Below are 72,089 nucleotides of genomic sequence, written 5' to 3'. Positions count from 1 at the left end.
GTTGTTTGCCTATTAGCCCTGGGATTTCCTCCTGGGAGAAATGCTGAACCACCTCTAATTGAAGTGATCAGGCAGAGGCAGGGTGGTTGTGCTGGCAGGGTCTGGACCAGCCGCTAGCCCCTGTGGACTGTCCAGAGCCTAGAGGTAGCAAAGGTGAGTGCTGCAAGACAGCAAAGATGGTAGTCACCCCTCCCTCTGGGAGCTCTGTCCCAGCGAGGTGCAGAGCTGCCGCCAGCTTGATAGCCCCAGCAGCAGGTGGCTGGAGTCCCAGGTCATGAGGTCCTGCCTAGGGAGGAGAAATGAGACCACCTGGCTCCTTTTCCACAGGGCGGCTGCACTGTACCGGGGTCTGCTCCAGTCCCTGGTCACCTTGGACTCCCCAGGCCCTGAAGGCAACAGCAGTGAAGTCGTGAAACGGCAAATATGCCCATCCACCTCTCCCTCTGGTGGCTTAGGCCCAGGGAGGTGTGGAGCTGCTGCCACCCCAAGAGAACCAGTAAGAGAATGTTGGAGTCCCAGGTTGGGAGGTTTCACCCAGTGAGGAGAAATGGGATCTGAGACCAGCGTAAAAAAAGCAGTCTGGCTGCTTTTCCGTAGGGTGGGGTCCGCTCCAATTCCTAGTCACCTCGGACTCTCTAGAGCCTGAAGGCAGCAATAACAAAGGCTGTGAGACTGCAAGGATGGTGGCCCACCTCCCTCCAGGAGCTCCATCTCAGCCAAGGCTTGGAACTGCTACCTGAGAACAGGCCTGAGAGCACCTGCTGTGGGTGGCTGGAGTCCCAGGCCTGTGGATCTTATCCCGTGGGGTGCTGGGGAAGTGAGGCCGCAGCCCCTCGCTGCTGAGCCCACTGGACTCAGCCCCTTCTCTGGGTATGTGAGGGAGCCTGACCTCCCTGCTTTCCTGGGGCGGGGGTTGTGAGGGAGCCTGACTCCCTCTTTCCTGGGGGTGTGTGAGGGAGCCTGACCTCCTCCCTTTCCTGGGGGGATGTGAGGGGACCTGACTTCTTCCTTTCCTGAAGCTGCAGCTGCCATTGCTGGGATTCTCTCAGATCCAAGGCTCCCAGGGTTCCACATATGCCTGATGGGCAGTTCTGCCAATCTCCTTGTAGCTCTGCATGTCAGATTGAAAACCCTGGTGGAGTGGGTTCAAGATGGGTGTCCTGGCCTAAAGATTGTGAAGATCTGTGGAAGAGTGTGGGTCCCCGGGGTCTCTCACTCACTTACCATTTCCCTGGGTGGGGGAGCCTCCACGGACTCCGAGTCACTCCCGGGTGGGCAGTCGTCCTGTCTTGCTCCTGTCCATTCTCCATGGGTCAAGTTGTTTCCTTGATGAATCGCAATGCATGCCCCTGGATGCTTCAGTTGTAGTATTTACTCGCCTGTTTTATTTCTCTCCGTAAGAGTGTCACACACCGGCTGCTTCAAGTTGGCCATCTGCTTTCTTTTTTTTTCTTTTTGTAGAGATGGGGGTCTCCCTATGTTGCTCAGGCTGGTCTCAAACTCCTGGGCTCAAGTGATCCTCCCACCTTGGCCTCTAAAACTCTTGGAATTATAGGGGTGAGCCACCGTGCCCAACCAACAGATTCTTTTAGTTCTTGTTTTGTTGGATCTCTTTGTACTTGAATGTTCTTTTCTTACAATTATCTGTTATTATGTTGATTTAATTGACATTGAAATCCTCAGGTTGTCATTTTGTTTCAAAACATGTTTCTCTTTCCTGCCAGGTTCTTAAATAATATATTCATTTCGGAACCATAAGACTACTTTTAATCAGAGCCCTGGACAGCTACACCACCCCACAGCCCCTGCACCCTGCAAATTATCTGTGACTGACATTCCAGTTTATTTTCTTCATCTTGTTCTAGAAACCCTCCTCCACCCCTTCACTGTTTTCTCTTTACTTTTAAAATGTCTTTTTTTTTTTTAGACCAATCTCACTCTTTAGCCTAGGCTGCAGTGCAGTGGTGCGATCTTGGCTCACTGCAACCTCTGCATCCTGGGTTCAAGCGATTCTCCTGCTTCAGCCTCCTGAGCAGCTAGGACTACAGGCATGTGCCACCATGCCCAGTTAATTTTTGTGTTTTTAGTAGAGAAAGGATTTCACCATATTGGCCAGGCTGGTCTTCTACTCCTGACCTTGTGATCCACCCGCCTCAGCCTCCCAAAGTGCTAGGATTACAGGCGTGAGCCACCGTGCCCTGCCAAATTGTCTTCATTCTTATGTTCCTTTTAATGAAAACCTTCAGTGCTAGCACACAAGTGACGTTTGACTCTCCTATGCCATTGAGAAGCAGGAGAACGATCGCAATCTATATATGTTGGACTTATTTTTGAATTATTCAGTGCTTCTTTAATTATGATTTGGCTCTAGATGGTTGGAAGGAAAATGTTGGGGAGGCAGACTCGTGATAGCATAACAGGTTATATGAACCAACATAGTTAAAGCTCATAGCCCGTCTTGTAGCAGGTGGCAATCAATATGAGGGATGGTGATGATGGTGTTCTCCATGGTTCTGCCTTGGCTCAATGCTCTTCTATATCCATAGACTCTCTGTAAATAACTCCAGTTATTCTTGTGGTTTACAAATTTCCTTTCACAATCTAATGATTTCAAGTTAGCCTACTTCCCCAAGTTTTAGACTTATATATACTTCGACTGCTGGATATCTCTTCTCGGCCATGAGAGACAACTCTCAAATCCAGTATGTTCCCAGTTCATCTAAACTGGCTTCTCTGCATTCTTTCTCTCAGTTAAGTAGTCTCATCCTCTTCCTACTGAAGCCAAATTAACAGCACAAGGAACACAGTTGACTTTCTGTTTTAACGTTACTCAGTCATTGAGTGCTGTGTACTTTAGCTCTTAAATGTAATGCCATAAAACTTTCATCTTTCTTTCTATCTCTATCATTGGGGTTTCTTATTTTTGTTTCCACCACCAGGGTGCATAATCCAAGCCAAAAATGTTAGCTATCCTACTTAAAATTCTTCAGTGTGAAGTCTTGGCTCTTAAGCATTATGTATAAGGCTCTGTGGATCTGATGGTTGCTCCACTTCTGTTGCTATGGACATTTGTAGTTCCACAAATTCAGGTAATGTTTTCGGTTCTAGGAATGTACCATACTGTTTTTCTTCTCCCTATCTCTGCCTATGGGTTCCTCATTCCCTATCACTTCTAATGCTATTAATCTAATAATCTCTCCAGACCCAGCTGCATGCACATCTTTCCCAGACACTCTCATTGACAATGTTATAGACGCAGGTACAAGCAGGGCTAAATGTTAAAATGAACAGTAATATATGGTTTGGGGTGCTATTTTAGACTGGGTGAGGAGTGGCATCTGAGCTGAGATCTGAAAGGAAGTGGAGTCAGGGAAATAGTGTTTCAGGGAGAAGGAAATCAAATCCAAAAAAGGCCCTGGAGTGAGAATAAATGTAATCTGTTGAAGAATAGAACGAAAGACAATATGTCTGCAAATGAGTGGGCAGAGGGAAGAGTGGGTGGGAGATGAGCTTTGAGGACCAGATTGTGTAATGCTTTGTAGCATGTAAAGGAGATTGGATTTTATTCCAAGTGGGATGTAGTGTTACTACAGAGTTGTAAAGACAGTTTTATTTAAGTATAATTTAATACAATAAACTGCACATATTTAAAGGACACAATGTGATATATTTTAGCATATGTATATACCTATTACACCATCACCACAATCCACAACCAAGATAGTGAACATATCTGCCACCCCTTTGTAATCCCCTCCTCAAACCTGTCTCCTCCTCTAACCTCCTCTCCCAGCACCCCCGTCCACAGCCAACCACTCACCTGCTCTCTGTCACTTTAGATTAATATGCAATATCTAGATTTTTTATATAAAGAGACACACAATGTACTCCTTTATGTGTGGCCTTTTTCACCAAGCAAGACTACTTTGAGATACATCTATGTTGTGGCATACATCAATAGTTATTTCTTTGTGTTGCTGGGTAGTATATGCTGGTACCATAGAATTATGGTATGGATATGCAACAGTTTATCCTTTTACCTGTTGATGGACATCTGAGATGTTCACAGTATTTGGCTCTTACAAATAAAGTTGCTGTGAATATTCTTTACAATTTTTTTGCATGGACATATGCTTTCATGTCTCTTTGGTAAGTAACTATGAGTGGAATGCTTGGGCCATATGACAGGTGTGTGCCCAACTTTTAAAATACCTACCAAAGTGGCTGTACCATTTTACGTTCTCATCAGCAGTGATGAGAGTTTAAGTTCTTTCGTAGACTTCCCCACATTTAATGTGATCAGCCTTTTAAATTTTAGTCTTTCTAATAGGCATATGCATCTCACTGTGATTTTTATTAGCATTTCCCTTATAACTGATGATGTTGAATGTCCTTTCATGTGTTTATGGAAATACACGTATTGTCTTTGCTGTGATGCGTATTCAGATTCTTTGCCCATTTTTAAAGCATTTTTTAAATTACAAATCCTGTATCATATAATATTTGAAGATATTTTCTCTCAGTTTGTAGGGTGTCTTTTCATCCTCTTAACAGTGTTTTTCAATGAGTTCGTGGTTTTAATTCTGAAGGTGCCCAAATTATCAATGTGTTATTTTATTGTGTTACATTAAAAAGTTTACTTAGGCCATAACAGTTTCTCCTATGTTTTTAAAATTTTATGTAGTTTTAAGTTTTACATTTAGATATATGATCCATTTTGAGTTAGTTTTTGTATATAGTGGGCATTATGTATTAAAGTTTTTTTTTCACATAAAATATCCAATTCTTTCATCACATTGGAAAGACGATCTATTCTCCACTGAATTGTTCTGCACTCTTGTTAAAAATCACTTGCTCACATATGTACCAACCTGTTTCTGACTACTCTTTTCAATTGATCTTGATACCAACACATTGGTCTTAACACCAATACAGTATGTGTTAGTTATTTAAACTTTATATGAAGTCTTGACAGCAAACGGAATTAATTCTCCAATTTTTTAAAGTTGTTTTGGTTATTTTAGGTCCTTGGAACCTCCTTGTGAATTTTAGCATCAGTTTGTCAATTTCTATACAAAAGCATGCTGAGATATTGACTGTGATTGCATTGAATCTATAGATCAGTTTAGGGAGAATTAAAATGTTAGTAATGAGTCTTCTGAACCACAAACCTAGTATATTTCTCCATTCATTCAGGTCTTTAAAAATTTTTCTTGATGATATCTTATAGTTTTCCATGCAAGCATGTTTGTTTTCTATGCCACACATCAAAGTATTACAAACGTAGCAACTTAAATCAACACACATTTATTATCTGGTAAAAGGAACCTAGGTACAGTTTAGTTGGGAAATCTGGTCAGGGGTTCCCAAGGTTGTGTGTTTGGGCTGCGGTCTCATCTGAGGTTCTAAGCTTAGCTCATTGTTCTCCATGTTCCTTTTATTGCAGCTGTGGAAATCATGGTGACTTGCTTCTCAGGGCCAGCAAGGAAGAGGGGAGAAAGAGAAAGAGATAGAAAGAGATAGATATACACAGAGAGAGAGACCAGCTTTTAAACTACTCACTTGAGTAGGTCAGGCCCATTTAGGATAGTCTCTTTTTTGATTAATTTAGCCAACTTCTTAGTGACTTTAAATCCATCCGAAAAGTCCCTTCCCCTTTGTCATACCCTATTCGTTAGAAGCCACTTGGAGGTCCCGCCCACACTCAACGGGAGGGAATTATACAAAGTCATGGCTGACTGGGGATAATTTTAGAATTACTCCTACTGTGACAGGCCTTTCACCTTTTGACATATTTATCCTAAAGCAGTTCATATTCTTTTGATGCTATTGTGAATGGCATTTAAAGATTAATTTCTAATAGTCTGTTGTTAGCATACAGAAACAAAATTGAGTTTTGTCTGTTGTGCTTGTATTCTGTAACCTTGACAAACTGATTTGTCTAAGCCTCAGTGATTTCATATTTAGGATGATAATGACAGCACATAGTTGTTAGGGTCATTTGAAGAATTTGATGTAATGGAGTCTGACACATTATAAATACTCAATAAATGTTAACTATGATGATGATTAACTTTGAGTTTATTTTTGTATGTTTTTCTCTCTTTGCAGACTGTGACCTCCTTAAAGGTAGGGACTAAATTGAATTCATTTTTGGATAGTACCTACTTACCACATTACTAGGTGCTCAATAAACATTTAGTATTTGTTGACTGAATGGTAGTGCAAATGAAGGGAAGGATATTGAAGGAAGAGATATTAAATAAACAGAATAAACAAAAAACATTCAGCTTTGGAATGAGAATAGTATGGAAGGGGTGGAGTAGGTGAGATTGAGTCCTATGTTTCTGGCTTGAGTGATTGGTGAATGAGAGCTCTGTTCACCATCAGGAAGGGGAAACTAAAAGTTTTTGGGAAAGAATAAAGCATTTAATTAGAACTCATGAATTGAAAATGACAATAATACATCTAAGTGTTGATGTAACGAAGGTTTTGGCAATGCACACACACACACACACACGTACATTTAAGTCGAGCTCTTTTGATACTCTAGTTTGGATCCACTCTTGAGAACTTTGATCACAGCTGTTTAGAAAGATCAATTAAATGAATTATAGTAGATGATTATTTACAAATAACATAATTTTAATGGATAAATCTAGAAAAGTATTGTAGTGATTGAAAATGATTTGTGGTCTTTGCATAAGATTCTTATTATTGGAGTTATTTTTCAGGCAAATACCTAGTCATATCAACAAGCTGGCAGAGGCCAGGACAGGTAATTGCTACCTGTTCTTTCTGGAAAGGCAAGAGTGAGACCATATTCTAAACATTTATATGGGTTTTTCTGAAGTATTTTTCTTTCCTTCTTCTTTTAAATCATTGTGTTCCTTTGATGTTAAGAGGTCTCAGTCCCTGATATCTGGTCTTGGAATGTCAGGTTTTGAACATTTCAGAGAAATGATTCTACTGCGTATAATGAAGTCAAAGTCAGGACAGATGCTCTATGGCTGAATGGATCTGGTTGTCTGAGGGTGGAGACCAGCTTCCAGTGTATTGACTGGGACTCTATGTGGTCTTGAGGGTCTGAGAGAATGAGGGGGCAGGTGGTGGTGCCTGGGAGACCTCTCACTACAGTTGAAGTGAAATGTGGTTGTTAAATTTTCAAAAACCTTAAAGTTGCCTTTATAACTGAGATCTCCTACGAGGTTTATTCCTTTGAACTTCTCAAAGGGAATTCAAGGCAGATAATGGAGATCACTCTCACAAAGGTAACGTGGGTTCTTTTGGGATGCTGGGACCATCTGGAGGCAGGAATACAAACAGTGAGGACAATGGGTGTTCTAATAACACACAAAAGGTTGCAAAGTGCTTTGATCCAGATTATTTTAAAGAGTGCTACAAATGCCATTGCTGTAAATGAACTAAGGATGCAAGGTTTCTTCATTCTGGCTGGACTGCATCTGGCTGGGACTCCGTATGTTTTCAGCTATTACTCATGGTGAGTGATTTACAGGATGGCTGCATTCAAGATAGAGAAAGGGAGCAAGGAAGTGACATGTGCTTTTAGGGTAGGCCAATGATTGTGATCTGAAAAAGGCCTATTATACTTATGTCACTTTTTCTTTCAAGTCCCAGTTTCGCTTGCAGAAAGAAAGATGTCTAATAATAAATGCCTTTTAAAATGACTTAAGGCTATTCTAGCAATATAATCATGGCAGACCTGGCTCTGTCATCCTTTCTGCTTACATATCTGCAATCCCTGAAATTATAGGTCTTGTTGAAAGCAATGCTATCATTGTGAATATTTCATCTGTGCATACGAGCAGGTCAATGTTTGAAATGAAGTGTCTTTCATTTTATTCTTGCACAAATGAACCTCATCATTAAAAGAATAACTTAAATTGCATTTGTTAATTTTGTGCTAATCTTCTCTTTGGAGGTGGGACAGTTCTACTTGTTTACATCAGCCATTATAAGAATGAGACTCCCAGTCCTGTCCCTTCACACAGGTCTCACCTGAAGTTGATGAGGACAAGGGGGATTGTGTCACGTAGCTGGGATCCAGGCACTCAGACTGAACAAAGCTCTGATGTTTTGATGCATGGCATCTGTGGCTAGCCTGGTGCTGATGTCCAACAAGGAAAAGGGAGAGAAGGGAGAGTCTGAGAGGCTCACGTGGGAGGTTTACTTGGACCAGACTTGGAGGTGGCATCTTCACTTTCACCATGTCCTGTAAGCCAGGATCTCATCCCTGGACACCTGGATGCTGCAGTCCCTAGGGCATGTCATCACTTTTCAGCAACATCTCTTCTCTGTAGAAGTTGGAGGACTGGCCATCTCTGCCATCAGTGTCATGTGAGATGAGCAAATAAGTATGTAGGTAAATTGAAGGAGATGCAAAAATTTATGCATAAAACTATAGAAATTCATCTAAATTTTAATATTGGTTGCAACTGAAAAATGAAAATATGAGTAAAGGCTTATTTATTATATTTATAAGGTATTTCTCAAATTGTCTTTAATGAGCACTTATTATATTTATAATAAAAAATAGTCAATGTTTTATAAAGTGTACTAATCTGTTTCTTGCTGAAGTCAGAGCATGTGTAATGTGCACTTTAACTTAGACTTTTTCGTATGTAAATTAGGTAAAAATGCTAACTACTCTTTACAGTTTTCCATTTGAATATCTTTGTATAAAAATAATTTGCTGCAAAATTGGCATACAAGTGAAAAAATTTTATAAACAAATTTATATTTAAGAATAATATATGAAATGTCTCTTCTAATATGCAGAAATCTCTAGATTATTGTGTAAATATTTATTTTCATTGTGTTAGTTGCTTTAGAAGCTCATAGGAAGGAACCATACCTTTAATTTGTAGTCCTAGAAGGTAAGATGAGAGATTTTCTTTTAAAAATTTATGTTCTGAGACAGGGTCTTACTCTGTTGCTCAGGCTGGAGTGCAGTGGTGTGATTTCTGCTTATTGAAGCCTCAATCTCCTGAGCTCAGGTTATCCTCCCACCTCAGCCTCCCAAGTAGCTGGGCTTACAGCCATGTGTCAGCATGCCTGGCTAATTTTTGTATTTTTAGTAGAGACAGGGTTTTGCCATTTTGTCTAGGCTGATCTTGAACTCCTGACCTCAAGTGATCTGCCCACCTCAGCCTCCCAAAGTGCTGGAATTACAGGCATGAGCCACTGCACCTGGCCGAGAGATGTTTTAAGTTTATGTTGAAATATAGTTTAATGATGCCTCCAACTTAACTTGACCTTGCTGGGAGGCCTTCTCTCTCTCTTCCCCCTTCCTTCTTTCTCTTACACACACATCATTGTTTTTCACTATTGACAGTACTTGCTGATTTGTTTCTGGATGGTATCTTTGGAATGCATTATCTTGATGTTCTGTCTTATATGTTTAAAATACCATGACCAAACAACTCACTTCCCCGTGAGCACGGTGCCTCTCTTATTCTCGGCCAGTGCTCTCTCCATGGGAACCTGCCCAGCATTGTGAGGTATTGTGACCCCTGATGCTGGGTTTTATCTCTTCATGGAGTACCTTCTGCTTCTAAGTTTCCTTAGCCTGGCTGGTATGGAGAAGGACGGATCCTTTCCCTTGTGTTAAAGCTATGTATGGCTAGGGTGTAGGTAGGGTGGGGATAGAAGGGAATTCAAATTTGTTTTAATGATACCTGAGATTTGTTTTAATCAAGTATGATAAGACATACAGCCGGTCCTTTATACAAAAATTAGCTGGGTGTGGTGGCCCTCCCTCCATGGGGGCTCACGTGGGGAAGCACCGAGGCGAGGTGAGCAGGTGGAGAGAGGGGGCTGCTGGCGGGAGCCTTTACTGTGCTGTCTTGGGAAGGAATGGGTGAGCAGGTTTAGCATTTGCTGGTTTGAATCGTTTCAGTGGGCTCTAGGACTTAGGGGTTGTTCCTAGATATTTTGCCCCTGGTCTGGGGTGACCAGAGCAGGGGGACAGGAGCCAGAGTGTAAGAGCCACATAGAGAAGGTGGTGAGAGTGGGCTCTGGATTGGTTTCTTTGTGTTTGAAAGGCGTGCTCGTAGGTGAGCTATTTGCTTTCTCTAGGAGAGCAAACTCTGGGAGGGGCAGCGTCTCCAGGGTCAGCAAGGCCCTAAATGCTAAAGAATCAAGAACACAGAAAATAAGAAAATGTAATTAATACAAAGTCTGATACTGCACTTCAGTACTTTCACTCCAGTGGAGTAGATATGAGAATGTAGAAACCAACCAGAGGCAACCTGCTCAAATTACTTTTATTTACAGCACAATTACTGGATAAACAGAAGATTATCTAATGCATAACTATTAAATCTATCTCAACTAGGCCTTCCTATGGATACACCTCTCTCTTTCTCTCTCTCTCTCTCACACACACACACAGAGTTCTTTAAAAATATTTTTGTATATTTTTATTTTTATAGATTTAGGGGGTACAATTGCAGTTTTGTTACATGGGTATATTGTGTAGTGGTGAAGTCTGGGCTCTTAGTGTAAGTATCATCCAAATAGTGTATGTATGCATTAGGTAATTTCTAATGGATGGATACACTATTAGGATGATAGTTACACTATTTGGATGATAGTTACACTAAAATGGCTGAGCATAACACCCACTGGAGACTCGGAAAAATGGGTGGGTGGGAGTGGAGTGAGGGATGAGAAATTACCTAATGGAGCACCAATGACTATTATTCCACAGTCAATGTCCATGTGTTCACACTGTTTAGCTCCCAGTTATAAGTGAAAATATGTGGTATGACTTTCTATTTCTGAGTTATTTCACTTAGTGGCCTCTAGTTCCATTCATGTTGCTGCAAAAGACATAATTTCATTCTTTTTCATGGCTGTTTAGTATGCCGTGGTATATATGTACCACATTTTCTTTATCCAGTCATTGGCTGATGGGCACTTAGGTTGGTTCCATATCTTTGCAATTGTAAATAGTGTTGCAATAATCATATGAGTGCAGGTATGTTTTTGATATAATGATTTCTTTTTTCGGGGGCAGATACCCAGTGGTGGGATTGCTGAGTCAAATGGTAGTTCTATTTTAATTCTTTGAGAACTCTCCATAATGTTTTCCATAGAAATTGTACTAATTTATAGTCCCATCAACAGTGTTTAAGCATTCCATTTTCTTGACATCGACACCAACATCTGCTGTTTTTCTGACCTTTTAATAATAGCCAGCCATTCTGACCAGTGTAAGGTGGTATCTCATTGTGGTTTTAATTTGCATCTTTCTGATGATTAGTGATGTTGAGCACTTTTCATGTGCTTGTTGGTCACACACAGAGTTCTATGGGAGAGGCATGGAAGCCGTGGCCCTAACATCTAGGTGCGAGTTTGCCTCGATGGGCCCTGAGGCACCCTCTGGGTGCAGAGACTCCCTCTCCTGGTGACCGCGGGTACCATCATTGTCAAATGAATCCCGTGCAAGAGCAAGTGTCTGAGTGAGGGCCTAGTGTCTGGCCAGAGACTGGATTTGGAGCATGAGGAAAAACCAGCGACCTGACAGGAACACAGCATCATTGAATTATGCAAGTTCAGCATTTTTATACCACGTGAACCCAATGTTGATCCCAGATATGATGAGTGCATGCTGTGCCTGCTTACATGCATGTGATACTAGGTTTCCTATGCTTATAAGCTACGCACGCTGTCATGTGCATCCTCATGAGATGGGGCAGCCCTCACCAGGTGTGACTGCTGTCGTGTACTGGCATGATAAAAAGCTGTGGCCAGCCCTGGGAGTCAGAGACGTAACTCAAATGCATGTGCACTCTACACCTGGCTTTGCGTTTCCAAGTGCAGAGACCGCCACTGCAGGGACATTCCTTTCCCCTTCTTCCTCCCCAGTGAAGAATTGACTTGCCTGATTGGCCGCTGACCATCCTCCCCGACTGGGTGCAGCTAATCTATGAACAATCTGAAAGCACTGGAGGTTTGTTCCCCTCTCTCTTCCCGCAGTCCTGGCTGGGCACTCCGGTTGTGTGGCCCCCTGATTTCCTCCCAGGCCCCTGGGACACACACATAGAACCACACCCTCACATCAATTCATCAGTAATGAAGGTGCCATTATGACCTCCATCTAGTGAGTGTCCAGGTGCCTCCTTTCTCAATGGTTACAAATGACACTGGAGAAGAAAGAAATGCTGTTTGCTGTCCCCCGTCCTCTAGCATCACCTGCGCATGTCCACACGTGTAGTAGGATGCAGAGTGCTCTGGGCAGGCCAATCAGAGGCCCGGGTCTGCTCCATGGTCCCAGGTATTCCCTGGACCTGTTGGTGGTCTCCTCGTTTGTTGAGTGGATGGCTTCGTCTGAAGGGATCTGTGACGATGTGTAGTTTCTGCCTGCGCTTCTTACCCTAGTCATAGAGACACTTGGAGGCCTCTTTCTGTGCCTCAACTTTGCCTCCTTTGTGCTCCCTGGGGACTTGCTGAGCAGGGTAATTTTATGCATGAAGCTTGAGGATTTCCACCCAGTGAGACTGGGGCCTGGCAATCATCTAAGCTCAAGATGCAGGAATGGGTTTCAGAAGCTCCCTTAACCACCTGAAATTGTGTGAGAAACAGTGTACACGAGGATTTCGGGTGTGTGAGGGAATGATTTTGCAGGTCCTCTGAGGTTCCCTGGCTTCCCAAATGGGAGGAACAGCTGCTGTGGAGGACTCCAGGATAGTGTGACCTGCATGGGGAAATTGAGAAGCACAGGCAACTGGGATTGGCCATGTCACTGGGTGCCCTCCTGTCTCATCCAGCGACAAATGCAACCACAGCCTGAGGAAGTTTAATACCATCTCATCATGATATGCAGTCATTCTCCATTTTTCCACCTATTTAGTTGGACTTTAAGGATAAAGAGAAGATCCTAAATAAGATAGCTGAGATTTGAGACGAAGGTATCATGGTGGATTCTAATATCAAAACAGAAAATGATGATACTCTCAAAAGGATTAAGAAAAACCTTAAATTTTCGGTGGCTCATATGTGTAATCCCAGCACTTTGGGAGGCCAAGGTAGGTGGATCACTTGAGGTCAGGAGCTCAAGACCAGCCTGGTCAACATGGTGAAACCCCGTCTCTACTGAAAATACACAAAACTATCTGGGCGCTGTGGTGGGTGCCTGTAATCCCAGCTACTCAGGAGGCTGAGGCAGGAGAATCATCTGAACCTGGGAGGTGGAAGTTGCAGTGAGCCAAAACCACACCACTACACTTCAGCCTAGATGACAGAGCAAAACTCTGTCTCAAAATAATAATAATAATTATAATAAAAAGAAAAATCTTAGATTTTATTCTTTTTTTTTGTTTGTTTTATTTTATTTTATTTATTTTTTTTATTATACTTTAAGTTCTAGGGTACATGTGCATGACGCTTATATCATGTATAACTCCACAAAGCAATCCCTCCCTCCTCCCCCCTCCCCATGATAGGCCCCAGTGTGTGATGTGTGTGATGTTCCCCTTCCCCAGTCCAAGTGATCTCATTGTTCAGTTCCCACCTATGAGTGAGACATGCGGTGTTTGGTTTCTCTTCTTGTGATAGTTTGCTAAGAATGATGGTTTCCAGCTGCATCCATGTCCCTACAAAGGACGCAAACTCATCCTTTTTGATGGCTGCATAGTATTCCATGGTGTATATGTGCCACATTTTCTTAATCCAGTCTGTCACAGATGGACATTTGGGTTGATTCCAAGTCTTTGCTTTGTGAATAGTGCCGCAATAAACATACGTGTGCATGTGTCTTTGTAGTAGAGTAATTTATAATCCTTTGGGTATATACCCAGTAGTGGGATGGCTGGGTCATATGGTACATCTAGTTCTAGATCCTTGAGGAATCGCCATACTGTTTTCCATAATGGTTGAACTAGTTTACAATCCCACCAACAGTGTAAAAGTGTTCCTATTTCTCCACATCCTCTCCAACACCTGTTGTTTCCTGACTTCTTAATGATTGCCATTCTAACTGGTGTGAGATGGTATCTCATTGTGGTTTTGATTTGCATTTCTCTGATGGCGAGTGATGATGAGCATTTTTTCATGTGTCTGTTGGCTGTATGGATGTCTTCCTTGAGAAATGTCTGTTCATATCCTTCCCCACTTTTGATGGGGTTGTTTGTTTTTTTCTTGTATATTTGTTTGAGTTCTTTGTAGATTCTGGATATTAGCCCTTTGTCAGATGAGTAGGTTGCAAAAATTTTCTCCCATCCTGTAGGTTGCCTGTTCACTCTAATGGTAGTTTCTTTAGCTGTGCAAAAGCTCTTTAGTTTAATTAGATCCCATGTGTCAATTTTTGATATTGCTGCCGTTGCTTTTTGTGTTTTAGACATGAAGTCCTTGCCCATGCCTATGTCCTGAATGGTACTACCTAGATTTTCTTCTAGGGTTTTTATGGTATTAGGTCTAACATTTAAGTCTCTAATCCATCTTGAATTAATGTTCGTATAAGGGGTAAGGAAAGGATCCAGTTTCAGCTTTCTACTTATGGCTAGCCAATTTTCCCAGCACCATTTATTAAATAGGGAATCCTTTCCCCATTTCTTGTTTCTCTCAGGTTTGTCAAAGATCAGATGGCTGTAGATGTGTGGTATTATTTCTGAGGACTCTGTTCTGTTCCATTGGTCTATATCTCTGTTGTGGTACCAGTACCATGCTGTTTTGGTTACTGTAGCCTTGTAGTATAGTTTGAAGTCAGGTAGCGTGATGCCTCCAGCTTTGTCCTTTTGACTTAGGATTGTCTTGGCAATGCGGGCTCTTTTTTGGTTCCATATGAACTTTAAAGCCGTTTTTCCAATTCTGTGAAGAAAGTCATTGGTAGCTTGATGGGATGGCATTGAATCTATAAATCACCTTGGGCAGTATGGCCATTTTCACGATATTGATTCTTCCTATCCATGAGCATGGTATGTTCTTCCATTTGTTTGTGTCCTCTTTGATTTCACTGAGCAGTGGTTTGTAGTTCTCCTTGAAGAGGTCCTTGACATCCCTTGTAAGCTGGATTCCTAGGTATTTGATTCTCTTTGAAGCAATTGTGAATGGAAGTTCATTCCTGATTTGGCTCTCTGCTTGTCTGTTACTGGTGTATAAGAATGCCTGTGATTTTTGCACATTAATTTGTATCCTGAGACTTTGCTGAAGTTGCTTATCAGCTTAAGGAGATTTTGGGCTGAGACAATGGGGTTTTCTAAATATACAATCATGTCATCTGCAAACAGGGACAATTTGACTTCTTCTTTTCCTAACTGGATACCCTTTATTTCTTTCTTTTGCCTGATTGCCCTAGCCAGAACTTCCAACACTATATTGAATAGGAGTGGTGAGAGAGGGCATCCCTGTCTTGTGCCAGTTTTCAAAGGGAATTTTTCCAGTTTTTGCCCATTCAGTATGATATTAGCTGTGGGTTTGTCATAAATAGCTCTTATTATTTTGAGGTACGTTCCATCAATACCGAATTTATTGAGCGTTTTTAGCATAAAGCGCTGTTGAATTTTGTCAAAAGCCTTTTCTGCATCTATTGAGATAATCATGTGGTTTTTGTCTTGGTTCTGTTTATATGCTGGATTACGTTGATTGATTTGCGAATGTTGAACCAGCCTTGCATCCCAGGGATGAAGCCCACTTGATCATGGTGGATAGCTTTTGGATGTGCTGCTGAATCCGGTTTGCCAGTATTTTATTGAGAATTTTTGCATCGATGTTCATCAGGGATATTGGTCTAAAATTCTCTTTTTTGTTGTGTCTCTGCCAGGCTTTGGTATCAGGATGATGTTGGCCTCATAAAATGAGTTAGGGAGGATTCCCTCTTTTTCTATTGATTGGAATAGTTTCAGAAGGAATGGTACCAGCTCCTCCTTGTACCTCTGGTAGAATTCAGCTGTGAATCCATCTGGTCCTGGACTTTTTTTGGTGGGTAGGCTATTAATTGTTGCCTCGATTTCAGAGCCTGCTATTGGTCTATTCAGGGATTCAACTTCTTCCTGGGAGAGTGTAAGTGTCCAGGAAATTATCCATTTCTTCTAGATTTTCTAGTTGATTTGCGTAGAGGCATTTATAGTATTCTCTGATGGTTGTTTGTATTTCTGTGGGGTCAGTGGTGATATCCCCTTTATCATTTTTTATTGTGTCTATTTGATTCCTCTCTCTTTTCTTCTTTATTAGTCTAGCTAGTGGTCTGTCAATTTTGTTGATCTTTTCAAAAAACCAACTCCTGGATTCATGATTTTTTGGAGGGTTTTTGTGTCTCTATCTCCTTCAGTTCTGCTCTGATCTTAGTTATTTCTTGCCTTCTGCTAGCTTTTGAATGTGTTTGCTCTTGCCTCTCTAGTTCTTTTAATTGTGATGTTAGAGTGTCCATTTTAGATCTTTCCTGCTTTCTTTGTGGGCATTTAGTGCTATAAATTTCCGTCTACACACTGCTTTAAATGTGTCCCAGAGATTCTGGTATGTTGTATCTTTGTTCTCATTGGTTTCAAAGAACATCTTTATTTCTGCTTTCATTTCATTATGTACGCAGTAGTCATTCAGGAGCAGGTTGTTCAGTTTCCATGTAGTTGAGTGTTTTTGATTGAGTTTCTTAGTCCTGAGTTCTAGTTTGATTGCACTGTGGTCTGAAAGACAGTTTGTTATAATTTCTGTTCTTGTACATTTGCTGAGGAGTGCTTTACTTCCAATTATGTGGTCAATTTTGGAATAAGTGCAATGTGGTGCTGAGAAGAATGTATATTCTGTTGATTTGGGGTGGAGAGTTCTATAGATGTCTATTAGGTCCGCTTGGTGCAGAGATGAGTTCAATTCCTGGATATCCTTGTTAACTTTCTGTCTCGTTGATCTGTCTAATGTTGACAGTGGAGTGTTGAAGTCTCCCATTATTATTGTATGGGAGTCTAAGTCTCTTTGTAGGTCTCTAAGGACTTGCTTTATGAATCTGGGTGCTCCTGTATTGGGTGCATATATATTTAGGAGAGTTAGCTCTTCCTGTTGAATTGATCCCTTTACCATTATGTAATGGCCTTCTTTGTCTCTTTTGATCTTTGATGGTTTAAAGTCTGTTTTATCAGAGACTAGGATTGCAACCCTGCTTTTTTTTGTTCTCCATTTGCTTGGTAGATCTTCCTCCATCCCTTTATTTTGAGCCTATGTATGTCTCTGCATGTGAGATGGGTCTCCTGAATACAGCAGACTGATGGGTCTTGACTCTTGATCCAGTTTGCCAGTCTGTGTCTTTTAATTGGAGCATTTAGTCCATTGACATTTAAGGTTAATATTGTTATGTGTGAACTTGATCCTGTCATTATGATATTAACTGGTTATTTTGCTCGTTAGTTGATGCAGTTTCTTCCTAGCCTCGATGGTCTTTACATTTTGGCATGTTTTTGCAATGGCTGGTACCGGTTGTTCCTTTCCATGTTTAGGGCTTCCTTCAGGGTCTCTTGTAAGGCAGGCCTGGTGGTGACAAAATCTCTAAGCATTTGCTTATCTGTAAAGGATTTTATTTCTCCTTCACTTATGAAGCTTAGTTTGGCTGGATATGAAATTCTGGGTTGAAAATTCCTTTTAAGAACGTTGAATATTGGCCCCCACTCTCTTCTGGCTTGTAGAGTTTCTGCCGAGAGGTCTGCTGTTAGTCTGATGGGCTTCCATTGTGGGTAACCCGACCTTTCTCTCTGGCTGCCCTTAAGATTTTTTCCTTCATTTCAACTTTGGTGAATCTGGCAATTATGTGTCTTGGAGTTGCTCTTCTGGAGGAGTATCTTTGTGGCGTTCTCTGTATTTCCTGAATTTGAATGTTGGCCTGTCCTACTAGGTTGGGGAAGTTCTCCTGGATGATATCCTGAAGAGTGTTTTCCAACTTGGTTCCATTATCCCCCTCATTTTCACGCACCCCAATCAGACGTAGATTTGGTCTTTTTACAGAATCCCATACTTCTTGCAGGCTTTGTTCATTTCTTTTTCTTCTTTTTTCTTTTGGTTTCTCTTCTCGCTTCATTTCATTCATTTGATCCTCAATCGCTGATACTCTTTCTTCCAGTTGATCGAGTCGGTTACTGAAGCTTGTGCATTTGTCACGTATTTCTCGTGTCATGGTTTTCATCTCTGTCATTTCGTTTATGATCTTCTCTGCATTAATTAGTCTAGCTGTCAATCTTCCACTTTTTTTCAAGATTTTTAGTTTCTTTGCGCTGGGTACGTAATTCCTCCTTTAGCTCTGAGAAGTTTGATGGACTGAAGCCTTCTTCTCTCATCTCGTCAAAGTCATTCTCTGACCAGCTTTGATCCGTTGCTGGCAATGGGCTGCGCTCCTTTGCAGGGGGAGATGCGCTCTTATTTTTTGAATTTCCAGCTTTTCTGCCCTGCTTCTTCCCCATCTTTGTGGTTTTATCTGTCTCTGGTCTTTGATGATGGTGACGTACTGATGGGGTTTTGGTATAGGTGTCCTTCCTGTTTGATAGTTTCCGTCTGACAGTCAGAAGGACTGTCTGTTGGTCTGTTGGAGATTGCTTGAGGTCCACTCCAGACCCTGTTGCCTGGTATCAGCAGCAGAGGTTGCTGAAGATAGAATATTGCTGAACAGTGAGTGTACCTGTCTGATTCTTTCTTTGGAAGTTTCCTCTCAGGGGTGACTCCATCCTGTGAGGTGTGGGGTGTCAGACTGCCCCTAGTGGGGGATGTCTCCCAGCTAGGCTACTCAGGGGTCAGGGACCCACCTGAGCAGGCAGTCTGTCCGTTCTCGGATCTCAACCTCCACGTTAGGAGATCCACGGCTCTCCCCAAAGCTGTCAGGCAGAGTCGTTCGCGTCTGCACTGTCCCCGCTCTTTCCCCTATTGGACTGCAGCTGTGCGCTCTCCGCAGAGGTAGAGTCTACAGAGACAGGCAGGTTTCCTTGAGCTGCTGTGAGCTCCACCCATTTCGAGCTTCCCAGCGGCTTTGTTTACCTACTTAAGCCTCAGCAATGGCGGGCGCCCCTCCCCCAGCCTCGCTGCTGCCTTGCTGATAGATCGCCGCAGACTGCTGTGTTAGCAGTGAGGGAGGCTCCATGGGCGTGGGACCCTCCCGGCCAGGTGTGGGATATATTCTCCTGGTGTGCCTGTTTCCTTAAAGCGCAGTATTGGGGTGGGAGTTACCCGATTTTCCAGGTGTTGTGTGTCTCAGTTCCCCTGGCTAGGAAAACGGATTTCCTTCCCCCTTGCGCTTCCAGGTGAGGCGATGCCTCGCCCTGCTTCAGCTCTCCCTGGTCAGGCTGCAGCAGCTGACCAGCACCGATTGTCTGACACTCCCTAGTGAGATGACCCCAGTACCTCAGTTGAAAATGCAGAAATCACCAGTCTTCTGTGTCGCTCGCGCTGTGAGTTGGAGACTGGAGCTGTTCCTATTCGGCCATCTTGCTCCGCCCCTCCGATTTTATTCTTATATAGAAGTCTTTGTAGAGCAAATGCACCAGGTAGTTCTCCATCTAATTTTGGACTGTGTGGGCATACTCTACTTTTTATATTACTTGCCAATCTTGTTCTAGTTCAGAGACTCTAAAAGGATTGTCTTTTATGACAAGCCAGTTTAAAAGTCTATAGTCAAACCTTTTTCTACTTCATTGAACTTTAGAAATTCCTGTTGTTCTACACCTCTGTCTTATTTCTCTTGCCGTTTCTGTTTATATTGGTCTCAGGAGTGACCTTATGTGACACATTATCCAAAGCCTCTGTGTTCATGAACCATATAATTGTAAGAAAAATGGTTATCCTGCTTTTGAACTATATGGGCTTTCAAGTTGACATCCACCCAATCAGTGAATTCAGATTCTATTAATTCAGAGCAATAAATGATATCAAGAAAAAAGAAGTGGTTATAACTGAGCAAAATATTTTGCTAGCAAAGGAAACAATCCTGATGGGGACATTTGCATGTTCAGTCAAGGTGTCATTAAATGCCTGCAGAAAAATAACTGAAAATCGTACCTGTCTCAGTGCTTTTAGACAGGGTTATAATGTACATTGATTTTGTTTCTTGATGATGAATTAGTCTTTGAGTTTCTGAGAGTTGAATTTGTGAATGCAGAAACACCAACCTATTTGCTACTTAGTTGAGGATCAAGAAATCGTCTTCAGCTCCACATCAGTTTTGGTAGAAGCAAAAATTGCACCAAAGAGATGCGTAGAAAAGTTATTTCAATAATCTAGACGTTTATTTCTCCCTCACATAACAGCCCAGAGCAAACCAGATAGCCCAGGGTAAATTAAGTGGCATTGGTCCCTGAGGCCTCCTTGTTACCAGGTTTCTTACGTGGTTCTGCCATCCTCAACAAGTAGATATCTCAGGGTCCAGGCAGTCTTCTCTAGCAGTCGCCATTTTCCAGCCAGTGAAAAGCAGGAAAGAGAAAGTGGATGTAAGCAGCTCCCTAGTGTGATGCCGAAGTTGCACAGAACTTGCTGCCTGCCTTTATTAACTAAGTAGCAGTCATGTGGCCACACCGATGTGCAAGGAAGGCTGAGAAATGTCTACATTTTATAGATCAGGAAACCCATAGATGATAAATCAATGGCTTTATATTATAAAATAGTAACATCCTATTGTATGACTCTTGGTTCAGAGTTCTTCCATTACACTAATCAACAGGCATTATTACGCTCTTTTAGAGAGCTATCTAAGGAGAACACAAACTCCTTAGATAATTTGTACATCCTTCAGCTGGCAGCTCATAAGGGGCCTTCTTTATGATGCCTTCCCTGACTACTGAAAGATTGCAGTGTTCCTTGGGGTCCCCCTGAAGCTCGTTTCCCGCGAATGTCTCATGGGTGGGGTAAGCCAGAGACACATATCATGGTAGTTCTCAAAGTTCCTGGTCTCAGATCCTCTTTACATTTTTAAAAATTGTTGAGGGCACAAAGAGCTTGGGTTTATGTGGGTGATATCTATATTTTCCAAGTTAGGAAATAAATCTAAGAAGGTTAAAAATATGTATTTATTAAATCCATTTAAAAATGAAAATGACAATTATATGACATAAAAATAATGCATTTTAATAAAAATACCTATAGGCCAGGCGTGGTGGCTCCCTCCTGTAATCCCAGCACTTTGGGAGGCCGAGGCAGGTGGATCACCTGAGGTCAGGAGTTCGAGACCAGCCTGGCCAGCATGGCAAAACCCCATCTCTACTAAAAATACAAGTATTAGCGGGGCATGGTGGCGGGTGACTATAGTTCTAGCTACTCGGGAGGCTGAGGCAGGAGAATCGCTTGAACTTGGGAGGCAGCGGTTGCAGTGAGCTGAGATCGCGTCACTGCACTCCAGCCTGGACGAAAGAGTAAGACTGTCTCCAGAAACAAAAACAAAAACAAACGCTATAATTTCTCAAACAAAACAAAACAAAAAGAAATGGAAAAAGTGGCACGTGTTACTTTTTTTGTGATTGTGATACACTTTTTCTAATTAATGTCTGGCATAATAGGAAAGCAGTTGGATTCTCATATCTATTTCTGCATTTAGTCTGCTCCAATGTGCTGTTTTGATTGAAGTATATAAAGAAAACCCAGTCTCATACATATATGCAGTTAGAAAATGGACATATTAATATCAATAGCCTTTTCAGAAAATTGTGGATATTTGTCTTTGATACTATACCAGATTGGGCCAGTGACAGTTTCTTAAAGGCTAATTGCAGCATGAAGTCTGAAACCCTGCCAGTATCATTTTATACTCCATAACATTCAAATCCAATGGGTTATCTCACTTTGGATGGAGCTTTATAACCCATGTATGCTTTTGAACCTTCATGCATTGGTTATTTGGAAAACATTGGTTCACCAAGTTATGCAGATCTGCCAAATGTCACTGCATTTCATTATGTGGTATCAAAAAATTATATTGTTAGAAGGACTACTGACTTCACCATGAAAATCTTTATTTTGGAATGTTCTAAAATTTAAGTTTTGGCTTGAAAGGTTGGATTTTATATCAGCAAGAAATACTGTCCGTTGTTTTCCTTGAAGTGACAAGCTCTCTTGGTTCATCTTGGAAAAAAATATCTCTTAAAGACCCAACTCTGAATAGCCATAGGTAGTTTGCAATATTTCTTTAAGTAAAAATGGTGTTGTATGAAAGAAGTGGTTAGTACAGCTTGAGACTCAAATGATCACATGTATTTTTCTGTGGTACAACCATTATACTTTCCTGTGCAGCTGAAGTGCCTCATACATACTTCCTATTTCATCACAGAGAATATTACAAAGATGTGTACTCAAAGGTTGAGACTTAAAGTTAATAATTGTTACAGCTTCATCAATAAAGTGAAGTGCTTAAGTAAAACTGGCTTTTTTTAAACCTTAGTTTTGAGCTCACTGACTTCTAGCACCATTTGGTGTCATTGTCTGATTCCTGCCAAACACCAGCAGTTTAACCCACCATCAGTGCACGTGTCAGAAGAAGAACGAGATCACGTCCTTTGCAGGAGCATGGTTGGAGCTGGAGCCCATTATCCTTCGCAAACTAACGCAGAACAGAAAACCAAATACCCCATGTTCTCACTTATAAATGGGAACTAAATGATGAGAACACATTGGCACAAAGAGGGGAACAACACACAATGGAGCCTTTTGAGGGCAGAGGGTGGGAGGAGGGAGAGGATCAGGAAAAATAACTGTTGGGTACTGAGTACCTGGGTGACCAAATAATGTGTACAACAAACCCTGGTGACGTGAGTTTACCCGCATAACAAACCTGCACATCTACCCCTGAAGCTAAACTAAAAGTGAAAAAAAAAGGAAATAGTTTTGATCTTGCAAGATGTCTTAAAGGGTCTCAGCACCCTCTAAGTGCTTGTGGAGTGGCCTGAGTATTTTGGCACCCTGGTCCTGGAAGAAGGGGTGAGGAGAAGGGAGCTGCGGAATGGTCAAGAGGAAAGCCATGAATTCCGACTGACCCAAGCACAGGCACTGTCTTAGCCTGTGCGGTGCAAGCTGCCAGAATACCATAGTCTGCGTCGCTAAAACAGCCAGCATTTATTTTTCACAGGTCTGGAACCTGGGAAGTCCAGATAGAGGCAGTGGGAGATTTGGGGTCTGGTGAGAACCTGCTTTCTGGTCATAGATGGCCACTTTCCTGCTTTATCCTCACAAGGCAGAAAAGAAGAGGTGTCTCTGGGGTCCCTTTTATAAGGGCACTAATCCCATCCATGAGGGCTTCACCCTCAGGATCTAATCACTTCCCAAAGGCCCCACCTTTTAATACTATCTCATGGGGGGTTAGGATTCTGACATTTGAATTTTGGCAGGACACAAACATTCAGTCCATGCAGACGTCAAATGCACAAGCAGGTGCTGTGGGCAGAGCTGGAGATGACAGTAGGGAGTGGCCTCTGATAAGCCAAGGGCAGCAGGCTCTAGTTGAAAAGAGAAGGTATCAAAGACAGCAGAGCTTAGTGAGAAACAGCTGGCTGAGAGCAGGCAGGACGGATTATATAGCTGGCAAGTGACCGCTTCACTGAGCCGACTTCAGTTTGCGGGAGTGGCTGTAGGTGGTCACAGCGGTGAGTGGGTGCAAAGCTCTTATGTTTCTAATCCCACAGTGTGCTCAGTATTGTATTGTCCTTTTTCTGTGTGCATCTAGGCTCTCCCCTCTCGCTGGTAGGTGCTGGAGGGCAGGACCCATAACTACTTATCGCCTGGCCCAAAGTAGCTGCTTGATAGGAGTTTTCAGAATGAATAAAGATATAGACAACATTGTTTATTATAAACGATGATAAGTTCAGCTTAGCAGGACTGGCTATTAAAGAATAATGAAATAGAACAGGTTCAGGCAGAGAGGTGTGAAGAGAAAACTACAGTGTGTCGGGCTAAAGGAGAAGCACAGTCTGCATGGACAGCAGTCAAATCTGCAAGGTGACCCATTTCACTTCCTACCATCCTTAGCGTTTCTCTCTTTCACCAACTCTGGTCTTGTATTTTTTTTTTTGCTGGCCATGTTTTATTTGTTCTTTTTCTTCAAATAGGATAACTGAAGATACAGATAGTATGCAATAAAATAAAATAGATGAAACAAATTCTAAGAGACTGCAATGCCACATGTTACATTTAACCTAATTTTATTCACGCTTGTCTTGGGATGGGGAATAGATCATTCAATAAAAACATACAGTAAAAACAAAATACCTTATCATGTACAACTTTTAAACTACAATAATGATATACCTTAATTACTTCCATGCACACAAATCATTAGGCTTTTTTTTTTTTTAAATAAACAAGACTTCTAGGAACATTTTATAATAAAGCAGTTCCTAATTTTTCTTGGTAGATAGACGAAGCACCTACAAAATACAAATTCCTATACACAGTGAGCACATGACTTAAAATGAACACTTAAGTAAATTAAGTACGTGGACAGCCTTAGGATAAGCTGACATTATATATTAAGCTAGGTAGGCAACAAACCATAGTGCCAAATTGAAGAAGTGTATTTGCAAATAAATTTTTTAAGCCAAATTAATTTTTATAATTAAATACAGAAAATATACTGATACGCTAAAATAAATAAGATGTGATGTATTAACACTTCACTGTAAAGAATGCATACCAGAACATTTATAAAGAGCGAGTGAGTCTTATTAAGAATAGTTTACTGCAATAAATGCTGGCTAAATAGAAGTGTGTATTGTGAAGCACTGGGTGGTATATGTTTTGCTACATACTCTTCTTACCTTGAGGTAGATAACACATGTGCACCAAATTCAGCATTCATTTTCAATTGCTGCTGGTATCATGTCTTTTAAGAAATGTGTACAGTATGAAAAACTTGAAAACACTCATGAGTGAAAAATATTTTTGGAAAGAAAATAGATATTTTCATGCAATTATGTAGAGTCTCGCTGTGTAAATTTCAAGGCCAGGTTTGTTTCCTGTAAAACAGATCATCATTTTATGAGAGAATGTTCTTTACTTGTCTTAGCGCATTTCTTGTGTTGCATTATTTTGCTTTATTCTTTAATTTTGTGTGCAAACGACACGCCAGTTAAAATGAAAACCATCTCACATGTAGAAGAAAAGTCTACATTTTAAAAACCAATAATAAAATAAACCAACTAATAAAATCCTTACTAAATGACACCATTTGATTCAAGTAAAAAGTGACTTAAACACTAGTTATAAAAAAAAGACAAAATGCTTTTCATGAAAAATACAAAGACAAATGTCTGCTGAGTGTTTTAGTTCAGATGTTTCAGAATGCTGCTGTAAGTTTGATGAGGAATTTGGGGGGAAGATTTTATAGCAGAAGGTGTTCATGTGGCCTGTATTGACTTAAGTGGTGACCCAATTGGACTGTGAAACTGCGGGATGCCTGTGGACTCAAGCTGCTTGTTAGAGAGGAACTCCCCACTGTTGTTCAGAAATCCTTCCTCATTTCCTCTCTCCCCAAGCTTCCCATCCTCTACTGGCTCAGTCGCTAGCATTTCAGGATCTTCTTTCCTGCTAAAGAACTTGTCCAAGTAACTGGTGCAAGTGTTTTCTTTCTCAACTTGTTCATCCTTCCTTACCTCACAAAACTGATTTATGAAAAAACAGTCGTCCCCACCACTCACAAACTGGTTGTCACAAGAAGGTTGGTACAAGGCTTCTAACTGAGCCAGATTTGCCATTCCTTTTTCCTGTTCTTCTTGGTTTACTGACTTTGATATCAAACTTTTCAATTCTAGTTGGGACACTGAGCTATTCAAGTCATTTAATTTATCAACAACATCAGTAGGCTCATGTTGGGAACTAAGTTGAATGGTTACTGCAATAAAGGAATCAAAGTCAAACCCCTGATTCTTTTCTTTTTCTTTTCCAGCCAATTGCTTTGATGCTTCCTCTAGTGCTATCTGGGCTTTAACCAATCAATTCCTTTCACATTTTGTCTTGCCTTTCTAATCAGATTTTTTTAGTTGCTTTGTTCTTTCCAGTTGGAAAGACCTATGATAAGCCTGGGTTCATAGTAATGGTTAACTCAACTCTCTCCAAACTAAGTTATCTAAATATGATGATGACCTCGTTTTGTAGTTACAAACATGGCTACACTCCAGATCACAGTATTTGTCTTCATGATTATCTGGCTCATAAGGCTCAGTAGAGTAATTGGTATCAAAAGCAGGAGCCTCCAGATACTTTTCCCAATCTCCACATATTTTCAGGGATCAAATTGTACTTCTTCATCAGTGACATAAGACAGAGATCTTGGATTAAGCTGAACTTCATCAATATCAAAGTTGTTGTGTATAGGCCAATCATGCTCTGAAAACTGACAATCATGGTACCTTTCCCAGTTATAAACGTGACTGTGAGTTTCATCCGTAACCAAAACATCATCAACTTTATCTTCAATATGAAAACGATGACTTGAAATTAGCTCATCCATTGGAAAAGAATATATGCTCATGTAAGGATGGGAGAGCACTTCTGCTGTTAACTGATCCATGGGGCTGAATGTCAAAATTTGTTTCAGGAAACCCAGTGCTTCTCAAGTAATTCCTGGAAGCAGCTGAGTTAAAGGTTTGTGTGGCTCAGTCATGTCACTTCTAATGTAAACTGGAATTATGCTAAGAAGCTCCTGACGATCTTCCTCATGTGCAGCAAGAACAGATTCTAAAATCAGCAGCATCTGTTCAAGTTCATGTGCACCTGCAAAAAGTATTTTACCAATCAGCATTTCGAAAAGATGCAGCCTGCAGCCCACATGTCAATGGCTTCAGTATAATTATTATGAGAAGGTAAATGATGTGGAGATCTGTATCATTTAGTATTCAATCCTTCAGAAAGATGATGCTTATGGGAATAATGAGGATCCATGATCCGTGCAAGACCAAAGTCACATATCTTCAGCACCAGGTTTTCAGTATTAATGAAAAGAATAGCTGGTTTGAGATCTCGGTGCAGTACGTTTGCAGAGTGAATATACTTGAGCCCCCGTAGCAGCTGATACACGAACAGCCTGGCATGCTCTTCCAGTACAGGGCCCTGCTCCAGCACATTAGCCAAGTCTGTCTCCATGTACTCCTGAGCAATGTAAACACTGTTCAGCTCCGTAAGAGAGCCCACATCATCTGTTAATTGGCTTCTGCTGGGACCAAGAATTTCAAACACTTTCACAGTGTTATCATGGTCAATTCTTCTAATAATTTTGATTTCATGTAGAGCATGTTGACACTCTGGGGATCAGTAAGGACAATTTTCTTGATGGCCACTCTTTTGTCACAGTCATTGTCTACAGCAGAAAAAACCAAGCCATTGCCTCCACAACCCGCTGGTTTTAAGTCCATATACCCAGAACCCAGATCAAAACCATGAATGTTCATGAAACTTTCAAATTTCTCTGCCATTTTGAAACCCTAACTCTTGCCTTTTCCTTTCAAATTGTTGAACTTGTGTAAACAAGGAAACTGGCATCAAAAGGAAAGATTTTTCAAAAAGGGAGAAGAAAAATAATTATGCTTCCACAGCAAGATGGTTTCTTGATGTTCACTGCATATGCCAAACAGGCCTGTTGAGTTCCCCTTAGACTTAAAGCTCAAAAAACTCTACTCCTATCGAGAATTAAAAAGATTGCAGTACTCATAGTTCAAGAAAGGGGCAGCAACTCTGCAGACGTTTAAAGAAAACACCCAAGAAACTCAAACGGAATGAAATGACATATTATACACTCATATTACTGTGCTAAATGATTTGACATTTAACAAACATGTGAATAAATATGCACACAACAGGCTTCTATGAACATTCTCCTCACTAGTTCTGAGCAATGTCGTTCTAAGGAGCTGGTAGGCACCATTTCCGTTTTGCTTCTTTGCTTCCTTTGTTGCCGTGTATTTCAACAGGAAGCCCTGGCAGCTGTTGCTTAACAGAAGATGTCTTTTGTTAGTGATCAGGTGGCTCCAGCTCAGCACACTCACAGTCAAAGCTACCGTCCATCTTACTTTGATACAACAGGACTTCTCGACTCCTCGAGAGAATGCGGGGCGGGCGGACAGCCCCCAGTGTCGGCTCAGGTCTCCAGGCTCTCGCTTTGCCGCAGTTGCCGCCGTGTAACCGTGACCTGACTCTGGTCTTTTTAAAATGTATGTGCTTTGGTGGGCAGGGGAGAATTGCGTGGGGTGGAAGTAGACTGTCTGTATCCGTGGGGAGCTTTGGTTGATGTTTCCAGAACCAACCCAGGCTAGAAGACTTTATGTTTGTGCTGCGGGTGGAAATCAGAAACCAGGAAATTGCATCAACTAAATTCCGTAGTGGAATGGCACTGCTTCCGTGAGGGAAAGTCTGTCTCGGTAGATTTAATTTCACAATCCGTCTTTAGTGAAGGTGATACTGATGGATCATTTCTGTATGCTGGTCTTTGCACGTATTGCCTCATGAACACACACAATAACCTTATAAGATTATATTATGGATACGAATACCAGCTCAGAGATATTAGGAAATTTGTTCAAGGTCAAAGAGTGTAGAAAATTCAAGCCCAAGTTGTTCTAAAGGTGGTTGTGTTGGGAAGGAGGGTGGGATGTGCTTTCACTTGAAATACTGACTTTGACTCTAAAGGACAACAGTTGAATTTAATTGATGAGAAATATAAGAATTTCACTCTGTAAATAATACTGGGGCTCACTTCACTAGTAGAGAGGGAATAAATTATCTACCTTTTAGAGGTGGATGATTAGCCTCAGGGTATTGGGCTGCTCTTTAGCTAATTACTTTGCTGATGTATTAAATGGCTATTGATTCTAAAAGGTGAGCAGTTCATTTCCTACAGACAATCAGGTCAAACATAATTTCTGTAATAATAATAATAATTATGAAATGTACCTTCATGCTAGAAAGGGAGCTGTCACAGGTGTCATCTGAAGCTGCAGGAAGGTGAAGAAGTACAAGAGGGAAATCATCAACAAGAATGAACTGAACATGAATCCTTAATGGAAACCTAGCTACCCATTAAACAGCAGAGGTAATTGAGCTGTTTAATGGATATTTTAATTTTTACAGGCTATGAGATTGTAGTTTGAAAAATTATCTTTTGAAATAATAATGTGCACAGAATTGATATACTGAGTTACCATAGAAATCACCTTCAGTACTATTAACACTGCTAATCATGTTGCTTCAGCCTTAATGTGTTTCATAAGTATAAATGCTTCCTAGCAGCTACATAAATCTATCTTACTTTATAATTTAAGACTACTCTTTTTTTCTGATTCTTTGATAAATTTAATTCCCTGAAAAACATCCAGCTTATAAATTTAAACAAACATAAAACAAAACTCGTATTTTCTGGTAGCAAATATCGGTCTAGAATTTTATTACTTGGGTTTCATTTTTCATATTTTTTTCTGTCACCTTACATCTCTAGAGTCAACTTGAAGTCATTACTCCGTTTGTCCATGCATTCATCTATCCATCCATGATCCATCTTCCATCCATCCATCCATGCAACCATCCATCCATCCACGATCATCCATGATCCATCCATCCATCCATCCATCCATCCATCCATCCATGCATCCACCCACCCATCCATGCATCCGTCCATCCATCCACCCACACAACCATCCATCCATCCATCCAACCATCCATCCATGCATCCATTCATGAGCCACCATCCATCCATCCAACCATCCATCCATGCATCCATCCATGCATTTATCCTTCTAGCCATCTTTTAACTCATTACATAAATTAAGCATCAATTACATGCAAGGCTTTGTGCTATACAGGCACTCTGGAGCTTATACAAATAAATTACACAATATGCCTCCTATAATCGAGTTTGCAATCCAGCAAGAAAAACTAGACCCAAATGTACATTGTGTATATAAGAAAGTTTTTGGTAAATAGTTGAAGAGTATGCATGTAATAATGGTATTGGAGAAAGAAATCACTTCTGGATAGAGGCTGATATTTCTTCTTAGATATCTCATAGGCAATAGGCAACACAAACTGTATATTTTTCAAACTAAATTCACTAATTCTTCCTTCACCTACCACTGAATTTTCCCATCATCTGCATTCCCCATACTCAGTGGTTTCAGCTGCTACCCACTTAAATTAGAAACTAGAAATAATAGAGTCATCCTTGATTCAGATTTCTACTGTACCTGAATTAATCACCAAGTGTCAAATATTTTGCTTTCTAAAATGTTCTCGGATCAATTTTTTTCTTGCCATACTTAGCACAACTATCTTGATAGAAACCTTCATGAGTTTACCCATTAGATTATTGCAATAGTTTATCAACTAGTTTTTCTGCCTCTTATCTTGTGCCTTGCAAAATCTTCTCTCACATAACAGCTGGTGTGATATGTTTAGACAAAATCTGAAGTCCCTTGATCAAAAGTCTTCGATGGTTTCCTATAGCTGGCACCTTCCCTACTATGTCGCGTGCAAAGCCAACCTCAACCTGTCCTCTGTATTTCTCTAGCCTCATCTTCTTACTCAAGAGCTAGGCTTTAGGATCTCTGAACTATATTTTTTTTCTTTTTGAAAATTATTTTAGAGCTTCCATGATGAGTTGGAGGGACTATTTTCAAATCACTACAAATATTTCATAATTAATATCTGGTTGTTTTCTAACCGGTTGAGTAATTTGTTGCACAATAAGCCACCTCACATCTTTCAGCAAGAAATACACTAAATTTGAATAGTAAATTACAGAATGAATTAGGACAAAATTCAAATTTGCTTTAAATATTTCTTTGGAGGAGGAGACACCACACTTCTACTCAATGAAGAGAAACATTTTTACAGTGCAGAGGTCTTTTATTTTCATTTAAACACTTAATATGCCATGAATGCATAGGGAATAGCTTCCTCAGCTCAGGCTCCTTCCCACTGGTTCTCACACAGTGCGTGTATCTGGGTGGAGCAGGCTAGCGCTTCAGCTGAACCCAGGTACTTTTCTCTTTTGCTTGTTTCTTTTTCTGATCATGTTCCTTTAGGCATTTCAGGAAGCTATCTCGGCTCTTAGAGTGCTTTATGTGCTCAATACGCACTTTAATTCTCTTGGCAAGAATCTTGCCCTTAACTTGTTTGTTACAACAATGCCAACAGCATGCTGGGCAACACAGCAGACTCTCTGTTTTGCCATGGTAACATTTGTGGGGCATTCCTTTTTGAACAATACCCCTTCCCTTGATATCTACAATACCACCTCTCTTACAGATTTTCATAAATATGGTCAAAGAAACAACTCCTTTTTTTTTTTGAGATGGAGTCTCACTCTGTCACCCAGGCTAGAGTACAGTGGTATGATCTTGACTCACTGCAACCTATGCCTCCTGGGTTCAAGCAATTCTCCTGCCTCAGCCTCCTGAGTAGTTGGGACTATAGGCACATGCCACCACATCTGGCTAATTTTTTGTATTTTAGTAGAGATGGGGTTTCACCATGTTGCCCAGGCTGGTCGCGAACTCCTGAGCTCAGGCAATCCGCCCGCTTTGGCCTCCCAAAGTGCTGGGATTACAGGCATGAGCCACCGCGCCCAGCCAACTCCATGTCATCTAAAAGGCCTAGAGAACACCTGTCAGGTGTCTCTCCTCTTTCCCTTTGTGTTAGTCATTTTGGTGAATTACTGGAAGATGGTGGTTTTCCAGCTGAAAGGCCAGTTTTTGCTTTTAATTAGACAAGGTCTTGCTTTCTCACCCAGGCTGGAGTGTAGTGGTACCATCGCAGCTCAGTGGAGCCTCAAACTGCTGGACTCAAGTGATCTTCCCACCTCGGCCTCCCAAGGTAGCTGGGACCACAGGCGTGTACCACCACACACAGTGAATTCTGGAAGTTTTTGGAGAGTAGGGGGGGTCTCACTATGCTGCCCAGGCTAGTCCTGAACTCCTGGCCTCAAGCAATCCTCTTGTTTCAGCCTCCCAAAGTGCTGAGATGACAGGTGTGAGCCACCATGCCTGGCCTAGTTCTGTTTATACAACTGCTGTTTCTAGGTTCTCTGCCTTGTACATCATTCTCAAATACATTTCTACAATGGTTTCACCTATCTGATTCCCGTATATCCTTTGAGTCTCAACTCAAGAGTCAACGTTCTGTAAGAAGCCTTTCCTAATCTGACAAAACTGAGGGAGTAGGAGCCCCTGCTTCTGTGCTTCTGTTTTATCCCATGTATCCCTATTATGCCCTCAAAAAAGATAAAGACTTCTCTCAGAAACATCTGGGCAAACATGGCAGAATGAAAATGGATTACAGAATCTCTGTCATTTAGCACCTGGTAAAATGATCAAAAATTGTAAAATAAACCCCAAAGGCTCAGACTCCCTAAACTGTCTTCCTTCCTGCCCCCAAATTTACCACCACAAGTCAAACAATGAACAAAATCTAACTCCACTGACTTCAGAATGTGATGAACAGGGGAAGGAAGAAGGTCCTTCCAAGGGAGGGTCACTTAAGTCCAGCAGTTCCAGGCTGCAGTGAGCCATGACGGCATCACTGCTTCCCAGTCTGGGTGAAAGAGTGAGACCTTGTCTAATTAAAAACAAAGACAAAAAACCCCAGAACAACTGTAGTTGTTCCCGAGATCCCAAAGCCGAGCCCTTGAGTGAGGAGATGAGGCTAGAGAAATACAGACGATGGGTCAAGGTTGGCCTTGCACACACCATGCTAGGGAAGGTGCTGGCTACAGGAAACCATTGAAGACTTTTCATCAAGGGACTCCAGATTTTATTTAAATAGATTACACCAGCTGTTGCATCAAAGACAGATTTGCAAGACACAAGATGAGAGGCAAAAAAACTGTTGCAGCAATCAAATGGTAACTCATGAAGATTTCTACTAACGTAGTTGTACCAAGCATGGAGAGAAAGGGATAAATCTGACAACATTTTAGAAAGTAAAATATTTGACACTTGGTGATTAATTCAGGAAGGTATAGTAGAAATCTGAATCAAGGATTATTCTATTGTTTCTAGTTTCTACTTTAAGTGGGGAGCAGGTGAAACCACTGAGCCTAGGGAATGCGGATGATGAGAGTTTAGTGGCAGGTGGAGGAAGAATTAGTGAAGTTAGTCTGAAAAAGGAAGGAGTAGAGGGCATTGCTAATAATCCCGTCCTGGGGAACTGCTTCCTAGGAGTATCTTGACTAAGATCCAGGAGCAGGCTGGCTGATGAGGGGGATGAGGCTTCATGCACTGATGATAGCCAGTGAAAGAGAAACATGAAACCTGGGACCCAGTCTAGGACAGTATCTGAGAGCACAGATTTTGAAGTCAGACAGCTTCTACCTCTAGTTATGTGATGTTGGGCACAACACCTAACTTCTCAGTGACTCAGCTTCCTCATCTGTAAAATGGGGATGAAAACAGCTCCCACCTCAAAGTGAAGCTGTAAGGGTTAAAACTGGTAAATATATTGAAGGTGATTACAACAGCATGTGTATGTAGTACCCCTAGGTAAGGGTCTGCTACTCCTATCCCAAACTCAGGATAAAAGTGAACTACGTGGGCATCGTTGTTTTTGCTCTCTTCTGTTTGGTGGGCAGGAGAAATGTTTGGAGAAATGGGAGAAGCACATTCTCAGGCCCTTCCCTGAGTTGGGGGAATGATCCACCGTCTGCTGTTATCCTCTGAAGAGAGAGTAGAGCCCAGGCGTCCTCACAGAGCCTGCCCTGGGCCTCTGCTGGGCTTCCCCATCTCCTCTCCTGTGTCTTCAGGTTAGAGGAAAGTGTGTACAGCTAGATCTTCCTAGGCTTCAAACTCTAGTGCTGAGGGGGAGAACAAAGTGATGCCTCCCACACTTTATATCAGCAAGCAGAGTCTGGTCATGAGCACCCTGCCCAGGAGGAGCACCACGAGACAAGTTCTGAAAGTGAAGAAAAATGCACCGGGACAGTGAGGGGTCAGCATATCATGTGGAAAATCTGAAAACAGGGGCAATTCCACTCTAGTAATTTACACTATAGAAAACCCTGGAAAGCTGACATTCAGTAAGGTAAGGCCTGAAAGAAAAGCTGATAAGGGCTGAGCGCAGTGGCTCGTGCCTGTAATCTGAGCCCTTTGAAAGGTGGAGGAGGGCAGATAATGAGGTCAAGAGATCAAGACCATCCTGGCCAACATGGTGAAACCTCATCTCTACTAAAAATACAAAAATTAACTGGGCATGGTGGCATGCGCATGTAGTCCCAGCTACTCGGGAGGCTGAGGCAGGAGAATTGCTTGAACCTGGGAGGTGGAGGTTGCAGCAGTGAGCTGAGATCACACCACTGCACCCCCAGCCTGGGCGACAGAGAGAGACTCTGTCTCAAAAAGAAAAAGAAAAAAAAAGAAAGAGAGAAAAGAAAAGATGATAAAACTGGGACAAATATAACAGAACTAAAGAAAGAGGTTAAGAACCCAAACAACATCATCCCAGAACTATTACCTATACTGAGGAAGAGCTAAGAGGAAAATAGGCAAAGCTGAACACAAAATGATAAATAACTGGCTTGAGCTAATCAACAGGAATCCAGAGAAAACTGAAAAAGATGAATTCATTCAGAGCAAAAAGTAATTGATAGAGAAGACAAAATAATCCAGCTAAATGATAGAGTGCTGGGAGGACAGAGTTCACCAAATGGGACAGAAAAATAATCATAAGAGTATAAAATAAAACAAAAATCTCCTTAATGAAGAGCCAGGTGTGTGGGCTGATCACACTATGCTCAAGGGAAAGCAGATAAAGAATTGCTGGCCCTGAATTCAATCCTCACGAAGTCATTAACCTTGCTGAAAACGAGGGCAATCTTCAGGCGTCCAGGCAGATGCAGCAGCACCTACCCTGGAGCTGGCCTCATACACCCTCGCTACGAAGTTCAAAGTAAGAACACAGTGTCCACAGGTTTCCATGGTAATGAAGCTGTGACCAAAAGATACACCCATCAGAACTGACATTTCACCCTGGTACTCCGGGGCAGCATAACCAGTTCTGGGCCGCGCAGTCGCGGTCAGGATGGGATTGGACATGTGGACGGAGCTGTGGTGGGAAGCTTGTTTTCTTTGTGGTACTGCATGCCTGGTCTCGCCCTCACGGACATGCTCCACCACCCTGGCTTCCTTACCGTGTCGTGGGCACTGTGAGCCCCTGCCCATCTGGAGGTTTCACACTTGATGTTTCCTGGAGTGTCCTTCTGCTTCTGGCCTCATCCAACCCGGAAAGCTGACCTCTTCCAACACCTCGTCACACAGACTGACCTGTCACCTGCTGTGTCCCCTCCTCCCGTCCCCATCTGCAGCTCCCATTCACTTCCTTTATGGCCCTTGCTTTTTACTGTCTACCTCTCATGGAATGAACCCCATAAGCTCAGGGGCCTCACTTTCTGTATCCTTAGTGCTTAGAGCAGGGCTTGGCATCCATTAGCCCTCAATAATCCTTCCTTGGAGAAGAGAAGGAAGGAAAAGATGGAGTGAGGAAAGATGAAAGGGGGGCTTGGGCTGAGCCTTTATAGGTGGATTGAATGTTGGACGGATTCAGAGGATTCCAGGTGTATGGGGTGTTGACTAGAAAGAGAAGAGGAGAAATAGGCGACTGAAAACCAGATCCAAGTCCCATTAAGAAAACACGTCATCAAATACTGCCCTTTACTTGGGCTGTGAATTAAATGTTAATTTTTAATTCCATTGCCTTTGAGATTATGATAAATTATAAAATCCTGTTTGTAGCTATTTTAGTTTTTAAGAGACGGGGTCATGCTTTGTCACCCAGGCTGGAGTGCAGTGGCGCCATCAGACCATCGCTCACTGCAACCTTGAACTCCTGGACCTAAGTGATCCTCCCGCCTCCTCTCCTGAGTAGCTGGGACCACAGGCATGAGACACCACACCTGGCTAATTGCAGCTCTTTATCATATCAGTACTCAGAGCTCTGAGTAGCTGTATGACAGGGACTCTCATGAACTGGGCATCAGCCACAGAATACTGTAGAGCAGGTTGTTTTCTGAGTGGCTTGGGGCGGATGAAATAAATCCTGGGATAAATTATGACATGGAGATTTGAATGCTTGAACTATAGATTTTGTCCAGAAAAGGATTCTTGTTAGCTACTGGGATTTAAAAAAAAAATCAATGTTTTCTGTTATGTGATTATTCTCTTAGAAATATACAGTTGCTTTTTCTTATTCATGGCAGTTGTATTCTATAATGTTGCTGTGAACTCTGAGTTAGTAAATACAGAAGCATTGCTCCCAGGAAAAATACAGGGTTAGGTCACTGCAAGCCTCTAGTCAAAACATTTTTGTCCACTGATCAATACATGAGCTTGCTTTATGTGTGTTTCTATTTAAAGACACCTTAACACATATCATTGATTCATTAACATTGAACTCATGGACAGCAGCACTGTAACTCATGTCTGAAGGAAGTTTATCTAATGCATGTATTTTTCTCCTTAAATAACATCACAGCCTTCTTGCACTTAGGAACCGTAGATAGCACCATAGTTAGGGAGTTATTTTAAACAGCAGAATCATCAACAGAAAGCCCCCCAAAATGCAAAAAACATGGCACCAAATAGAGTGTGGGGAGGACACTTGTTTTCTGTGTGAGGGCTGAAACAAGAAGGCAGAGGGTTTGACCTCAGCTGGGAGCATGTGTTGGGTTTCTCAAATTTTTTGCCTCTCTGTCTGTGTCTGCAAGGACTATACAAACACTGTGAATATTGACTTTGGAGTGACAAATACATTTTAGTAAGCAGATGAATTGACAAACCTTGAATCAGTGAATAGCAAAGATGGGGTGTATTTTCTAATTTCTTAAGATGTGACTCTGAGTTTGGTAAATGTTAGTAAAGACAGGTAGTTCAAAGTCACCCAAATCACATTAGAGCTCTGTTGCTGCTATCACAAGACCTTGATTATGGTTTAGATTTTTTTAAAGTTTTGAAGCATTTTCAGCTTATGGTGAGTATATGTATTAATTCATTATTTAACAAATGTTTGTAAGAATACATGCTTCCTACTGTTCTGGAGGCTTATAAAAATATAAAACTTGTATAATAACATATGGTCTCTTTGTGATTTACAGATTTTTAACTGCTTTCATGGGCACATCTCCTTTAATTCCCCTCACCCCCTGAAAGGTGCTTGGGAACCCAGTCATTAGTGGAAGGTCTAAGAGCGGGGACAGCTCTCGAGATTCTGGGGGTAACAGTTGTAAAGGGGACCTGGCCTAGAGAAACTTGTCTGGCTAGGAGCTAGAGTACATTATGAGGCCAGCACCAGAAGCCAAGTTTTATTTTAATGACCACATCACATTGGCCCCTTAACCCATTACCAATGGAGCCCTCATGTGCACCAGTCGGCCCAGGCACCAACAGCCCCACAGAGAGGTGGGCAGGTGCCTGCAGGAGACTGTGAAGTACTCTGAAGGCAAGTGATAAACTAAGCAAGGCACGATGAGGTAGACCAGCTGTTGGTCAATAAATGACACCTTGCCCAGTGTTAAGCGTACAGTTTCCAGAGCCAGATATCCTGGATTCTAAATCAGCTCTTTTTCTCAATAGCTGTGTGACTTCCAGGGGTGATATGTTTAGCTTCTGTGTGCATCAATTTATTTATCTGTGAAAGTGCGACAATAATATACTAACATCATAAGGCCATTGTAATAATGAAATAAATTACAACTATGAAGTGCTGTATAAGCACAGACTGTCACAGGCATACCCCAGAAATATTGTGGGTTCCATTCTGGACCGCTGCAGTAAAGCAAATATTATAATAAAATGAGTCACATACATTTTTTCCTTAGTGCATATAAAAGTTATGCTTAAACTGCACTGTAATCTCTTGAGTATGCAGTTGTGTTATGTGTAAAAAATAATGTACATATCTTAATTTAAAAATATTTTATTGCTAAAAAATGCTAACAATGATCTGAGCCCTCAGCAAACCATCATCTTTTTGCTGGTGAAGGGTCTAGCTTTGATTTTGACAGCTGCTGAATAATCAGGGTGGTGGTTGCTGAAGGTTACGGTGACTGTGGCAGTTTCTTAAAATAAGACAACAATGGAGTTTGACACAGCAATTGACTCTTCCTTTCGTGAAAGACTTCTCTGTAGCATGCAACACTGTTTTATAGCATTTTACCTACAATAGAACTTCTTTCAAAATTGGAGCCATCCCTCTCAAACTCTGCTGCTGCTTTATCAACTAAGTTTATGCAGTCTTCTAAGTCCTTTGTTGTTATTACAACAATGATCACAGCACCTTCACCAAGAGTAGATTCTAAAGAAACCACTTTCTTTGCTCCTCCTCCATAAGAAGCACTTCCTCATCTGTTCAAGTTTTATCATGAGATTGTAAAAATTCAGTTCCACCTTCAGGCTCCACTTCTAGTTCTCTTGCTATTTCTATCCCATCTGCTGTTGCTTCCTCCACTGAAACCTTGAACCCCTCAAAATCACCTGTGAAGGTTGAAATCAACTTCTTCCAAACTACAGTTAATGTTGATATTTTGACCTCATGAATCATGAATGTTCTAGAATGGCATCTAGAAGGGTGAATATTTTCCAGAATGTTTTCAATTTCCTTTTCTAGTCCATCAGAGGAATCACCATCTATGGCAGTTATAGTGTTAGGGGATGTATTTCTTAAATAACAAGACTTGAAATTTGGAATTAGTCCTTGAAACATGGGCTTCAGAAGGGATGTTGTGTTTGCAGGCCTGAAAACAACCTAAATATCCTTGTACCTCTCTGTCAGGACTCTTGAGTGACCAGGTGCATTGTCAATGGGCAATAATATTTTGAAGGGACTCTTGTTTTTTGTTTTGAGTTATAGTGAGGAAGGAGACCACCACTTCTCCTGCTGCTTCCCCCATTGCCTAGTTTATAAGACAGGAGAAAAAGGAGAAAGTAAAAAGTTAAAAAGAAACAAAAGTAAGATAAATAGCCAGATGACCTTGGTACCATCACCCGGCCCTGATGGTTAAAAAATAATAATAATAATATCAACCCCTGACCTAAAGTACTTGTGTTATCTGTAAATTTCAGATACTGTGTGAGGAAGCATTGTAAAACTTCCTATTCTGTTAGCTCATGCATGTAGCCCCCAGTCATGTTCCCCACACTTGTGACCCTTTCATGTAGACCCCTTAAAGTTGCAAGCCCTTAAAAAGGCCAAGATTTTTTTTCAGGCAGCTCGGCTCTTAAGACGTAAGTCTGCTGAAGCTCCCAGTCGAATGAAGCCACTTCCTTCTTTAACCCAGTGTTTGAGGAGTTTTATCTGCAGCTCGTCCTGCTACATTTCTTGGTTCCCTGACCAGGAAGCAAGGTGATTAATGGTCAGTCGAGGCAGCCCTTTAGGTAGCTTTTGCCTGCCCTGTGGAGTGTCCCTTTGGGGGACCTCAGCTGGCTCGAGCATCGCGGATCCTGAGAGTGCTCCCAGGTAGGCATTGGCCCTGGTGGAATGTCTCATCAGAGCTGTGCATAGTAGGCCCCCATGGAGGGTCAACACAGTGGCTGAACACCGGGAAGGAACTGGAACTTGGAGTCCAGACATCTGGAACGTGGTAGGACTGGTCTTAGGAACTTGCCCACTCCATTTGAGTGGAAGCAAGGCCTGATCACCTACAGTGTGCCTTTATTGGCACTTTGGTTTTGCTTTTGATTCTGATTTGGTATGAATTGCTTGGCAAGTGAATGACCTTTTTACCCTTTGCCCTTTTTCTTTCCCTTCTAGTGGCAAGAGTGGCTCGCCACCCCAATTATGAACATAGGAACTGAAAGTGTGTGAAAGTGTGTGAATGGAGGGGGCTAATTAGGCTCATCAGCTACGAAGTGGGGAGTCACAGATCTCTTAGTGTGGACTGTGTGCTCCGTGAAACTGTGGGGCCGACTAAGACTGGGGGCGATCTACATGTGGCTAATAGTAGCTGCCCTACAGCTCAGAGTTGTAGTGGGAATAAGGACCTCTCCAAAGCCAAGCGGCATCTGAAAACTCCCATAATAGGAAGCGATGTAGTCGGCCAAAACAACAGGAAGAGTGAGTGTGCAAGGGTCAATGTGCTGCGTTGTAAAAGGAGGAATAGAAGGAAAGTCATCCAAACATCAAAACTTACTCTATGGGAGTGCATGTTACAGAACCTTAAGCAAGGTTTTACAGGGGATTATTAGAGTTAAGTTAACCCCCCAGAGGTTGAAAACTCGCTGTGAATTAAAATTGCCTTCATTTGGTGTTAGATGGCCAACTGAAGGAACTTTAGACAAGGAAGAATTGGCCATGTATTCAAGGTGGTGACAAGGGTTGGAGGACAGCCAGTGTACCCAGAGCAAATTACTTTATGTTAACTCATGGCTAAATATAATATAGACAAAACTGGCATAGATCCAGCCCTGTTTAATGGCTTACTGCAAAAAAGCCAAAAGTGAAAGTAAAAGCAGCTTTGCCAGCAGACACAGTTAAAAGGGGAGTCCCAGAGACAGCAAGAGAAGCCAGTTTTGCAGGAGTCGCCAGAGGCAACAGAAATTCTTTCTCCATATGTCCCAGCCTACCTCCCCTTTACCGAGGCCAACAGCCACCCCAGAAACCAGATTCAGGAGCTAACATGCCCTAAGTCTCACCTTGAAGGGGAGGATCAGAGCCTCGAGAGGCCAGGGAAGGAAGTCGAGAGAGTCAAGTGGGCCGTCTCAGATCTGGTCATGCTGGAGCTGTACAAATGCCTCTCATGGAGATGTGAGGACCTATCTATTATGATGACCAGGGCCACATCCGGGGGTGGGGTGGGGGGCAACAGACTTTCACCTATCAGCCCTTTTCAACCACTGATCTACCAAACTGGAAACACTCTGAACCCTGCCACCTTGCTCCCGGTATCAGAAAGCCCTGTTGTGCATAACTGTGTAGAAGTATTGGACTCAGTTTACTCCAGCAGACCTGACCTCCAGGACCAGCCTTGGGCATCAGTAGACTGGAAGCTATATGTGGACAGGAGCAGCTTCATCAACCCACAAGGAGAGAGATGTGCGGGATATGTGGTGGTAACCCTGGACACTGTTGTTGAAACCAGATCATTGCCCCAAGGCACTTCAACCCAGAAAGCTGAGCTCATTGCTTTAATTCGGGCCTTAGAACTCAGTGAAGGTAAGACTAAACATTTACACTGACTCTTGGTATGCCTTTTTAACCCTCCAAGTGCCTGGAGCATTACGTAAAGAAAAAGGGCCTATTGAACTCCAGGGGAAAGGACAAAAAGGACCTGGAGGATGCAACCTAGCTTCAACGTTTGCAGAGGTACCGAGAGGCACTTCTGCAGGGGCTAAGAGTTAATAGAAGGAAAGCAATTAATATAAGGAAAATTTCAGAAGTACTTCATGGAGCTAAAGAAAGGCTAAGTCAGTTCTGTGAAAAACTCTGTAAAGCATTCTGGCTTTACACCCCATTTAACCCTGAGACTGCTGAAAATCAGCATATGGTAAATACTTCATTTGTAAGGCAAGCCCAGGGTGACATCAAGCAGAAGCTGCAGGCATGAATACCACCCAGTCTATAAAAGTAGCTGCCAAGGTCTATGTTAACTGTGACCCGGCAACACAACAGGAAAAAGCAAAAGCAACAAATGCAGCAGCTAGACACGCCAAGGGTTAAATCCCTCTCCCCAGCCCAGCTCTATCTGAAAAAAAGGGGGCTGGAGATCAGTATTAGAAGAACAAAGGAAAAAGAAAGGAAAAAATGAAAGTGTGAGAAAGAAAAAAAAAGGTAAAAAGAAAATCAGAAAGAAACAAGAGAGACAGACAGCAGTGTGTGGGGGCAAGGCCCATGCATTGCCCAGCCCTGCCGGCTCACCAAAGGAGCAGGAGAACTCAGGAAAGAAAAAGGAAAGTAAATTAAAGGCTTAAGAAAAAGGCCAATCTGTTGGCGACAATTCTTTTTTTTTTTTTTTTGAGACGGAGTCTCGCTCTGTCGCCCGGGCTGGAGTGCAGTGGCCGGATCTCAGCTCACTGCAAGCTCTGCCTCCTGGGTTTACACCATTCTCCTGCCTGAGCCTCCCGAGTAGCTGGGACTACAGGTGCCCGCCACCTCGCCCGGCTAGTTTTTTGTATTTTTTAGTAGAGACGGGGTTTCACTGTGTTAGCCAGGATGGTCTCGATCTCCTGACCTCGTGATCCGCCCGTCTCGGCCTCCCAAAGTGCTGGGATTACAGGCTTGAGCCACCGCGCCCGGCAACAATTCGTGTAGAAAGAGAGATTAGTGATGTGAGAGGACATAGACACAGATGTAGGTGTGGAAGAAATCAAGTTAGGCAGGAATTCAAGAGTCAGACAAGGCTAGAAAGAAAGTGTAAGATGCAAAAAAGGACACTGGAAGGATAAATTTTCAGAAGACAATGAGGGAAATGGCCAAGGCCACAAGACAAAAAGGCCATTGGCCAAGCACTGCCGCACCTTGGAAGAACCAAATACTGATTTGATCAGGCTGGCAGGAGCTAAAGGATGTAAGGACTAGGACAGACCAGACACCTTCTCATTAGGCTCCCAGGAGCCCATGGTCACATTAGAAGTTAAAGGCAGCAAAATTCTGCCGTATCTGGATTCCAATTTCTCACTGATAGCTAAGCCACTAGATAAAATTACAAAGAAAGAAAAAAAGAAAAAAGAAACCCTCCTCTAGGAAACTGAACAGAAGAAGGAGCCATGCCTTGTGAAAACTTGCTTGTAAACTTTACAGAACTGCCCCATGCCAGTGGCTATCAGTACACACTAGTGCTTGTTTGCTCATTTTCAGAATAAGTTGAAGCTTTCCCTGTCAGGACAGAAAAAGTATCAGAAGTGACTAAAGTACTGCTAAAAAACATTCTCCCCAGGTTTGGACTTCCTCTAACTTTAAAGTCGGACAATAGGCCGGCATTTGTAGCTGAAATAGTGCAAGATTTAACAAGACGTTAAAAATAAAATAAAAGTTACATACAGCCTATCAGCCAAAAAAGTTCAGGAAAAAGTAGAACACATGAACTGGACACTCAAGCAGCTGCTGAAGAAATATTGCCAGGAAATTCATTTGAAATAGAATCAGGTTTTTGCCTATGGTCCTCCTCTGAGTTAGGTGCACCCCCACCAAACAAACTGGTTATTTGCCCTGTAAGATTTTGTTCGGTCAGCCACCCCCAAATCGTAGGTCAAATTAAAGGTGACCTCCAGGAACTGAAGGAATTAACCTTAAGAAAGCACATGTAGGCTTTAGAAATAGCCATGCAAAGTGTTCATGATTAAATACATGAAATGCCTATAAGCCTGATACCCCTTTAAATCTGGTAAATCTGTTTAAGTTAAAAAGTAGAATCTAATTTATTTAGGTCCCATATAGGATGGGCCCCATACTGTAATCTTGTCCACTCCCACTGCTGTTAAAGTTGCAGGTGTTATGTCTTTGATCCACCACCATTGGCTAACACTGGCAGCTCAGGACAAGTAAACCAGCCAGCAAGACCCAAACCATCCAACCTGGCTAATCCTGAGATGAGACCAAGCTGCTGCTGAGGGCGACAGCCCTGCTCTGTCACTCTGGAGGCTGACCAGTCTACACATGGCTGAAGCTTGAAGAAACAACAAGCCCTGCTCTAGTCATACACCAGAAGCTGACTAGACTATGCATGGCTGAAGTTTGAGGACTCGTCAAGCAAATAATGTAGTTAGAAATCTTAGGACTAGTGGTTTTCCTGTATACTAACTGTTTTACTACTGTTCTGTCGCTGTGCTCAACCTTTTTCTCAGGTAAGGACCTCTTTTGTCCTTGCTGGATATAAATATGCTGTACATTGTTTTGTTGTTGTTACCCCCTTAACCATGCTAAAAGAAACACCTATAGAAAGGTGTCCCCACTGTACACATACTACTTGGTCAAGGAACCCAAACCCGTCTGGCCCAGCAACAATTCCATCTTTAAGTCATTCTTTGAGTGTATAAACTGGAAGTTACCAGAGCCTCCTCCTTTAGCAAACAAAACAAAACCAAAACCAAAAAAAAAAAAAACCCAAAAAACAAAAAACTGAAAACAAAACTATTTGTTCAGCTAGCTGAAAACATTGCCAGCAGTCTAAGTGTTTTCTCATGTTATGTTTGTAGAAAGGCTAACATAAGAGACCAATGGTCTTGAGAAGCAAAAAAGTTCAAGCCTCAAGATAACTTTACTTTAACTGACTCTTTCCCCAAGCAGACACCCACAAGTTCAAGCATCTGGCTCTTAAAAATTTCTATTATTAGGAAATACTGTGTTGCTCGCTAGGAAAAGGCTTTTACAAACAGGTAAGCTCCTAAGTTTCACTGTCTATGCCTTCCAAGAAAAAAAAAGCATAGCTATAAAACATTAAAAAGATAATAAGTGGCCCCCTGAAAAGGTCATACAGTACTATAGGCCTGCCATCTGGGCACAAGATGGCTTATAAGGATACCAAACCCCCATCTACATGCTCAGTCAAATCATATGGTTGCAGGCTGTCTTAGAAATAATTGCTAATAAAACTGGCAGAGCTTTAACTGTTTTAGCCCAGCAGGAAACCCAAATGAAAAATGCCATCTATCAAAATAAACTGGCCTTAAAATATTTGCTAGCAGCTGAAAGAGGAGTCTGGAAAATTTAACTTAACCAATTGCTGTCTACAAACAGATAATCAAGGACAGGTGGTCAAAAATATAGTCAAGGACATGACAAAGTTGGCACATGTGCCTGTATAGGCTTAGCACAGGTTTAATCATAGGTCTTTATTTAAAAAATAGTTTCCAGTTATAAAAAAAATTAAAACCCTCATTGTAAGTGTATTGCTAGTAATGCTTGCTGCTTCCCTGTGTATTACCTGTGTTCCTTCAAATAATAAAAAGTTTTGTTGCTAATTAGTTCATCAGAAAACTTCAGCACAAGTATATTACATAAATCACTATCACTCTATTTTGCAGAAAGACTCAGAAAGTAAAGATAAAAGTGAGAACTCCCACTAATAAGTGAGATTCTCAAAGGGGGGAAATGAGGAAGGAGACCACCACTTCTCCTGCTGCTCCCCCTTCTTGCCTAGTTTATAAGACAGGAGAAAAAGGAGAAAGCAAAAAGTTAAAAAGAAACTAAAGTAAGATAAATAGCCAGATGACCTTGGTGCCACCACCCAGCCCTGATGTTTAAAAAATAATAATAATATCAACCCCTGACCTAAAGTACTTGTGTTATCTATAAATTCCAGACATTGTATGAGGAAGCATTGTAAAACTTTCTGTTCTGTTATCTGATGCATGTAGCCCTCAGTCACATTCCCCATGCTTGCAACCCTTTCACATAGACCCCTTAAAGTTGTAAGCCCTTAAAAAGGCCAAGAATTTTTTTTCAGGGAGCTTGGCTCTTAAGATGCAACTCTGCAAAAGCTCCCAGCCAAATAAAGTCACTTCCTTCTTTAACCTGGTGTCTGAGGAGTTTTGTCTGAGGCTGGTCCTGCTACATTTCATCTCAGCAGTGGGTTTAAAATACTTGGCCAACCTTGCTGTAAACAGCTGTGCTGTCATCCAGGCTTTGTTGTTCCATTTCTAGAGCACAGACAGAAGATATTTAGGATAATAATTAAGAGCTCTAGGATTTTTGGAATGATAAATGAGCATTACATCCAACTTAAAGTCACTAACTGCTTTAACTCCTAACATGAGAGTCAGCCTGTCCTTTGAAGTTTTGAAGTCAGGCATTGAATTCTCCTCTCTAGCTATGAAAGTCACACATGGTATCTTTTTCCAATATAAGGCTGTTTTGTCTAGATGGAAAGTCTGTTGTTTGGTGTTAAATGACAATCTTCATTTACTAGCTTTGCTAGATCTTCTGGATTACTTGCTGGAACTTCTCCATCAGCACTTGCTGCTTCATTTTGCACTTTTAGGTTATGCATATGGTTTCTTTCCTTAAACCTCATGAACCAACTTCTGTTAGCTTCAAATTTTTCTTCTGAATCTTCCTCACCTCTCTCAGCTTTCATAGAATTGAAAAGAGTTAGGGCCTTGCTCTGGGTTAGGCTTTGGCTAAGGGAATATTGTGGCTGGTTTAGTCTTCTATTCAGAACATTAAAACTTTCTCCATATTAGTGATAAGGCTGTTTCGCATTCTTAACATTCATGTGTTCACCGGAGTAGCACTTTTAATTTCCATCAAGAACGTTCCCTTTGCATTTACAACTTGGCTTTTTGGTGCAAGAGGCCTAGCTTTCAGCTTGTCTTGGCTTTCTACATACCTTCCTTATTAAGCTTGATCATTTCAAGCTTATGATTTAAAAGTGAGAGACATGTGACTCTTCCTTTCAGTTGAACACCTAGAGCCCATTGTAGGGTTACTAATTGGCCTTATTTCAATATTGTTGTGTCTTAGGGAATAGGGAGGCCTGAGGAGAGGAGAGAGATGGGGGAATGGCTGGTAGGTGGAGCTGTCAGAACACACACAGCATTATTGATTAAGTTTGTCATCTTATATGGACATGGTTTGTAGTGCCCCCAAACAATTTTGATAGTAACATCAAAAGTCACTGATCACAGATCACTGTAACAGATATAACAATAATAAAACATTTGAAATATTGTGATAATGACCAAAATGGCTGATTTTGTGACACTGAGACACAAAATGAGCACATGCTGTTGGTGATTTTGGTGGTGTGGATAGCGCTCTTACATGCTATAGAGTATCTGTGAAGATTAGCAACACTTGCAGATCCACTGGAAAGATTTTGGCTTGAGAATGACAAGGAATAATGAGGTGATATCAGTTACTCTTCAAAAATTAGCAACACTTTTAGATAGGCATAGAGTCAAAACATTGTTTTTTGAGAGAGAAAGAAGAAAAATGACCTACGTGAGTACATCCTAATATTTGAAGATGTTGGCCAAACTTAATCCTTTTAATGAATTGTACTTTATCATATAATGCAAAATCTTGCACTTAAAATTGTCTGAGGCTTTTGATAAAAAGAAGTCCTAAAATCCCATGACCTTGGTTACCTTCCAATTCTTCCTCCTGCAAAAAATACCTTTAACCCAAAGGAGGCAGAGCAGGTGCTGTTCTTATTCTAATCTGTGACCTCTCAGATGGTGACAATGTTTGGTGGTCACCTAGCAGAAAGGACTTCAGAATTGTAGAAAATTTGAGACTTCATTGTCAGGAAGCTTGAAAAAAGAAATCCAAGTAAAGCAAGACAAACTATGATCAAAACCAAAAACCAATTCACACAATAAGGTTTTAAAGGGAAAGCTGGCCTTTCAGGGGATGCGCATATTCTTACACCTTAGAAAAATAAGAAAAACTCATAGCATTATTGGTTATTTTCAAGATTTCAGATCACCTGTGTGTTATTAACTCATGCCTTTCAAAAACTGTTACTTGCACAAGTGATTATCAGTTTAATATTCAGGGTAGTTTATTGGGCAGAAATTCATCCTAACCATAAAGCAAGTCTTTAGTGGGATATTTACTTTATGTTTTTCATAGTTCTTTGTATTTAAATATGAGCTGCATCATTGTATCTGAATGGAGGAATAGTGTAACCATCAAATTGTGACTTCATCCACTGTGACCCCTGGTCCGATCTGGAGAATTCAGTTTCTGCCATATTTCCATCTCCCCACTACGCCACGATGATAAGAATATTCTAAAAATAAAAATATCATCTTTTATAGTTAAAATACTTCAGAAGGATGGGTGTGGTGGCTCATACCTGTAATCCCAGCACTGTGAGTGGCTGAGGCAGGTGGATCACCTGAGGTCGGGAGTTTGAGATCAGCGTGGGCAACATGGTGAAATCCATCTCTACTAAAAATACAAAAATTAGCCAGGTGTGGTGGTGCATGCCTGTAATCCCAGCTACTTGGGAGGCCGAGGCAGGAGAATTGCTTGAACCTGGGAGGTGGAGGTGGCAGTGAGCTGAGTTCACGCCATTGTACTCCAGCCTGGGCAACAAAAGTGAAACTCCATCTCAAAAACAAAACAAAACAAAGCAAAAACAAAAAACAATCACATAGAGCTGGAAAATGAGTCACATTTGTCATAATCCCAGATCAGGTGTTGATGGGCTCGATATTCTGTGAAGGCATGTGGCACATAGAAAATCCAGATGTGGACCGATGGATCTGAGTCTCAGCTATGCATAAACTATGCCATGGGGCCCAGGATGTTGTTAGAAAGAAGAGTAGAGGCCTGAGAGCATCACACTGTGTCTTTCATTTTATTGGTTGATATTTTAATTTGTTATCTGTGGTGCTTGCAGTAGTAATCAAAAACCAAGGTTTTAGAATTCATAGTGCATTAACTTGTTTGAAATACTTGTTGAACATGTACTGAATTCACAGTGGTAAGAATAGGCACTTGTGATTCCAGAGGTGGAAGGATATGTGTTCTCCATCATCAAGGAGTTTGCAATCTGGGGTTGGAGACAGATGTGAAAACTACCCAAGGCAGGGGTGGCTTCAGTTGTTTCTGACTTGGCCCCTAAGAGGGTGTGTTGGTCTGTTTTGTAGTGCTGTAACAGAATGCCACAGACTGAGTAATTTAGCAAGAATGGACATTTATTTCTCCAAGATCAAGTGCTGGCATCTTGTGAGGGCCTCTTTCTGCAACATTCCATGGCAGAAGGCAAAAGGGCAGAGAGACTCAGGAGAGAGGCTAAAGGGGACTGAACTCATCCTCTCGTAAGGAATCCATTAATGAAAGGACAGACCCACTCCTGAGACAAGGGCATTCATCCATTTACCAGAGCAGAGCCCTCATGGCCTGATCATCTTTTATTAGGCCCCACCTCCTAACACTGTTGCATTGGGGATTAAGTTTCCAACACAGGGTTGTGCTTGAGGAAAAACACATGCCTGGGGGAAAATTCATCAATGAACAACTTTAAGGATGGGAAAATAGCTCCTAAAATGAGGACATCACAGACAGATATTGAAACAGCTCCTAAAAGGAGATATCACAGACAGATATTAGATAGGTGACACCTGACATAAACCTTGATGGATCGGCAGGTGTCAGCATGTTGAGAAAGGAGGTGGGAAGGAGGAGGGGGATGGAAGTCTCTTCTTACTTCACCTGCGTCCCTTACTGTGCTGTGGCATCTCAGAAGCAAGCAAGTGAAGAGAGATGCAGATGATGTGTGTGGGATCACAGTGTGGAATGAGACTGCTTAGTGAGAACTCAAGAGCAGGCATTGATCAAAGAGGACCCGCTGAGCAAGGTAGGCCAAGGAGAGAAAAGATGAAGACTGATCACTGCTTAGACATATTTTATACTTTTTGGGGAAAATTCAGTAATGAAGAATTTCAGGGATGAGATAGTTCCTAACTCCTTTGATTGATCTTTATGTTATCTAGGTTGGGCTGTTATAACAGAATCCCATAGATGGGGTAGCTTAAAGAACACAAATGTACTTCTCATAGTTCTGGAGGCTGGGAAGTTCAAGATTAGGGTGCTGACATATCTAGTGTCTGGTGAGGCAGCCATTTTGTTATTGTACCCTTACATGGCAGAGAGTAGAGAGAGAAAGAAGTGAGGAGAAAGAGAGAGAGAGAGAGAGAGCAGAGAGGTGGAGAGAGAGACAGGGTGAGTGAGGGAGCAAGTACTCCTGTGTTTTCTTACAAGGTCCCTAATCCCATTCATGAGGACTCCACCATCGTGAACTAATCACTCTCTAAAGACCCCACCTCCAACTACCATCAGTTAGGAGTTAAGATTTTGACATATGAATTTGGGTGGAGTGGTAAAGGAAAATGATTACCCACAACACTTGTGAAAACAATGAACAGCTTTTCTTTTTTCCTTTTTACTAAACTTTATTTTAACTTCCAGGATACATGTGCAGAACGTGTAGGTTTGTTACATAGGTAAATGTGTGCCATGGTGGTTTGCTGCACCCATCAACTCATCACCTAGGTATTAAGCCTAGCACGCATTAGCTATTTACCCTGATGGTCTCCCTCCTGCATCCAACCCTAAAAGGCTGTAGTGTATGTTGTTCCCCTCCCTGTGTCCATGTGTTCTCATTGTTCAGCTCCCACTTAGGAGTGAGAATATGCAGCATTTGGTTTTCTGTTCCTGTGCTGGTTTTTTGAGAATGATGGCTTACAGCTTAATCCATGTCCCTGCAAAAGACATGATCTCATTCTTTATTATGGCCGCACAGTATTCCATGGTGTGTATGTGCTACATTTTCTTTATCCAGGCTATCATTGATGGGCATTTGGATGGATTCCATGTCTTTGGTATTGTGAATAATGAATGAGCAAGCAGTTCTACACCAAGCAATTGTCCATATCTCTGCAGAAACTCGTGAATGTTTTACAATTTAATTCACTTCTGACACAAACTAGCCAGAGTGCAGATTCCAAGGTTAAGAGGTAAATCCCACAAACCTGTGCCCCACTTCAGATGCCAATCACAAGTAATGGGTACCCAGGGTGCACACTTCTCTCTGACTTGGCTACGAATTGGTGGTTCCCATGACCTCTTCCTAAGTTTCAATAATTTGCGATAATAGCTCACAGAACTCAGGAAAACACCTTCCTTACATTTACTGGTCTCTTATAAAGGATGTTTTAAAGAATGCTGATGAGCAGCCAGATGAAGAGCAACTAAGGTGAGGTCTAGGGTGATCTCAAGCATAGGAGCTTCTGTCCCATGGAGTTGGGCCACACCACCCTCCAGACACATGGACACACACACCAACCAGGGAGCTCTGCAAACCCCATAGTTTAGGGATCTTATGGAGGTTTCATTGGGTAAGTGTCATTGATTATTAACTCAGGCTCCAGTCCTTCTCCCGTCTCTGAAGATAAGGGGGTAAGGCTGAATGTTTCAAGCTTCTCACCATGGCTTGTTGTCTCTGTCGAGAAGTCCCTATCCTGAAGCTATCCAGGAGCCCACCAAGGGTTACCTCTTAGAATAAAGATACCTGTATTACTCTGGCAATTTAAAGGGGTTTAGAAGTTCTGTGTTAGGAACCAAGGGCAGAGATCAAATATGTATTTCTTGTATCACAGAAGGACACAAATGTTCAGCCCTAAACAATCCTCTTGCAGGTTTGTGTGTTGGTTGCACAAAAGCATGGCTTTGTGGAGAATATATATGGTGCATTTATTTAAATGTGATTTCACAGCTGAAAGTATTTTTCTAAAAGTCTAAATTAGTTTCAAAAGATTGCACCAAATCCCTTAGAACATGCAGCAAAACAAAAACAAAACTCAGCAGGATTCTAAATTCTGTTCTGAAATATATATAATGTGTGTTTTAAGTTGGCCTCTGATTCTGTTCCTCATAGTAATGCTTCTAAATCCTAACCACCACCCTTTAAGTTACACCCCACCTCTCCCCTTCCTTCACTTGACCCTTCCTCCTATCTCCTGGCAAAAACACACATCACCAGACGTGAGCTCCTTTTTTTTTTTTGGTGCTTTCTAGCTTCAGGCACATGTGTTTCTCCATTGTTCCCTTCTTTCCTCTCAAAGAAAGGATGATCCCTTTCATGTTTTGGTCCTTTCTTTTTTTTTCTTTTTCTTTTCCTTTCTTTTTTTTTTTTTTTTTCGAGACAGAGTTTTGCTCTTATTGCCCAGGCTGGAATACAATGGTATGATCTCAGCTCACTGTAGCCTCTGGCTCCAGGGTTCAAGTGATTCTCCTGCCTCAGCCTCCTGAGTAGCTGGAATTACAGGCATGCACCACCACACCCAGCTAATTTTTTGTACTTAATAGAGACGGGCTTTCACCATGTTGATTAGGCTGGTCTCGAACTCCTGACCTCAGGTGATCCACCCACCTCGGCCTCCCAAAGTGCTGGCATTACAGGTACGAGCTACTGTGCCTGGCCTTTTTGGTTCTTTCTTTAAAAATTTTTTATTTTAGTAAAAACACTTAACATGTGATCCACCCTCTTAACAAATTTTAAGTGCAAATATAAAATATAATATAAATGAAAGTGTCAACGATCATACACTGAAGACTGGCACGGTGGTTGCCAGGGGCTGGAGAGGGGCCATGGAAGTTGCTAATCAGTGGGCATACAGTTTCAGCCAAGCAAGATGAAGCTCTAGAGTTCTGCTGTCCCACATGGCACTCTTTGCATTGTCTGACTATCGTTTTATTTTCGTTTTAAGTCTATCAGCTCAGCTTGTTCTTTGGATCAGTTCTTCCCACACCTCCTCCAGGCTTGTTGCAGACACTATTCTCCTGTTCTGGTATGCATTCAGTCTTTCTCCATAGGCCCCCTGTCTGTCATCAATAGCCATGCTTTTGGGTCTTCCTTCCAAAAACATGAGTTCTTAAATTTGCTATCTTCTTGAGTTACCACTTGATTTCTCTCCTTTCTAATATAACAAAGCTTTTTCAAAGAATAGTCTACAAAAACAGTCTGCACTTTTGACCTTTGCTTTTGCATCCCCCAACATGTCAAGCATGGCCTTTGTCTTGAATGATGGTTTGAAGCTTGTGTCTTAAAGGTTGGCCCTGACTGACTCCCACACCTGCCATGGTTGAGCCCTCTTCTTAGTGCTCTTTCTGACTGTCTGTAGCATGGGACACACATGACTCTCCATCCTTCCTCACCCTCTCCCGAAGGCCTTCTATGGTCCCAGGCTTTCTGGTGCATACATTGAAGGGCCACGAAGTACAGTCATCCCCACTTGGCACCAGGAATACAAGGGTGGAAAGCATCATTTCTGCCAGCTTCTTATGGCCCTGAGCTGAGACAGTCATGCGAGAGGAAAACTGCAATGACTTCTGACCACTGCCAGCCTCGCTTCCTGCATTTTCTTCTTCGGCTTACTCTTGCCAAGTTGGAGTTGCCTAACTTCCAAGAGGTTATTTGCTCTTTTTTTTTTTCTCATTCCACAAACTCTTCCCAGGTAGTTCAGTCCACTCCCTTCTCCCAGTCACTGTATGCCAATGAATGCCAGTATTAATCTTTCCAGCTTAGACATTGTTCTTGGATTGCAGATATGAGGTTTCACTTGTTTACTAGCCGTTGCTGACTGAGGATTCCTAGCATAACATGGCCCAAGGTCAATTTATTTGCAAAACTGTCTCATCTCCTTTATTCTCTGTAATGATGTTGCTATCCATTCGGTCAACATACTCAGAAATATCACCCCTTCCTTCCTTCTTCCAGGATGAGTGAGTTGCTCATGACATGATCATGTTTTGGCAGTGTACTCTTTCTCCATTCCCATCACTTAGTAAGAATCATCTAGGTTATGCTGAAGTACAAAGTTAATCTCCAAATTTCTCTGGCTCAGTACAGAAAAAGTCCATTTCTGCCGTCTACGATGCACCCAGTGCAGGTCTGCAGGGTCTCTGCTGCACGTTGTCCCCCAGGGACTCGGGCTTAAGAGGCCCCCTTGTCTTACCTGGCCACCTCCTCTGCACGTGGCTCAGGATTTTCCAGGCAAGGGGTTGAGCAGGGGCTTTTCAGTGCTGGGCCTGGATGTGACATAAGATGCTTCTGCTCACAGCTTTGTGGTCAGAACAAGTTACATCATCCCTCCTAATTGCAGGGATGCTGGGCAGTGTAGTCATCCACAGATCAGGAGAGGGATCAGAGGCAGGTGTTTCCAGGCTGCAGTGATCTCCACTGCACTGCTGTGGGCTGAACTGTGCCCTCCACCCCACCAAGCTTATATGCTGCCAGCCTCACCCTCTGTACTTTAGAATGTGGCTGTGTCTCGAGATAGGGTCCTTACAGAGCTAGTTAAGTTAAAGCGGGGTCATTAGGGTGGGCCCTAAGCTACTCTGACTGGTGTTTTGATGAGAAGAGGAGATTAGGACTTATAGGAGAGACACTAGGGATGTGAGCACACAGAGAAAAGACAGTGTGAAGACAATAAGAAGGTAGCCATCTCCAATCCAGAGGGAGATGCCAGGCACAGCCCTTCCCTCAAAAACCCTCGGAAGGAACCAACCCTGCTGACACCTTGGCCTTGTATTTCTGGCCTCCAGAACTGCAGGAAAGTACACTTCTGTTGCTTAGGCCGCCCAGCCTGTGGCACTGTGTTACAGCTTCTCACTCAGTTCAGGCCCTTTTAATTGATTGCTGGGCCTTTGCAGTTGTTTTTGCTTGTAATATATTCTTCTCTCAAATTATTTCTGGAGGCTGCCATCAGAAGGGCAGAACTTCAATTGAGTGCCTAATCAGAAACCTTGCTGGGATCATGTGGTCTACAGCACAGGGTTGCTAAAGCATCTTCCACCAGAATTCTGTGAGTATCTGGTTAGGTGGGTCTGGAAAATACTGAGTTTAAAAATGTTATATAGGTTTCTTTACTGCAAGACGTTTCAGAACCTTTAATATGCTACTCTGCTGTATGAATCTCCAGGCATACATGAAATGAATTTGCACACAAGATCCTGTTTTCTTGAAGCCTCTGATACTGGGTGAAATGCCCAGTCTCTAGTGGGACTTGCCGGACTTTGCAATTGGGCAAACATATTTATTTTCACTTTATCTCCCTCTGTCTCTCTCTATGGGGATGCTCCCATCGCATCAAAGTTCTTCCCATCACTTACAAATGGGGTGGCAGTTTTGAGGTGCACCCATCACATCTCTCTCCAAGAGACCCTACAGGGGAGCTGGCAGCCCCGCTGTCTGCACCTCTGGGGCCACTGCTCCCTTGGGCGGCTCCCAGTCAGTGACAAGGTAGTGGGGTTCTGGAGGTGGCCCATTTCTACCTGAAGTGGGGAAGCTGGGGGTCCTCTAAGAGGCAAACTTTTCAGAGATTCCACTGGGGCCCTGCTAAGCCTGTCTGAGAACTGTGCTTTTGGTCTGAGCGTGTTCTCCCCATCCTCCTTCCTGTCCCCGCTCCTTGCACAGGCTTTAGACCAGCTAGCCGTCTGTGGGCTTTCCCTGTCCCTGGCTGCCCCTCCTTTCCCCTTCACAGCTATTTCCGCCCACATGCGCGGTGCATGGTTAATTGCATCTTGCCATCCGCTTCTCTGAAGACCTGAGTTAACAATGTGTGTTCACTCCCTGTGTCCTCACCCCTCCCTGATGTATCTTCTCCCCACTTCTGCTGTCTTTTGGGAATCTTGGGAAAGGAATTTATGAGTAATGTTCCAGACAGCCTAGCTTTTAGGGTGAATGACTGGTTCTGACTTATGTTAATACATCCTTGAGTCATGCCAAGAACTGTGGGATGATCAAGGACCAGTGACTTGGAAGCATCGACGGCTCCAAGCTGCTGGCACCACTATCCTTGGAATTACGAAGACTGTGATTTTTACAGTTATGGGCACATTTCTCAGGCCCCATAAATGTGTTGGATTGTGAATTACAGGACTTTTGAGTATATAGTGAGCGGACTACAATTGTGCTATATGTAGCTCGCTGCTTTGTGCGTGAGGCGATTTTAGGCCATTGAAGGAGTTCAGTTGTCCTCCATATGAGTCATTTCCTAGATAATGTACTCTGCAAAAGCCCAAATAACTTCACAAATGTAACCGTTTAAGCTCTTATCAGCCATATATACCCCACTGAGATGAGTATATAATATTTCACATTATATAAAATAGAAGTAAAATCATAAATTTCACTTTCTTATTTCTCCTTCTGGAAGCCACCATGCCCTAATTCATTCCCTTTCTAAATTTCAAAACATCCAAACATTTCCCAGCTTATTTTATTTGTAACACAAACCAGCATTTTTCTTTTTAGTCATGAGCTAAAAACTTTATCATTGAAATCATTTTATACTGCCACATCTCATTCTTCACTTTCTCAATACGGTGTTCTTCTCATTGGTTAATCAACAGTTTATGAGAGTTCCACATTTTTATCTTTGAGATGTATTAATTGATTAGAGATACTTTTATGATTGTAATTAAAAAGTTTAATCCTTAAATTTAATGAGAGAGGTATATGGAGGTTCAGAAGAAATGTAAGGAAGTGAGACAAGAAGATAAAGGGCCTCAGACAGGAAAAGTGAGGTTAGTAAAGTAAACTGAAGGCCACGTTGATACTGACTGGAAAACGTGGCAGGTTTACTAATTAATCAGTGCTAACATGACCACAAAACATATGTTACTATTTTTACTATTGGAACCCACTGTTGAGTAGTCAAAGTTGCAGGATAAAGTGTCTAAAAACATATAAACAGATAAAACAATGAAAGTGTAAACAGGTTCATCTTTTTTGAAGGCAGTTTGGTGTGCACTAAAGTGCAGAATATACCTTGCAATTCTACTGCCATGAATATAACAGAAAGTAATTACTGAGCCGGGCATGGTGGCTCATGCCTGTAACCCCAGCACTTTGGGAGGCCTAGGCAGTAGATCATTTGAGGTCAGGAGTTTGAGACCAGCCTAGCCAAAATGGTGAAACCCCCTCTCTACTAAAAATACAAAAATTAGCTGGGTGTGGTGGTGCATGCCTGTAATCCCAGCTACTAGAGAGGCTGAGGCAGGAGAATCGCTTGAACCCAGGAGGCAGAAGTTGCAGTGAGCTGAGAGATTACACCACTGCACTCCCGCCTGGGTGACAGAGTGAGACTCTGTCTCAAAAATAAATAAATAAATAAATAAATAAATAAATAAATAAAGTACAAGGATGTTTATTACAGTATAGTAAATCACAAGCAGGAAAACCCTAAATGTATTATGTTGGTACTAAAGTAATTGTGGTCTTTGCTGTTAAAAGTAATAAATCCATGGAGGATGGATTAAAGAAATGATAATTTATCTATACATGCAAATACCATGTGGCTGGTAAAAATGATGATGTAAATTATATTTAGAGACTGATAAAGATAAAAAGTACCTGGCATATAGCATTATTTAAAAGAAGGCAGGCTAGTGAATACCATAATTATTTTGTAAAAGTCTCTTATGGACATAAATTATATATTTACATGGCCATATTTTGCACAGGAAATATGAAAAAGGATATATATCAAATAGTAATGGCTTATTTGTATCTTCGGGGAGTTTTGCAGTGCTTCCCTCTTTACACCATTATATGTCATCTGAAGTTTTGTTCTGATTCTGTATTATTTCATTTCTAAAAGAAGAGCCCAAAACCCAAGTGCTGTTTTCCTGGTCTGTGGAGACAGAGTCTCCGAGGAAGTAGGCTAGACATGGTAAGAACAAAGTTCTGTTGTGATAAAAGCTTTGGCCTGCGGTTCCAACCATTAAGTTTGCCAGCTCAGACTTGATCTTGAATGAAGGGGGGGTTCTGTGACTGGAGACCATTTCTCTCCCTTTGTATTTGTTGATGTGTCCAAAAACCTCAGATCTCCCAGCTTTAGGCTTCTTTGAGGGCAGTGCTAAATTGGTTGAAACCTTATTTGAGGCAGTTCCTGAAAAGGGTAGGTGAAATTTCCTGCTGATAAAAGGCATCTTGTATCTTGTTCATCCTTGGCAGATTGCCAGTTAGCAAAGACGAGAGAGCAGATGAAGTACCAGCCAATTTGAAATAGATGTGGACTTCCATCAAGGTATAATAATTCATTTTACCTAGATGATTCGAAATCAGTTGCTTTTTTCTTTTAATCCTAAAAGGATAATTTTCTTCATGTTCTTCTTGTCATGTCAGCCAAATCCTAGTGTCAACTTTCAGTAAATTTATCTTAGAAATAACTATGGACCAATCTAGATCTGTCTCTGTCTATCATCTGTACAGTTTAAGGATTTTAAAACTCTTATCACTTAGTTTGAAATTTTATTTTAATTTATAAAATGATATATTCTTATGTAAAAAATTCAGACAATAAAGATGTATTTAAAGTAAAAGGCAAAAGTTGTCTGTTTTAACTTCATCCCCATTTTTTCACTCCCTTGAGGAAATCACAATGAATTGCTTCGTCTGTCCAAATACACACTTATATGCCAAGCCTTTCCTCTTACAGAATATGCAGTATGTTTCCTTTTCTAAAGAAAAAAACCCCTCAATATTGTAGCACAAACAATAATCCTGCATGGTATAGCATAATGCAAGCATAGCATCATTTATTTAACCATCCCCATGACAACCAACATTTAGGTTGTCTCTATTTTTTTTCTGTTTTAAATAACACTTAATGTACATCTTGCACATTTATGTCGTTATGCAAGTCTAGAATTCTGGATGGAGAATTGTCAAGCCAAAAGTGTGAGCATTTTGGTAGACCAAGTATCAGCAGGACTGATGAGGACTTTGGAGCACTTCACAAGCCCGGGTGCAAACATTTCTTTCTCCCAACCGTCCTCTTCTCTGTGTCCTCCGACAGGCACAGTCTGTGACAGATGAGAACAGGTTCAAATTGGCTCCAGGCTGAAGTTTCCACGGAGCTGAGAAGAATGATCTGCATATTCAGTCTCTCACCAGGGAGCTCCTGGAGCTCAGACAGACCCTCAGCGAGGCACACACATTCCTGTAAGCATGTGGGGATCTGGGCAGTGCTGCACTGAATAATGTAGCATGAGACATCCAGACTCAATGTGTTAACAATAGGAACAAAAGAACAGGGAGCTCCATGGACGTGCTGCTTCCCCCAAAATCCCATGACACTTTTGTTTCTGATATCTGTGCTAGAACTTTAGGAAAATTTTACTTTTAACTCTTGTGATGGAGAATTCTGTCATTTTTTGTTTTCTAGGTTTTTTTTTTTTTTTGAGACGGAGTCTTGCTCTGTGCCCAGGCTGGAGTGCAGTGGCCGGATCTCAGCTCACTGCAAGCTCCGCCTCCCAGGTTTACGCCATTCTCCTGCCTCAGCCTCCCGTGTAGCTGGGACTACAGGCGCCCGCCACCTCGCCCAGCTAGATTTTTGTATTTTTTAGTAGAGACGGGGTTTCACCGTGTTAGCCAGCATGGTCTCGATCTCCTGACCTCGTGATCCGCTCATCTCGGCCTCCCAAAGTGCTGGGATTACAGGCTTGAGCCACCACGCCAGGCTTTTTAAAGATATTTTTTAGAGAATTTTTCATTTTTAGAGAATTCTGTCAAGTGTTTTCCAGGTGTCGGCAGCCCCAAAGCCATGGTGACATAAGCTTACCTGCAGCATGTGTTCCTATCCTGACCAAGCATTGGTGTTGACAGGATTTAGGGCAACAATCCCCCTTGTGGCTCCATCAAGATGAATTGGGCTGCTTCAAATCAATGTATAGCATATAGAGTTTCCCAATTTTGCATGCTGTCAATAATGAAGATCTCTTGATTTCTGTTTCTCTACTCCCCAGAATTGTACCATTTTTTGTCAATGACAGTTTCAAAGCTTGGCCACCCCTTTGGAGGTGCTCCGGGTTGATTGTCCCTGGAAGGAGGTGCTCCTGACTGTGACAATGGAACAAGAACTACTGAAATGGAGGGGTAGATTCCAATCATCCAGTACAGTTCTGTGTCCTGAGAGATAATTGTCTAAGGTGTTGTGGAATAGCGATATCATGGAGTAAAATCGAGAGTGGAGGTGTTACATACAGTCAGGGCAGTTCCATGCAGAGCCAGAGTGCTGAAGGCTGATGAAGCAATTCACTCATGTAAATTCCCTCAAAATACATTTATTGAGCACATTGTTGGCACTGTTCTACAGGCTGGAGGTATGGAAATAAAGTCCGCGTTCTCATGGATCTCACAATGGATAGTGTGAGAATTATGCGAAGAAGCTTAAGTCAAAAGGCAGAGAGTCACCCCTTTGGAGGTGCTCCAGGTTGATGGCTGTCCCCGGAAGGAGGTGCTCCTGACCAGGAAAATGGGGCAGGGACTGTAGGGTCCTGGAGCTTATGGAGTAAAGTGCTGGTAACTTTGGGTGTTTCATTGGCTTGTAGGAATGTTGAAACTTTCCTGACCCAACCAGCTTTGTATTGACTTGCTTCAGAGTAAAAATGTGGCAGCAGACATGAAGCACCTTTTCTAGTGCTGAGCTTTACTGGCAGTCCTAGCCGTAGCTGAGTTGTCAAAAGCCAGTTATGCAAATGGCTTTGACCTTCCTCGCTGTCTTCTCATGCTGCATGTCCTGGTAGAGCTGTCAAGTGGCAAATGAGAATCCTTTTCTGGTCTCAGTGATGGAGATGTTTTCCTTTTCACCCATACCCCTAATTTTTACTGATAGTAAAACTCATGGACGTCCTGGTCCCTAGTGAAACCAGACTACTAAGGCTTAAGAATGAAGATGATCAGTTTGCACCCACACCCATGAGCCAGTTAGAAGAGTATGATCTACACAGAGACCACTGTGAAACCAGGCAGTGTGTGACAATTGCCTGAAAGGGGCACATGGCATCAAAAAGTATTTTAGGAGTTGATGGGGGAAAATATCCCTTCTGGATACGGGAGAGGTTGACACCTGAAACTGGATATGTCCCAGGTATCTCAAGTTCCATATGACCGAAAGTGACACCACTAACATTCCTTCAGATGTGTCACCCTCTGTCACAATCACCTTGGACAAGCTGCATTCATTCCCTAAACCTCCAGCTTCCAAACTTAAAAATAGGGGCACTATCTCAAAGTATTGTTGTGAGAATTATTTCAACACATATTTGTGGACCCACCAACAATACCTTTGTTCCTGTTCTAGGCACAGGGTATACAAAGTTGAAAAAAGAGACAAAAATCCCTGACTTCATAGATCTTTAGATCATAAATCATCCCATGAGATGATTTATAAGCTGTGAATTTCAATGCAAATGTTCCCTTGTAGGTATTCAGTAGCATTCGGTGACCCCAGTGGGACACTGCTGTGGCGCCTGTCCTATCTGGGTGCCTGGGAGAGTCATCAGCTGCCCACACATCAACAAACCGAGGCAGTGCAGCACGTCACCATGTAGTTACCATGGTGACAGCACCAACACCTGCAGCTCAGGTGACTTTTAATTTGAGGTTTGAATTGAAAGCCACTGCAGCTTGTTCTTGGCTATATGCCAAGACACATATGCCCGTATCTTCACACATACACCCGTTCCTCCTAATTGGAAGACAGGAGCCTCTTCTTGTGCTGGATTCTGCAGCTTTGGAGAATAATGTCTCCTTCTGATGCCTCTCTCACACTCACCCTGACATCAAGGAACCCTCCGAATTCTTTAAAACCAAATGCAGAAAACCCCATCTGTCTGTTTGTGTCCTGTATTGATAGTCAAGCAGATACGAATTTCAGTTTATTGACAGAGGCATCATGTCTTCTTACTTAGGTTCTAAAATCCACACATTAAGTTTAGCCAAAATCAAAGTTGAGGGCCATTTGCTGCCTCTGTAACTTAGTCTGCACGGCTGGTGTGGTGCTTCTTTAATAGACTTCCATCAACATTTAAGATACTTTTCAGGCCTTTTTCAGATGGTAGTCTGCTGTTTTGAATGTGACTGGTTGTGAGTAGTCATAAATTAGCTCAGTTTGATCCAAGTTATTGTCCAATAAAAAGCAAATCAAAACTTTGGAGAAACTATTTGAAAGTATTATTACAAGATGGGGGAAGGGAAGCATTGCTGGGGCAGGGGACTATTGCAATAGGGAGGGTGCTCTAAACATAAGATCTCTGAGCACCTCTAGGGTTAGGCAAGAGTTTTTCTTTCTTCTTTTAGAGACGGAGTCTCACTCTGTCACCCAGGCTGGAGTGCAGTGGCATGATCATAGCTCACTGCAGCCTCAAACTCCTGGGCTTCAGCAATCCTCCTGCCTCAGACTCCTGAGGAACTGGGACTACAGGTGTGCACCACCACACTTAGAAAGTTTATATATTTTTTGTAGAGATGGGGCCTCATTACGTTGCCCAGGCTGGTCTTGAACTCCTGGGCTAAAGTGGGTGGTGGGGTGGGTGGTGATGGTGGGTGATGGGTCGTGGTGGTGGTGGGATGGATGGTGGGTGGGGTGAAGGGTAGGAAGTGGGCAGTGGAGTGCAGGGTGAGTGGTGGGGGATGTTGGGGGTAGGAGATGGGTGGTGGGTGGGAAGTAGTGGGTGGGAGATGGGGTTAGGAGTGGGAGGTGGAGGTGGGGTGGGTTGTGGGGTGGGATTTCCTGACATTTTCTGTTTCCCAGGATCGGAGGGTTCAAGCAAAGTTTAACATTGTCATTATAATATTTCTAGGGCTGGAAAGTTTTTTGGAGTCTAGTTTCACCCTCTCATTTTACAAATGAAGAAACCAAGGCCCAGATAGAGTTTTCCACCAAATCCATAGAATTGGTTAAAGGCACAGAGAAGAAACTGCATGAGGGATGCTAAGACTTAGAACTATTCTTCCAGTCTTCATGAACGTGTATGCACGGGGTTATGGGGAGGTCCAAACGAGATCATTTTGAGGATTCTTTGGAAAGTTAAAAGCAAGACATAAAATCAGCTTATAACATCTAAAATGGACATTCATTCTCCCTCTCAGCACCCCGAGCTTGTTCTTCCAGATCTTTTAACAGCCTGCATTTACCTGCTGTGTTGACTTATCATCTGTCTCTCTGCACTACAATACAAGCTCTATGGGAGTAGGGGTTTTGGTTTTCTAGTTTGTTACTAATGTATTGTTAATATGTAGAATGGTTCTTACAGGCTAGGTACTCAAGAAACATGTATTGAAAAATCAATAAGCCGAGGGAGTCATGAGCCCTGGAAAGAAATAAATATTTAAAATATCAGCTTTTTGGTAGGCTTATGCAATCATCCAGCAGTTATCTGTGGGGAGCTTCAGAGGTCTCGGCATTCTCTCTGGATCTGGGGTTTGAGTGGTGAAGGAGACGGACCACGTCCTGCTGATCTTCCTGTGGGGAAGACCAGCAGCAACTGGGAACTGATGGAGAAGTAAATTATCAGACAGTGACCCAAAGAGTGAAGGGAATTTGAGGAGAGAGTATCACATCTTAGATTGGAGGTCAGGGTGGAAGAATGACCCAAATAGCCAAGAGAAGTCAAGGAGGGAGTACCACTTCCTAGACTGGAGGTCAAGGTAGAAGAACTCTCTGGGTCTAACATTTAAGCAGATGTTGAAATGATGAGAAGACAGCCAAGTAAACCAGCAGGGAAAGTATTTCAGGGGACAGTCCAGAATAATCAGCTCCCTGCAATGTACATTTATTAGTGTCTTGCTTGTTTCTAAGTGCCTTGCTGTCATCACCACTATGAGAGCCCTAAAGATTAGGGGTTTTGTTATCACAATGTCTGGTTTATTAGAAAGGTCTCTAAAGTTTGCCTCTAGTTTGGAAAACCACTGTTTCTGTTTATCCAAATAGAGAAGAGGAAAGCTAACCTTGGGACCAGTTTTAATTTGCAGGAAAACCTAGATTTCTAATGAATAATGATGAATGAGAGAGAATTGATACAGGCAGATCTGGGATATCCATATCTGTCTCTGCAGTATGTGGTTAGGAAATGCTACATATGATTTGTATTTACTGTGCTGATGCTGTGAGAGGAGCACGTGGGTCAGATCCAGCAGGTTCTAAATAAATCTAGCGTGATGATATCTCTGAGTTATAAGTATATATTCTATCTGTAGAGAAAGAAAGGGAGAAGCTGCATAGATTTTAATGGAAAGAGGTTGAATGAGTTGACACACAAATGAGACAGTCATTACAAAATATTCAAATGAAATGTTGGGATAAGAAGAATGCTCATTTAAAAAGCCCTTTCAATTAATGTCAAGCTAGAACAGAAAAACACATTGAAAAGGCTGCACTTTAGTTTGTGTCTGCATGTTTGCCTCACATAAGCTTGGACACTTTAATAAGACATTTATAAACATTGAAATATATGAGTTGATGCAGTGAAACATAATTCCAGAATCCCTGAGTATAATAGGTCTGGACCATGATTTATAAGCTATTTTGCAATGATGTGTCTTAGGTCATGGTGGCCGCACCTGTAGTCTCAGCTACTTGGGAAGCTGAGGTGGCAGGATCCTTTGAGCCCAGGAGTTCCAGGCTACAGTGAGCTGTGACGCGCCACTGCACAGCAGCCTGGGTAACAGAGTGAGACCCCATCTCTACAGAAAAAAAAAAAAAAGAATCTGAGACATTGTAAGAAAAATTCCTTCATCCACTCATCAAGTATTTATTGGGTGCCTGCTATGTGCCCAGCAATATGCTAGAGACTGGGGATATAGGAATAAAAGCTACCAGTCATGCCCTAGGTCAGCACTTAGTTCTAGGTCAGCAAAAAGCATCCAACTTGTTCAGTGCTATTCTGTCATTAAAACATAAACTGGAGTTATATTTGTTTGCATACTTTACAAAAATAATGTGTAAATAGATGATTCTATGAAACTGTCCAAACAATGCTGTTAGGTAGACATCGCTCTACACACTTGTTTTACGGGTGCCATTGCCTCGCTAAGGATCTGCTCTAGCAGCTGACCAGAATGAAACTGTCCTCTCCCATGGGGCCCTGGGCTTACCCAGGAAAGAAAAAAAAACTGACACAATGCAGGCTAATCATGATATTGAAAACAGAAAGGACTTGGGAGCCTTTTGAAATGAATTGTTAAAAATTACATAAGCCTATTTATGGTTTGATTTATAATAAAATAAGCCCCTGTGTGTTTCTTTTCTTGACAGCTCTGTCGACCAGGCTGGAGTGCAGTGGTGCAGTCATGGCTCACTGCAGCCTCCCCATCCTGGGTGCAATCGGTCCTCCCACTGCAGCCTCCTGAGCGGGTAGGACTACAGGCATGCACCACCACTCCTGGCTAATTTTTTTGTTGTTGTTATTTTTTTTTGTAGAGACAGGGTTTTACCATGTTGCCCAGGCTGGCCTCCAACTCTTGGACTCAAGCGATCCACCTACCTTGGCCTCTCAAAGTTCTGGAATTACAGGCGTGAGCCACCGTGCCTGGTCTGTGCTGGTGGTTGTAAGAGCATAAGCTATTGTTCTTTCCACCCTTCTCTTTTTCAGTTTTTCTTCCATTTTTGCATAGTTAGGGCCTTGTGAAGTTTGGCTGACATTTGTTGTATGCTTTTAATTCCACTCAAAAAAGAATTTTCTACATTTTACAAAGAAATAAGAAAAAACCCAAGGAAAGCACTGAGTTCTGGGAATCTGTGGTCTCCTATTTCCTGTGGGCTGTTTTAGTGAGCTTTGTTGCTTTTGAAAGCCTTAAATAAAGTCAATATTTTGCGATGAGACCATTTCAGAGGACATGCTTGCATATCTGTGATCTGCCCGTGGACTCCCAACAGATGCTGCTATTTTCATAATGACGTTTTCTAGCAGCAGAGATGAAACAAATGTTGAGGCGTTGAGCTCCTTTCTTTGTTATATCAGATTAGAATGTAATGCCAATTGCATCCAGCTTTAAACAAACTCAAGGAATAAAAATCTAGACTTCCAAAACAGATACACGAGGTTTGAATAAAGATTCATCTGAAGGTCTGCACTTGCTTTCTCCTCCTTCCATGTTGTTCCTTGAAGTGATTTATTAAAACCCAGGTCTGATCCTATCATCTCTGATGCTTACAACCTTTCCAAGCCTCCCCTTTACTTATGGACAAAGTATTTTAACATGATAAAAAATGTCCTTTCAGGCCATTCTCAACTCAGCAGGCCGCTGGTGTGCACATATGCCCACCTCCATGTGTGTGCCCCATGCTCATGTGGCTATGCTGTCTCATAGTCTCCAAGTCACTGAGGGTCCCATTGCTGGGCCTAGGTGTGGTGTGCATGGTTCTTTCCCAGGAGATGGAGGCATGCCAGCCCTTTGCCTGGTGAGGTTTGGGACGAGGTCTTGCCCTAACCAGATGCTATGCTGCGGTGCCAGGAGTGGGCTCTGGAAGCTGTGTAACCCCTTAGTGTCTTTTCCCACCCCTTGCCCAACCCTTTAGGCTAGAATGTAATGCCTTAATACTCACACTGTGGTCCAAGTGCCAGCAATGCCAGCCTTACCTGGGAGCTCGCTAGCAATGCATCACACTAGGTCCCACCCTGGACTTACTGTGTCAGAAACTCTAGGGTGGATCCAGGTGTTGTGTTTGAACCTCTGGGTGATTCTGATGTACATTTGAGTTTGCTGTAGATGAACACAAGCTGGCTCTTCCAGGTCCCGCTGACATATTGAAGCAGAATGTGCATGTTAACAGGAACCCCTGATTTGTGTGCTCAGCACTGTTCAGAACCCACTTCCTTGACTGCACATATCCCATTCCTGCTGAGCTCTTCTAGGTAGGTGGGCAGCAAGGAGGAGCAGTATAGACAGAGGCCTTGCCTTTACAAAGCCTGCATTCCAGGTGGCAGGGTGGCGTGACAATAAGAAGCGGGGAAAAGCAGGTAAAATAGTGGCAGAGTAATGGCTCTGAATCAAAGGAAACAGCCAGGTGGGAGGACAGCGGGGAGAGAGAGAGAGAGAGAGAGACAGAGAGGAAGGTAGAGAGGCAGAGAGAGGGAAGTAGAGAGAGAGAGGAAGGACAAAGTAAAGACAGCATGGCCAGTGAGGCCTCTCTCTAGGAGGAGCCAGCCTGTGCTCACCTGGGACCCTATTGCACAAAGGGTGTTGTGAGATGACTGGGCCCACTGTGCAGTTTCTGACTCATAGGTCTGGGGTGGGGCCTCAGCATGTTGTGTTGTCCACAAGCTCCCAGGAGGTGTTGCTGCTGGTTTGAGAACCCCAGATCCAGGAGATCATTCCAGAAACATGGCACATGTATTTAGACCTTGGGCCTTGGGGCAGGTGAGGGTGGGACAGGCTGTTCAGCACAGCCTGGAGAGAGAGGAAGGTGGGATGTTGGGGGCCAAGTCTGGCAGGTCAGCAGGTGCCTTGTGGGCTGTGGGATTTTGTTCTCTTGGCCCAGAAGAGCTAGTGGTGGGTTGTGGCAGGGGAGAGATGTGGGCCCTGATTTGCATTTGTAAAAATGCAAATTACATTGCTTTGATTTTCTATGGAAGAACAGACTTGGGGGGCAGAGGTAGAAGCAAGGGAGGTTAAGAGGCTACAGTGGTGGTCGGTCCCTTCCAGAGGTGGTGGTGGCTTGAATCCCTGTGACAGTGGCAGAGAGTGGAGAAAGGTGGGCAAATTTGGGATACATGGTGGAGGTGGAGCAGATGGCACTTGCTGCTGGGTGCTTGGGGGTGGAAGAGGAGAAGAGAGGAACCAAGGGTGCCTCTCAGCACAGCACTTGGGTGGAGGTGAAGCCATTCACAGAAATGGGAAGCTGGGGTTGGAGCAGTGGGAGGTGGGGCGGGAAACCCAGTGTTCTGTTTTAGACATGTCATGGTGTATGTGAGGATGAGACATCCCAGTGGGAACGTGGAGCTGGCATTTGGGCCTGTGAGTCTGAAATTCAGGGAAGTAGCCAGGGATGAGGATTTTATTTTGGGAGGCATCAACAAGAGGTGCCATTTGATTGAAGTTAGCAAATATGCTCGGCCATCCAAGGGACTCCACACTCCCCAGCACACCTCGATTCCCAGCCTCCTTCTAGGACTCTTCCGAGCCCAGCCTGGGTCTGGCTGCTTCCCGCCAAAGCAGGGCTGATTTGCTGCCCTTTCCTGCAGCACAGCCACAGCTGGCACCCAGCTAGGACAGAAGAAATCCTCTAAACCCAGCTCCTTTCTACTGGGGGCTCTGCTGACCTTCAGTGCCAGCCACCACTTCACTCAATCCCTCCCACACTTGCCTCAATGGGGTTTCCACCGGTTGGGTCTTTGCACACATGGCTACTTCACCTCATGCCCTGACCATATGGGGGTGCCCCACTTAGCTGGGATCCACCCCCATGCCTGGTCACCCTCATGAAGCGGAGCTGTTTTATCAGCTGGTTACTGTGTGTAGTGTAGGTCCTCAGAACTTGGAATAGGATGGGCCTTTTTCATTTAAAAATTATGCTCTCCAAACAAAATTTCCAGATAAGCTCTTTCAACTTTATTTTTTTTTCTTTTTCCTTTTTCTATATGACTAGAGGCATGTGCAGGTCTTTAAAGAATCTCTGTGTGACTGCGATTGATTCTTTGGTCTGCACATGACAGCCTTCTGGTCAATTTAGCTACTACTGAGTCACACCAAGACTGAGGAGCTACGTGTTCCACTCGCTGACTGTCTTTGGCAAGCCAACGCGAAGTCTTGGAATTAAATGACTATCCATTCCGTGCCGAACTACTCATTTGTAGAATTCATGTTCCTGCCTTTCTTAAGACGCACCTTTGATTTGCTTTTACATTCTCATTTTTTTCCTGTTTCATAAGCTCAGTTCAATTCATCATAATCAGCTACAGGCAGCTCCAAATTTAAGTAATATCACCTGGGTGAGTCATGCCTAAGGGAACACTGAGTTGGTCAATACATGGTTTCTGCACAATCTAAATTAAAGTCAACTTTGAGGTTGACTGGAACAGAATGAATTCAGCCAGTGCTTCACGTTTGAAAGACCAAGCTGCTCTTGGTTGTTTGTACATGATAAACTAGGTTTTCCTAGTTCACAGATGGATCCCAAAGAACGTCAGTGTCTTTTAGAAGTAGCAGATGTTGGGACTGAGAAACACTAAGCACTATCAAAGGGCTAAATACTACCCCAGCAAACTGAAAATCCTGATACTGTTTGCAAAGTGCCTCAGTAATTATGCTCTGGAATACCTGGTGTGTTGGGGGAGGCTTATTTATCTTACCTTAATCAAGGACCATATAGTTCTAAGTCAGGAAGCAGCAGTGGGACCTTGACTATCCCTAGGCCAAATACCGTAAAATTACTAATTGCCTTGCACAGGAATAATAAAGTGCTATTATTTGTGTTGAATTTCACTGAAACATAAGCTAGAGTTTATAGAGACAGTCATAAAATCAATATGCTCTTTTCTGTTCCTGATCCTTTTCCAAGATATTACTTTCCTCCTCTTTCAGGGCCCAGGAACAAATAATTGATTTCCTCTCCTCATTTAATTAATATTTGTTGGGTGATTGCTATGCAATAGGTACTGTTGTACACCTTGAGGATACAAATGTGAGTAACATCATGGCCTCTGTTGACATGAGGCTGAGAATGTGGTGGTGGAAATTGATCTGTATTAATGCTGTGTAATTAGGAGAGGGACATCTTACATGGAGGTGAGGCCTGAGGTTCTGGAGCCATGCTAACTTCTCGAAGCTGAATCTTTGAAAAGAGTATAATCAAGAATGAGGACAGAGATATAGGTGAGTTGGGAACAGCTGAGATGTTCCTAAATATGTCAAGCTCAGATGTTATCTTCTAGGCGATGGCTAGCCATGCAAAGATTTTAAACAGAGGTGTAAGAATCATCAGATTTTACTTCTGAAAGATCATTCTGGGATTAAGGTGGAAGATAGATTTGAAAGGTGCTGCACACACCCAGCAGAGAGATAGGTAGGTTTCACAGGGAGGTGATGGTGGGAGTGATAAAGGATGAAGTCATTGGTGAGAAGTAGGTGAAACAGACAGACCCCAGGAGACAGATGTGTGGTGGGACAGTGAGACATAGGTGTGGTGGGATGGTGAGATATAGGTGTGGTGAGATGGTGAGGTATAGGTGTGGTGGGATAGTGAGATGTTGGTGTGGTGGGATGGTGGGATGTAGTGTGGTGGGAGGTGGGACGCAGGTGTGGACGCCTCAGAACATCTAGTCTTTGGACAGGTGAGTTGGAACTTTAGCAGGAGTTGGGGAAGGAGACACAGTTTGAGAAAGCAGCTCTGTGGAATTGATTCTTCATCTGCAGAAGTGGATAGTCTCTTCCTGGAAGCATTTAGAGGAGGGAGGAGAAGCAATCACTAAGCCGGAGGGATGCAGAGAAAGCACAAATGACCCTGAGGAGCAACAGACACCAGAGGAGAAAGTATGACATTGTCTTCAGCAATACTTAGTAATGGCCTTCCTTTTAGTTAATGTATTTAATTCTCAAAGTTTCCCCTATCAACAGGGAAGGAAACAGGATGACAGTGTGTGTCAGATATTCTCTGAAATGGCCACAATCAATCAACACCTTCCATTTTTGGAAGCTGAGGCTCAGTCTTCTCAGGCAGGGCAGAGTGTTGAATCTGGGCTATCATCTCCACCCTGTTGACTATTAGAACATAGTGGAGATGATGTCAGTTGCCTCCTGAGACTAGGTCATAAGAGGCCCTGCAGTACCCTCTCTTAGAGTAGAGCTCTATAATGGGGGCACCATGCCACAAGGAGAAGCTACATGGAGGTCCAGGTGGAAGTGCCCCAGTGATGACCAGCAAGCTCTCAGGGACGTCTTTGCAGAAACAGTCTGAGCCATTTGGCTCCTGGGTCCTTGATCTTCCTGTTCTGAGATGTCTCATGTATGCTGTAGAGGTATGGATGCATTCTTGCAACCAGTGTTCATGTTCTTATAAAAGTATGTACTTATTCAAATGGCACATTTGCCATGCACAAGTGTTTCCCTAAATATTTAGAGTAAAAATTATTGCATGGATAGAGCCTGAAAGTCTTAAAAAATTTTTTAGAATTTATCTTTTTTCATTTGTGAGTTGGAACAAAAGAGCCCTTAAGACTCCCATACATGCTGCTTATTAAGTGTATTGGTTTACTGGGGCTGTCATAACAAAGTACCACAAACTGGATGGTTTAAACCACAGAAGCGTATTGCCTCCCAGTGCTGGAGGCTGGATGCCAGCAATCAAGGTGTCGGCAGGGTTGGGTTTTTCTGAGGCTCCAGGGTAGACTCTGTTCCATGCCTCTCCTGTTTAGGCTAATGAGCAGCACACATTAGCTGCTGGTGGTTTGCTGAACATCTTTGATGTTCCTTGGCTTGTAGAGATCTAGCGTCCCAATCTCTGTCTTCATCTTCACATGGGGTTCTTCCCATGAGTGTAGCTGTGTTTGAATTACCCTTTTTATAAGGACACTGTTCATATAGGATTATGGCTCATCTTAGTCACCTTGCCTTAATTTAATTATATCTATTCCAAATGAGGTCACATGCTGAGGTCCTGAGGGTTAGGATTCAACATATGGATTTGTGGGGACACAACTCAATACATAGCAAATAGTATTTATTAAGTATTTATTCAGCACACCTTTGCAAAGTTCTAGCACATTGAACAGAAGTATCAACAAGTAATCATGGTCAATTTTTGTAAGACAGATAGGAGCAAAGCCCTGGGCAAAGAAGCAAGTAATATCCTCTGCCTGGGAGAACCAAGGAGGGTTTCCAGGAGGAGGAATTTATAGTGTGTACAGAGGGCGGGCTTATAAAAAGCAGAAATCACGCCATGCAAGGGCCAGGAGCAGATGGGCCTTGGTGAAGAGTGTGCTAGAGTCTGGAGGGTTGTCCAGTTCATGTTTTAGCCAGAGGATAGCATTCCAACTTGAATTTCTGAGAAAAAAAAGCCTGGTACTTGTGTGTATTTCTTCTCTCTTTTCTTTTCTTTTTTTTTTTTTAACAGAGTTCTGCTCTGTCACCCAGGCTGGAGTGCAATGGTGCAATCTTGGCTCACTGCAACCTCTCCCTCGCAGGTTCAAGCGATTCTCCTGCCTTAGCCTCCCAAGTAGCTGGGATTATAGGCGCATGCCTGGATAATTTTTGTATTTTTAGTAGAGATGGGATTTTGCCATGTTGGCCAGGCAGGTCTCAAATTCCCGGCCTCAACTGATCCACCTGCTTCAGCCTCCCAAAGTGTTGGCATTACAGACGTAGTCACCACATCTGGCCTGTTTTTTCTTTTCTTGTTTTCATATCATGTCCTTTATTATTATTTTGGTTTAGGTGCCTCTACACATATATGTCTTCATTTCACCCTTATGATAAACTACACTTGATTTACTTTGCCATACACAGGGCTGATTTTTACTCCCTCTATTAAGTTGGGCACTGAGGTCCAAGGAGCAGGCCCCTGGGCAGGGCTGGCCCTGTAAGAGTGGGTGTCCACTCACTCCAGGTGTGTTTCTGTACACCTCACACTCCTGCCGTCTCGAAGGTCCTTGGCGTGAGGTCGCAGCACTGCTCTCGGCTCACCTTCATTATCGGCATTAACTGTACTGTCACGGGGCACGATGGGTCCCCGGACTTAATCCCCACAACAGCCCTGGGAGCAAAGCATGGGGCCTATCTCCATTTTACTGAGGAGGAAACCATGTCTCAGAAAGAGAAGCCTGAGAAGTACCTCACAGAGGCCCGGAGAACACCTCCTTCAACTGTCTTTGCCTGGAGAGGAAGCTGAGGTTCTGCAGGTCAAAGGAACTTGCCGTGGTACCAGGAGACCCAGTGGCCAAATCCAGCCCAGGCCCATGCCCCCTCTCATTGTCCTGGGCTGCTT

General features: G+C 42.5%; 1 protein-coding gene and 1 pseudogene across 1 annotated transcript; one reads left to right on the top strand and one right to left on the bottom strand.

Moving 5' to 3' along the window:
• Positions 1-25,226: 25,226 nt before the first annotated feature.
• Positions 25,227-27,374, bottom strand: LOC117079407 (annotated as a pseudogene).
• Positions 27,375-40,471: 13,097 nt separating this feature from the next.
• Positions 40,472-54,305, top strand: LOC117078901. The gene is made up of 2 exons (XM_033202427.1): positions 40,472-41,085; positions 52,549-54,305. The coding sequence occupies exons 1-2, from the start codon at positions 40,644-40,646 to the stop codon at positions 52,584-52,586; spliced, it is 480 nt and encodes a 159-aa protein (XP_033058318.1). The 5' UTR covers positions 40,472-40,643; the 3' UTR covers positions 52,587-54,305.
• Positions 54,306-72,089: the final 17,784 nt, after the last annotated feature.

The sequence above is a fragment of the Trachypithecus francoisi genome, unplaced genomic scaffold (genome assembly GCF_009764315.1).
Source record: "Trachypithecus francoisi isolate TF-2019V2 unplaced genomic scaffold, Tfra_2.0 Lachesis_group7, whole genome shotgun sequence".
In the NCBI taxonomy this organism is placed as follows: Eukaryota; Metazoa; Chordata; class Mammalia; order Primates; family Cercopithecidae; genus Trachypithecus; species Trachypithecus francoisi.
Note: the sequence above shows the minus strand (reverse complement) of the source record. Positions and strands in the feature narration are given on the sequence as shown.

Excerpts from the sequence above, each read along its gene's own strand:
- LOC117078901 (XM_033202427.1), top strand. The coding sequence starts at position 40,644 with ATGCTGGAGCTGTACAAATGCCTCTCATGGAGATGTGAGGACCTATCT. Across the intron at positions 41,086-52,548 it reads GGCCTTAGAACTCAGTGAAG|GCCTTCTATGGTCCCAGGCT; the intron begins GTAAGACTAAAC and ends CCTCTCCCGAAG.